The sequence below is a fragment of the Engystomops pustulosus genome, chromosome 2, assembly GCF_040894005.1.
Source record: "Engystomops pustulosus chromosome 2, aEngPut4.maternal, whole genome shotgun sequence".
Lineage (NCBI taxonomy): Eukaryota > Metazoa > Chordata > Amphibia > Anura > Leptodactylidae > Engystomops > Engystomops pustulosus.
In genome coordinates, this window is record NC_092412.1 from 138,459,684 (window position 1) to 138,531,772 (window position 72,089).

General features: G+C 43.7%; 1 protein-coding gene across 5 annotated transcripts; it reads right to left on the bottom strand.

Moving 5' to 3' along the window:
• Nucleotides 1-1,074: 1,074 nt before the first annotated feature.
• RCAN3 (RCAN family member 3) lies at nucleotides 1,075-18,129 on the bottom strand. Of its 5 annotated transcripts, XM_072136676.1 has the most exons (6): nucleotides 17,881-17,898; nucleotides 17,576-17,674; nucleotides 11,607-11,852; nucleotides 6,403-6,576; nucleotides 3,972-4,143; nucleotides 1,075-2,689 (listed from the first exon to the last, which is right to left on the bottom strand). In XM_072136676.1, exons 3-6 carry the CDS (start codon nucleotides 11,805-11,807, stop codon nucleotides 2,526-2,528), a joined length of 711 nt encoding a protein of 236 aa, XP_071992777.1. In that variant the 5' UTR covers nucleotides 11,808-11,852; nucleotides 17,576-17,674; nucleotides 17,881-17,898; the 3' UTR covers nucleotides 1,075-2,525. The 5 variants fall into 5 exon arrangements, with proteins under 5 accessions (XP_071992777.1, XP_071992778.1, XP_071992776.1 ...); XM_072136677.1 differs by lacking the exons at nucleotides 17,576-17,674; nucleotides 17,881-17,898 and adding an exon at nucleotides 18,046-18,129; XM_072136675.1 differs by lacking the exon at nucleotides 17,576-17,674 and having other exon boundaries at nucleotides 17,881-18,005.
• Between the last annotated feature and the right edge of the window lie 53,960 nt (nucleotides 18,130-72,089).

Consider the following 72,089-nt stretch of genomic DNA (forward strand, 5'->3'; position numbering starts at 1 on the left):
TTCTCAGTCTGTACTGATTGGTCACATATATACAGTTTGCTTACACAAGAAATTTTATGGGTTCCAAATGTTAGGGGGGAGGGACTGCTGCTTCTATCACTCAAAGGCTACACGGTATGTGCATGGTACGCCTGATTCATCAAAACTGGTGCACGGTCATTATGAAGCTGGCGCCCCCTGCCATCAGGAAGTGTGCACTATTCACTTTGTTCATGCTGCAAAATTGTGGAGCAGATGGAAAAGTGGCACACATCAGTAATAAATAAGACCCAAACTCCAACTAAGAACTAACACCCCCCTTTAGGTGCAGCCGCGGCATGTTTTAATAAATGTGGGCCGATGTGATTCTACTCTGTGTAGCTAGGATGAAAACCCTGTGTCTGCATTTTAGAGAGTATAGACGTCTCCTTTACACACTAGAAAGTTAAAGGGTTTCCCTGTTTGTTATCAGGCACTCCATCCCAGTCTGTGATTCTGGAGAACTTTCTGTTTCTCTCTGTACCTCAAGCTGTGCCATAAACTCTTCATTAATCTAAAGCCCCCTCCCCCAAACGCTGCTCCCCAGATACTGAGATACCGGCAGAGATTACATTCCATGTAACTGTTTCACTGCTAGTTTCTACTGCTTATTCCTTGGTACATGCACCTCAATGTGATCAAAGCTGCCAGACTAGTCACTATATAAATCCTGTAAATGCAGGGGATTTACTTATTGAAATCTCAGATTTGCTGCTTAATTACACAAAAGGAGAAATAAAGTATCATGGAAACTATGGGCCTTAACTCTGCCTACTTCACTGCTGCTGAGAAAGATTTTTGACAAGTAGTTTTGGAACAGAAAAAATACCAAAAGATGAGGATCACAAAATGGGCTTCACTCTGTTTGTTTGAAATGGGGAATCAAATATCATATTTGGAAAAAATCGTTAGAAGTCAAGAGTTACACATGTAATGAAGAGAGCCAAGCGCACAATATTGTTGAGACAACTTGGAGAAGCTACAGACAAGGAATAAGAATGTATTTTTCAAAGTTCTGCTGCTACTAATAACAGAAATAAAGACATGTACCAAAAATTAAGCTTTTAGTTGCTGGGTTTAGTTTGCCTTTTACATTGAAAGGGGAAAACCTTACTATTACATTGGTAACAAAAAAAAATAAATGTATCTATATATATATTTTTTTCCCCATTTAATCTCAGTTTCTGTGCCCCCAAATCCTTTACGCAACTCAACTACAAAGCAATGTAGCGAATAATGACTATTACTACAGTAAGTGCACACGTGTACTTACGGTCCACGTAATACAAGACACTGTTTAACATTCACCATATATGGCTTATATAAACACACCAGACAGTACACCATCGGCATCAGGTTATAATAATGTTATTACATGTCATTTTAAGGTGCCTTTTAAAGGTTGCATCCCACATAGCAGGCTATAAAATACATTCACCATCAAAAGCAAAAATTTGCCAATTGAAATTTCCCATTGGCCTTTGTAGGAACTACCACATATCCTAAACAAGTGAGGCCTTGAGTGCACAACTGGTGATGCTCACTACTGGGCGGAGAAGGGGGAGATGGGTACGCACCCCTCTACATCTAAATCCATCCTGGTCTGTAACTATGCAGTGAGACATTGTGTGCTTACCAAACCCTGACCAGATGTCATATATCGCTATGGGGGCCATGAACTGACCCCAAAAAGGTTGTGCATGTAGGGCCTAATTCTCTTGAAAAGTGTAAAGCTGCTAGCAATGCACATAGAGTCAGGCAGCAGGTACAGCTTACTAACCTTTTATAAGTTACACTTTCAGCCTTGATAGGATAACTTTGTTTAAAAAAATAAATAAAATGCTGTAAATATGCTATATTCATAGAATTATGCAACAAATACATAAAGTTTACATGTTACATGGCACTGCAGTTATTTAGAGGAAAGTAAACTCCTGTGTAGGGGTGCCAGTGACCCTTACATAGGGGTTTTCTTTGTTCTGATCATTTGGATGATGCAAGTGGATTAATAATGAGGAAAAGAAACCAATACTCCTCTGTGCAGCGCTTTCTGCAGTAAATCATATAACAAAAAATATGAATGCCAAAAGCTGCATAAACAACCATAGACTAATAGACGCTGTAAGGAACTTGTGGACTAAGGACAATGCCCCATACTAAGTAGCTAATACCCTGTAGGTTATGGAAACAGTCTATTTCACCCCAAATGTTTGGGCTCAACTCTTCAAGTGGCTCCTTGCTAAGAGGGACTGCCCCTTTAAAACAGTACAAGATACAGAAATACATTTCACTGCAGTCATTGCAGTACAATGGCTAAAACACTGATAACATGTAACAGATACGGAACAGTAAATAAAAAGTACATAAAATAAATACAGCATTTGTACTACTTCTGATAATGTGATTTCTAGATTGTCTTTAGCTATATACAGAAAGTGAACATTAAGAACTACATTTCCCTTTTCCAATTCTGTGGTTTTCTTTGTTTTAGGATCAAAGGCGTCAAACTAGTTTAAGGAAGTGGTGGGATGTGCAGGGCGCTTAGTCTGAACTATTTTTTGTTTTGGCCCCCTCATTTCATCCTCCTCCTCTTCCTCATTTTCACTCTCACACACATGAACCACCACGCTTGGAGTAGACTCTGTGCCTGCATGCAGTTCATACTTCTCCCCTAAAATAAAAGCATAAAGCAAGTTAAACCGGTGATCAAAGTCTAACATTATCAATACAGTTTTGAGACGGAGCAAAAACTACCATAGCAATACCTGAAAGGAGAAATGGGATGCAAATTCCAACATTAATCATAATTTGCTTCTTTCTAATAGAACTAGGTACAACATTATGTATATTATATTAGTATATTATTATATATACCCCCTCCCTAAAAGGCTGTTTTTTATTCATTGATTATACTCTATGAAAGCTGCCTCCTATCTGCAGACCACCACTTTCCTGTGTAAAGAGATCTGTTTAAAGAGGTTTCCCTGTATATACATTGTGCTGTGTGTGCAGGATCTGACGGAGAACTGACGGAGAGCCTGAGCTCTAGCTTTATTTGTGCATTCAAACTTTCATACATACACATTTCTACTATATCCAAACACAAACAGCTTTGCTACATACCATTCCTGGTATGTAATTGGATGATCTGAAGAATGTGAGCAGTCACATGCTTATGACATTAATAAAGGTCCTAGAATTTTTTACATGCTGCCAGGACTGATATTCTCCTACACCCAGCAGCTATGGAGCGTGCACATCTGCTAGTAAACCCTCCCAACAATATCCACTCACCCTCCTCTCCTTGGTCTAGCTACGGATTACCATGGCAACCAACTAAACAAAGGCACCCAGAGGGAAAAGGTAACTGCTAGCCTTCTAGAGAATTGCTTATTTTACCTTAGTGCAGAGCTAGGAAAAAGTTTTTATACTTTACAGTTGTACTTTTAAGATTTAGTTAAAAGGGTTGTCTGGGATTAGAAAAAAAAATGTATATATGGCTGTGGGATGTAGTAAAACTGCAGAAGATGCCTGCATCACTGCCTTCCCCTGTTTACAAATAGAAGCCCAAAGTTACAGGCAGTGCCCCGGAGAACGGGATCCTGAGAAAGGAGAGTTTAAGATGTTTGTTGTTTACTACATCCTCCCCCACCCACCCATAGTATTTTATAAAACTGGACATGCCCTTTAATTGGGAAATCATACACTTTTAGAGTACATGTGGACAGAATGCTGGAGTGCTGGACAAATATTTGAGGCCAAGTTAGCGGTAGAAGCTAGACTAGTCAATCTAATGAGTGTTTTCACTTTGCTGTCCACCAATTACATTGGGTGGGGATGTTATGTTGACACGCGCTGCATTAACATAAAAATAAGTCAGATATTACTATGTGTTAATAATGTGAATGACTATTTTTGATTTTTTATAGATAATTGTATACCCCCAGACTCACCTGGGCCAAGTTTTGACACTGCACAGAGCAGATCATAGTTAATGACTGGTGTTGGGTCCTCACTTTGTTTCCATCCTACAGGAGGAGATGCTGGTGGTGAAATCAGAAACTGTTTCATTGGCTGAGGAGGTAACAAAAAGGATTTCTCGCCTTCCTCATTCGATACTTGAGCCTGGAGGAAGAACACAGGGTAGTCATTAGTTACAGTACATTGGAGAATTTTCTTAGAATATACAGATGTACCACTGGTTAACACACTTTCATCATGTTATCACAAAAGTGGGCTGTTCCCAGTATTCTCTGACACTACAGACTGTTCTTACATCATAACGTGTTAGGCCAGCCATTTTAAACACTGCTACACCAGTATGTTTAGTTAGTATTCCAGTTACCCTCAAGACTGAAAGTCTGTCTAGGCCATAAGTTCCTCTATGCTTGAAGGAATAAGTGAAAAAATGTCCCTAAGCAAAATTTTACTTGTTTTTTGTCTGCTTCAGGGAGTTGGGCAAACCATGTCTGGAAAGGAAGGGGGGGGGGGTGTCTTTTGCCGTATGTGGTGGTCAGAAGTCCAATCCTTCATGAATTTATGATGCATTTCCTTGGAGGTCAGAGCTAAACTATAAAGATATTCCCTTTGTAGTTGTCATCACCAGTGCAAAAAGTTGCAGTGTGGCCTTAGGTAAGATCATACTTAAGGTATTTCATAGTCTGAAGACTTGGTCGTGTAAATGTGCTGGCACCCAGATGACAAATGAGCAAATACTTGCTTATCAGGTATTGCATGCATTAACTGCCACGTCAATCAGTGTAAACAGAAATACGCGTCTGAGATTCAGACTACAGGGGACATATCAATACCTGAGTTTTTGTAGCAGTCCATGCAGCGATGGAACCATGCACCTTTATGACAAGACCTCATAACTTTTGTTTTTAATTCCACACCAAATTGTAGTCCAATCATCATGAAGCTGATGGACTGAGCCACCACACGTCTTCGTTTAAGTTTCTACCTTCCAGGACCTTGAGCTTCTATTCATGTATACAATTATAAGATCCTGGAAGGTAGATTGGTCATTGTCAATCAGGATCACAAGACCCGTGCATGAACATTTTATCTACAGGAATGGCTGCTGATTAGGTAAAAAAAAAAAAAAACTTCTGAAGCAGGGGTTTACTGCGCCCTCAGGTAGGGAGTCCACCCATCTATACTCTGTACACTAGAATGAATGATGTCATTTACAGGGGCCAGATATATACAAGCTCACAGTTCTATGGACCGCTTCAGTTGGCCTATTGGGTGGTTTAGCTACAGGCCTTTATTTATTGGTAAAACTATTTATCCTTTATGAGACTTTGAGATGTCAATATCATTAAGGAATTGATGTAATCAGTATTAACACACCCATAAACTGGCAGTCTTCAGTATGCGGATGTGAAGATTGCCAAGATCTTTGTAATCTGTCTAGAATATGGTCTCTCTGCACTCATTAACATTCATGAATATTTGATGGCTTCCCTAATCATAGTTCATTACTGTATGTTTAGCAGGCAAAAAGTTTAAAGCATACAACATATTTTATATATTGAAAATGATAAATTGTCTAGTGAATTCAGACTTTATTCTACCTTATGCTATGTTACAACCTTATAGAAAAATGCAAAATATTCTTTTGTAAAAAAATAATTATTATAGTCAAATTTGTTGAAATTTGTTGCATGGCATAGTATACTGTACCCTGGCAAAGATCTAGAGTTCTGTGCTTTCATTTCCTCTGGCTGCAAAAAACATGTTCACATTAGGATATGACCATTTCCATCTTTCACCACAGGCATAGTACTGTCTGGGTCCATCGAAACATGATGCTTGACATCAGGCCATTTTATGTAAACTCATTGGGGCACATTTAATTACCCGTCCGGAGGAGTTCACCCAAAGTGTATTGTCTGACCGAAATGCACTGTCCCGTGATTCACTAAGATCGTGCGCCCAATATCCTGCATGTGTCGCTTCCCCGCTCAGGTCCGACAGAGTTCACCTTCTTGGTGTATGTAAGTGCTTGATCTTGCGACACTTTGAGTGTTAAATCCCGCGCTCAGTCCGAATCCCTCAGATCACCCGACGGCGCAGCCGCGCCACAATCCGACCGCGTGTGACACAATCCCCAGTTAAATACCGGTCCCAGCAGTGCAACTCCCACAAACATCGGAAAATCCTACTAAAGTGCACCCGCGGACCCTTAATAAATAAGCCCCATTATTTTTAGTCTATTTTTAGACGGTTCATTTTTAGGACTGGAGAAATACAATGTGAACATACTGCTATAAAAGTATCAGCCTGAGAGCAAAGACACATATTTACAGGGAAATAAAACCATTGCTTATTTACTTTTCCCTTATACAATGTAAAAGACATTTATGGATTATAGTTTACCTGTGCAAAATACAATTTCAGCTTCTTTCCATTAAAGTCTGACTCATGCAGTTCAATTCTCGCTCTAGCTGCGGCTTCTGGGTTACTAAAATTAATTCTCACTCGTCTGAAGCTTTTAAACAACTGGAAGGAAACTTGGTCATCATATATTGTGAAGAGAGCTTTGAATCTTTCCTGCAAAAACGTATAGAAACCAGCAAAAGAAATAATAATAATCAGTATTTTCAATGAAAAAAATAATATATATCTCAGCGTTACAGAACTGCTGCTATGTGGAACATTGAGTTAGAACTCTGTTACATCATTGGCCACTTCATGTCATGTCACTAGGGTGACATCATCTCAGGTCCTGTTACATTTGCACTGTCTACCACATGTATGTATCCGATCACATGAAATCACAGTATGCCTCCATGGAGGATGGGGAGAATTAGAAGTCTATGGAGGCAGCTGTAATCATGCCATGATACTGCCATGTGATCAGATACATAGATTGGGTAGACATTGCAAACATAACTGAGCAAAGAAACTTAGATGACATCACCCTGGTCACATGACATGCTGAGAAGAGGCATGGGACATGGGGGGGGGGGGGAGAGTAGATTGGAGGGGCAGGCCGAGCAGGACACACCTTCTCTGATGCCAGGTAATCTAATATATAGATAATATATAGTGTCCACTGAAGGAATCTGTACCGTCGCATTTAGAATCATCAAATTTTGCAGAGTTGTTGCCTGTTACTCAGGGAACATCACATTTTCACCCCGCACTTTCCAAAATCCATTTATTACCCACCATATACAAGAGCCATTTTCTGCTACTGCTGCTCTGGCAGTTGGAAGCTGAGCCAAAGGTCATTAATATGAGCTCTGAACTTTGGCTACTACAGGCAATGAGTAGAAGACAGCTTATATGTGAGGTAATATGGATAGGGATATAGAGATAGCGGGATATTTATCAGAAATCTCTGAGGTAAAACTGTTCCAGTTGCCCATGGAAACAGCTATGCAAAAATGAAACTTGAGCTCTGATTGGTTGCCATAGGCAACTAGAGCCGTTCTGCTCTAGAGACACTTCTGATAAATCTCCCCATAGACAAAGTGATAGTCGGAGACAGAGACGGTCGCTGGAATGAGAGAGTGTCAGAGACGGTCGCTGGAATGAGAGAGTGTCAGAGACGGTCGCTGGAATGAGAGAGTGTCAGAGACGGTCGCTGGAATGAGAGAGTGTCAGAGACGGTCGCTCAAATTAGAGTGTCAGAGACGGTAGCTCAAATTAGAGTGTCAGAGACGGTAGCTCAAATTAGAGTGTCAGAGACGGTAGCTCAAATTAGAGTGTCAGAGACAGAGACAGTCGCTGGAATGAGAGTGTCAAAAAAAAAAATTATAAAAAAGGGACAGTCAGTGACAGTCTGACACAGTAAATAGATACATACAAAATATTTTTTTTAACCTATTCTATTTTGTTGTAACTAAGAGCAGTTATTTACTATCCAGGGCAACACCAGGAGCTACAGCTAGTCTAATATATAAAGCTGAGTGTATGTATGTATGTATGTCCGCTAAAGGAATCTGCACCGTCACGTTTACGGTCACCAAATTTTGCACAGCCGCTCTCTGTAACTCAGAGAATGTCATAGGCCTGGTTTTGAGCTGAAATTTTCAACCCGTGCTTTCCAAAATACACTTATTAACCACCATATACAGAAGCCATTGTCTGCTGCTGCTGTGGCGGCTGGAAGCTGAGCAGTGATTGGCTGCTGTTCTGCCACAGGTCATTAATATGAGCTCTAAGCTTTGATTGGTTACTATAGGCAATTAGTATAAGAGGCTTATGTGTGAGGTAGGATGAATAGAGACAGACAGACAGGCTGCGACAGGCACTGACAGACAGACAGGCTGCGACAGAGAGAGAGACATAAACAGAGAGAAGCAGAGACAGAGTGAAAGAGAGAGAGAGAGAGATAGATATAAAATAATTTTTGTTAACCCATTTTATTTTGTTATAGCTAACATGAGTTATTTTCTATTTCTACAGCATATATATATATATATATATCTAGCCAAATCTACCGTAAAGAAATAAGACTGCATGAAAGTAAGCCACTCATAAGCCTCAAGAACAAAATGGCTACATTGGATTTTGCAAAGACACATCTAATACAGCCAGCACAATTCTGGGAGAACATTCTTTAGACCAGATGAAACCAAGATCACCCCCAGAATGAATTAAATACTGCCTGTGAGGAAGGACATTTAAAACGAAATAATGGTTTGTAATTCATTAAAAAGAAAAAAGGTTTTGAGGCTGTCTTTAACCCCTTAGTGCTCTGCGCCGTAGCTGTACTGCGCCGAGTCCCGCGAATAGCGCTCAACGCAGTACAGCTACTGCGCAGAGACGATGCGGGTTCAGAGGATTGTTTGTTCATGTCCCATGGTGGATCAAGTAAAAAATTAAAAAAAAAATGTTTTTCAATAAAAAAATAACTTTATAAATCACTAAAAATGCCCATAAGCCCCAAAACATATAAAGAGACAAAGAACGCTCAAAAAAGTCTAAATTATAACACAAACCCCACATATATAGTATCCTCACGTCTGTAACAATCCGTAAAATAAAACTAAATAACTATTGAACCCGTACGATGAACGCCGTAAAAAAAATAAAAAAAAAAACACTTTAAAAAAAACGCCAAAAATTATGATTTTTACCTATTGAATCCCACTAAAAAATGCAATAAAAAGTGATCAACAAAACATATGTACTTTAGAATGATACTGTTGCAAAGTACAACATGTCCTGCAAAAAACAAGCCATCAACCAGCTCTGTAGCCAAAAACGTAACAATGTTATGCCACTTGGAAGACAGCGATGCACAAATTTTCCCCCACATTAGGGTTTTATTTGGCAAATTTAGTAAAACATAAGAAAAAATATTCATGTCTGGTATCCCCGTAATCGTATCGACCCATAGAATAAAGAAAACAGGATTATTAGGCTATACGGTGAACATGAAAAAAAAAAAAGGAAAAAATCCAGTACAGAATTGATGCTTTTCTACTCGTGACCTCAAAAAAAGTTCCTAAATTTTCAACAATAGGGGATAACAACCCCAAAATGGTAAAACTGGAAAAAGCATCTCTTCTTGCAAAAAAAAAAAAATGCTGTCACATGGCCCCAATAATGAAAAAGCAAAAATTTTATAGCCTTCAAAAGAAGCCAATGAGGAAACTAAAATCCTGGCAGCTGCAGGGCGCTCCTTCCCTTCTGCGCCTCGCTGTGCTCCCATAAAACAAGTAACGTCCACATGTGGGGGGGGGTCTCTATATAATGAACGTATAACCGCCACAATTTGACCATTCTAAATTTCACCTCCATTTTGATTCAATTACTATGAAGATCTCAAGGGGTTAACAATCTTCGTAAAAGCTGTTTCTGATAGCTTGAGGGGTGCAGATTTGAAAATGGATTGATTATATATGGAGGTTTTAATGCTAAATATGTAAAATTTTATTGAAAACAGTATTTATACCCAAAATAGTGAATTCTGAAAATACGGAAAATCGCTATTCGATTTGTAAGCCGCGTGACGTCAAAATAAATTATCCAGACATTTCAAAAATTATGAAAATATAAAGTAGACATATGGGAAATGTTATTCGGCAAGTTATTTAGGTGGTAAATATATCTGCCTGAAAACGCGATGATTTCGAATTTCGAAAATGGCAAATTTTTCTTTTTTTTCCCGTAAATAAATGCAAAACTTATCAGCCAAAATTTACCACTAAAATGAAGCACAACATGTGGGTAAAAAACAAACAAACAAACAAACAAACAAACAAACAATCTCAGAATCTTTTAGATAAGTAACAGTGTTCAAAAGTTATAACCATATAAAGCGACGCAAGTCAGAATCCAAAAAATGGGACTGAGCCTTAAGCTACAAAATGGCTGCGTCCTTAAGGGGTTAAAAATGGCCAATACAGGCTGGGTTCTGATAACTCTGGGGATCGGAAGGATCGTGTAAGGGGATAACAGTAACCTAGGTTTATTGTACTTTCCCCCTTTAATACATGATACCCTCTTGCCAGTATTTAACTAACTCTCTTAGCTTTCCTGCATTGATATGTTTCTAGCTAGCCAACTTAGAGAACGTCCACACACTCGTGATAACACATGCCAGCACTGGGCGGCCATACCAGTGCCGGCATGTGTTATCACGAGGCTTAAACACCGGAGATCACAACTTTTACAGATCTCGTGATTGTGGCTGTTCGTGCAGAGGCCTCAGCAGCAGTGCCTGTGTTATTTCCACAAGATTGGGAAACATCATGGTGTGCGCCATGTACAGGCAGTCCCCGGGTTACATACAAGATAAGGTCTGTAGGTTTGTTCTTAAGTTAAGTTTGTATGCAAGTCGGAACTGTATACTTTATAATTGTAAACCCAGCCAAATTTTTTTGGGTCTCTGTGACAATTGTATTTTAAAAATGTTGGATTGTCATAAGAACATAAGAACAAGGATTAACAATAAAGCTTCATTGTAGACACCAGTGATAACTGTTACAGCTGTTTATTATAGCCTATGGCTAAAGTACAGTAAATTACCAAAATCCAGAGCTCCGTTGGTAACTAGGGGTCGTCAGTAAGTCGGGTGTTCTTAAGTAGGGGACCGCCTGTACAGGCATGTTGCCCAACGTCATTGTGCAGGAAGGGGATACAGCAAATAATTGGAATATTCATGAATGGCCAAGTCAGTCACCTGATCTCAACTAAATTGATCAAATTTCACTTGCCAAAGACTAAACTTTATACAGAAAGGCGTACAAACAGCATCCAAAAAAAAACGCTTCAGGAAAGGCCTGGCAGACTTCAGGCAGTCATTGCCAACAAAGCGTTTTACAAGTATTGAAAAATTGACATTTTATTTACAATTATTTAATTTGTCCAATTACTTTTGAGCTCCTGAAATGAAGGTATTTTGTTTAGGAAATGCTTTAGTTACTCACATTTTTAGGCAGTTATTTTGTTCAACCCACAGAATTAAAGCTAAAAGTCTCAACTTCAACTTTTTGTTAAAAAATCATATTCAAAATGAGTAGAATGTTGTCTCTGTTCAAATATTTATGGACCTCTCTGTAATACAGTCAACATCCATTTAATTGGTGTTAAAATAGAAAGCATGCCTTCATAGCCATACATACCTTCTGATCCTCTAACTCAAAGACTGACTCATGTACACTACAAGCAAATAAAGATGTTGGAAGGTCACTAAAATCCATCAGTTCTTCAAGGTCATCATCATTTTCACCAAAAATCATCTCTTCTTCTTCCTCTTCTTCTTCTTGGTCACTACTGTATATATCTGCACTTTCATTCCAAGACTTCATGGTGTCTCTCAGCATGATGTAATATTCTAATCCCAGGGTTTAAGTTATGGTCAAGAAAACCTACGAAGAAGTTACAGTTAATAAGCTTCTTTTAATGGACGATGTATTGACTATAACATATTACATATTGGTAAACTAGATAATACATGATAAAAAATATATATATTCTGCATACCATAAGTACAGTCAGGATGCATCTTGATTTTTATGTATTACACATAGATCTTCATAGTAAAGAAAACATCAGACACAGGCAGAATAACACTGCCACTAAGCATTCAAATGTAATACACGGAGAGACTACCACAGGAGAACCATGCAGAAGTATTTAAGAAATTGCAGTTTTGGGTAGTGTGTCCCATTAAAGGTTACGAATACATTAAAGGGATATTACCATTTCAGCAAATAAATGTTATTGTTTGTATAATGAAAAGTTATAATATTTCCCAATATACCTTCTGTATCAATTCCTCACAGTTTTCTAGATCTCTGCTTGCTGTCATTCTATAGAAAGCTTCTATGTTTACTTTCAGTGGACAGAAATCTGACCACCATGTCACACAGGTGCACAGTTTATTAGTAACACAGAAAGTAATCAGAGCGTAAGTGTAATAACGAGACATGCACCTGTGTGACATCACATGACCATGATCAGATTTCTGTCCACTGAAGTAAACATGGAAGGTTCCTGTTGAATGGACAGCAAGCAGATATCTAGAAAACTGTGAACAATTGTTACAGAAAGTATACTGAAAAATTCAATAACTTTTCATTATGCAAATACAGTAATAAAATGTATTTGCTGAAATGGTAACATCCCACTAAAGATATTTTATTGTGGATTGATATGTACAAAACACTTTTGTGCCAGGTTTTTATTAAGATTTTCTATTATGTTTTGCTGTGTCTGGCTTAAATACCAAACCAACTGTATGTAGCTGTTTTTGTGCTATATTTTAACAGTTAGAAAAAGTCATTTTGTAAAATCAATGATCAACCAAAACACCAGTGTCCTGTTGTAAAATTGCTACACTGTAACAACACCCAACAATTTGGCACTCAGACTTTCGGATTCCCAGGTCTTCAGACATGGCAGGAGCCTCTGGTTATATTAGCAAGATATTCTCCCCAATCTATGCTAATAACAGCAGAAGGAGACAAAAGATGTAGATGTGTAGCATCACAACTCATTAGGCGAGGGTGGAGATTCGGAGCCTCTGTGTGTCTGGCCAGTTTCCAAGGTAACAGAAATGCAAAGCGTTATCCTTGCACTGGCAAAAAAACAAACAGGGTCACATCAACTAAGCAGAACACAGCATATATTATCTGGATACGATAACTTCTCATCTCCATCACATCCCGTAGAGAGGAATGTGAAGCTGCTGCTAATCCCAGTACAATATCAGCCGAAGGAACACATTGTGCCATTCCTCATCACATATGAAAATGTCCTTTTAATCTGCTGCTATTGATTTAGACACTCTTGTGGTAAATAATGTCAGCTGGTTTTCACTTAAACATCTGGAGGCCTCAATATCCAAACCAGCGCCATCTTGTGATCAATAGAAGAACTCCCTCACACCTTTCTTCTCGGATACTTTCCTTTCCAACCAGGCCTTAAAAAGGATTTAAAGGACACCACAATTTCACAAGTACAGCTTGTGACAGGTTCCCATTGTGCCCTATTAGCTGACACCCTTCTTTTAGCTAACATTTTTTCCCTTAAATCAACTTTATCTTATATTATCAGGCACCAGAGGGGGTGTGTCCTGCTTCACCAGCCCCTCCCAACTACACCTCTCCATGTTACTCTTCTCAGCATGTCATGTGACCAGGGTTATGTCATCTAAGGTCCTTTACCCAGTTACTTTTCAACATCTACATCATGTATGTATCTAATCACATGAAATCACATCATCCTCCATAGACTTCTACTCCTCCCCATGCCACCATGGAGGTATGCTGTATGTTATTAGATACATACATGAAGTACACTATTCAAATGTAACAGCACCTTAGATGACATCACCCTGGTCACATGACATGAATAATAACAATAATAATTCCTTTAGTAATATAGTGCACACAGATTACGCAGCGCTACACAGAGTTTACCAAATCGGTCCCTGTCCCCAATGGGGCTCACGATCTAATCAACCTACCAGTATGTTTTGGAGTGTGGGAGTAAACCGGAGGACCCGGAGAAAACCCACAGTGGCAATGGTTCTTTTATATATAATATGTATAGTGTCAGGCAAACAAGGCAACTATGGCAATTTTTTTTATAGTTTAGAAGGGGATTTTTTAATATTTTCCAATAAAAAAAAAATTATATTTATTAATATTGGTGTGTGTGTTTTACTCACTATTGTTTCACTTTTTAGTTTCCACCTGTAACTGGAACAGCTGTAAGGGCAGAGGAGGCAGCATGGTGGCTCAGTGGTTAGCAATACAGCCTTGCAGCGCTGGGGTTCTGGGTTCAAGTCCCATCTAAGTCAACATCTGCAAGTATGTTCTTCCTGTGGTTACGTGGGTTTCCTCTGGGTCCTCCGGTTTTCTCCCACATTACAAAACATATTCGTAGGTTGATTAGATTGTAAGCTCCATGGGGACAGGAACTGGTTGGCAAGCTTTGTGTAGCGCTGCATAATCTGTGAGCGCTAAATAAAAGGAAGGGGGGGGAATGTCTGATCAGAGCTGTACTGGCTGTAGACCTGGATGCTCTGATTAACCCCTGCAGCCTGCCATCTCCTGCATTCACTGCATGCCACTACCTTAGCGCTATGCAGTAAAGAAAAGAGAAGGCAGAAGCTTAGACCCGGTGTGTTAAATAGAGATGTCAGCTGAAAGTTACAGCCAACAACCTGTGTTTCCCGATGCCATTTCTGCTCTCGTGATGAGCTGAACTTGCATCGGCAATAATTTATAGTGCTTCATACAGTACATGCATGTCATGGAGCATTAAGATGTTATGTAAGGATCTAAATGCACCCATGCAAAGTGCACATACTGGTGATCTACGGGGAAATCTGATAGCAAGTGTTTTCATTTCGCAACCAATGTGGTACAAGTGTAATAATTTTTAGACTATTACATGGTCTCCAACCCCGCCCCCCCAAAAAAAACTAGTTTAAAGAGGACCAGTCACCAGATTTAACAATGCCTGCTGATAAAAGGATACAAGTAAAATTAGTTGCCAGTGGGTTTCTTAATTACTGACATTTTTCTGATATGCAAATAACTTTTGTGACTCATCTCTCTCTCAGGCTGGAAGTGAACCACGCCCCATTATTGTGATTGACAGCTCTGTCTCTCTTCAAATCATTGCCCCCCCTCCTTGTACTCCTTATTCAACTACAGACATATAAAGCTCTATGTACAGATGGGAAACATCGGGGCTCATTTACCAAGGGTCAGAACACCGCACTTTCGTCGGGTTTCCCGAATATTTCGATTGGATTTTGGTGCATCGGCGCCGGCTTGCACGCGTCAGAAATCAGGGGGAGGGGGGGGGGGGAGGGTTTGGGCACGTGGCCGTCGGACAACCCGACGGATTCGGACAAACTGCGGAATTTAAAAAACTAAATGCAGCGCAAGATCAGCACTCACATGCACCGGGAAGAAGCAGGTGAACTCCGGCGGACCTCGGCACAGCAGCAACACCTGCATGTGGTCAGGTACATGCATTAGGTACAGTTTGCTATTATTGACATGAACTGTGACCAGTAGGGAAGCATAAGGCATGGGGAGGAGTAGATGAGGAGGGGGGGGCAGATGACCAGCACAAGCCCCCCCATTGATGACAAGTAATATAAGATAAAAGGTGAAACAACTTTTAGCTAAAAGAAGGGGGTCAGTCAGTTAATATGGCTCTATAGGAACCTGTCACTAACTGTATATGTGCAAATGTGGTGACAGGTTCCCTTTAACTAGATCCCGACCACCCACTGACAAAAGATGTCGGGGGTCTCTATTATTGATCTTTTAATGATCTACTATTATATAAAAACTGCCATTCCCAGCAGTGAACCCCATAATAGAAAATAGTACTTAAATGTTCGAAACTCCCTTTTCTTGTAATTTTGCACCTCATAAAAATTGAAATAAAAAGTGATGAAAAGATCGTACTGTCCCACAAATGGTATCAATGTAAAAGTCATCAGGTCCTGCAATATGTGACTCCAAAAAGCATGAAAAAAGTTATTAGCACCAGAAAACACTACTTTTTTTTCCCATAAAAAATGTTTTCAAGTTTTAAAATCTAAAATGGATATGAATTTGGTATCCCTGTGATTGTACCAACCAAGGAATAAAGGCGTGTTGTCATTTGGAATAAACAGTGAAAGGTGTAAATTTGGAGCCCACAAGAAAATGGTGCAAATGTGTTTTTTCGCCAATTTCACCACATTTGAAATTTTTCCCCGATTCCCAGTACAGACAGTCCCCTACTTAAAAACACCCAACCCCTAGTTTCAAATAGATTTCTGGATGTTGGTAATTTACTGTCCATTATCCCCAGGCCAGAAAAAAACCCAGCTATAACAGTTATCAAAGCTTTATTGTTAATCCTTGTTCTAATGACAATCCAACATTTTCAAACTCCAATTGTCACAGAGACCACAAAGTTTTGGCGGGAGCTACAATTATAAAATATATAGTCCGAATTACATACAAATTCAACTTAAGAACAAACCTACAGAACCTATCTTGTACGTGACCTGGGGACTGCCTGTACACGGCATTGGATAATAAATAATGTCACTTGAAACACATAATCTGTGACACAGAAAACAAACCCTCTGTACATGCAAAAATAAAAAATGTCAGGATTTTTGAAAGCAAACAATGGAAACAAAAATGAAAAAGGGCCACGTAGTTAAAGGGAACCTACCACCACGATTCTACCTATAAAGGTAGAACGGGTGGTAGGTGAATGAATGGGACGTGAGGATAGCCCTTTTTGGGCTAATCCTCACATCCCGACTATCTTTTAGAAAACTTTAATCCGCGGATATGTACATTTTTTTAAGCAGCTACTGGGGCGTGGAGTACCCAGAAATGAGGCTACACGTCGCGGCTACTCCACGCCCCAGTAGCCCCTTTTCTCCGCCTACCATTTCATCTTCGGCGCGCAGCTCCTCGTACCTGCACGCCCTCGTCCAAGTCCCCGGCATCTGCAGCGTTCTGCGCATGCGCAGTAGCTCCGGCCCCGTAGCTGTGGCCGCGCAGCCGAAGGTCTGTGTTCTGTGCATGCGCAGAATGCCGGAGACTCGGACAGGGCCGCGCAGCTCCTCGTGAAGATGAAATGGTAGGCGGAGAAAAGAGTCTACTGGTGTGTGGAGTAGCCGCGACGTGTAGCCTCATGTCCGGCTACTCCACGCCCCAGTAGCCGCTTAAAAATTTTTTTTACATAACCGGGGATTAAAGTTTTCTAAAAGATAGCCGGGACGTGAGGATTAGCCCAAAAAAGGGCTATCCTCATGTCCCATTCATCCACCTACCACCCCTTCTACCTTTATAGGTAGAATCGTGGTGGTAGGTTCCGTTTAAGGGGTTAAATGGAATCTTGACACTACGTTTATAGGAGGTTTTCAACATAGTGTCACCGATCAGCATTTGAGTTGCATCTGGAAACCCATTTGTCAAAATTAAAAATGTTGCATAAGGAAGTGAGCTGCACCTGTCCTAACATAACGTATATGTGCAGTCACTGCCTAAACATTAAACACAGGGTTAAAATAAAGAAGAGTACAGTAAATCACAATGCAAATAATAATACAGACCCCCAGCAGCTAAACTGATGGGTCATCATCACCACATGTAGAAGTCTGCATGCTACTTCCTTTCCAGTCTGTTTCCATCCCACCATCTACATAACGAAACTAATGGAATAGAACATGGAGACAGACAAGCTATTAGAGCCGCGGGCTGATGATCCCATGTAACCCCCTCCCCATACTCTGTGCTGTGCATTTAACACTTGGTACAACATCAGGCCACAGTCACAATTCCGCTACGTGCGCCATCACAGAGAGGCAGCATCAATCACCACAATGACCTTGTTACCCGCCCCGTGCAGTACAGTTACCTGATAACCCCACACCTGCAGTCCCGCCCCTTGCACTTCATCCCACAGCTGCGTCCTCTGGTTGCACACTGACAGCTGTCAAGCGCCCGCACGACTGACAGCGGCCGCAACCAATAAGAACTCCGCTGAACTCTCTCCAGCCAATCAAAGGCGGCGTCAACTTACCAGACCAGCTCTGATTTCTCAGACCATTCAGTTTCATAAGAGTCGTGAAAGCTTGTCAGACAGATTCCTATTGGTGCTTTCTCATAGCCGAGGGGATTGGAAGGACTAGTGTCTGCTGCATTCAGATTGGCTGCTGATGACCGTGATATGTGATTGGTGGAGAAGACGTTGTTGTCATTGCTCCTCTATATAATGTGCCGGTCCGATTCTTGCAGGGAAAAGCTCCTAAGTAGGGAAAGTAGTGACATCTATGGTAGACGTGAGTTACGGGCTGTGTGGTCATTGATGACATGACTATTGATAATTAAAAGGGTAATTCTCTGAGTTAGGGGACATCCAGAGGAAATCCAAGCACATCAGTTGAGTAAAGTGATGGTTGTAATGTGGGCCAAAAACACGTGACGCCTCTCGATGTATCCGGCAGGTGGCGCTCAAAACTACACAAGGTCCAAACTGGGGTAGTATTGCCTAAAAACCAGCAAACGAAAGGTAGTTTGGCGTTGAGGTGGCGTATTCGCTATCATTTCAAGCAGCAGCATTACCAGGGCAGGAGGCCATATTGATACCAGCCTGCACCCACCCCAGTGCTTCACTCTCAGATAGTTACTTGTGAAGTTGTGATGGTAACAGGGGTGAGGTTTTTTTTTTATCATTCTTGTTAGTGGCCTCTGATGGTATAAAAATCTCCGCCCCAGCACGGAGTTCTAGTCTCCACTGACCTCTGACAGCTGCGGGAGGCACCGAGTGAAACCAGTATATCCAACTGTGCCCTAGTATATAGCCAGCAGCCAGTGCCCTCTAGTATATATAGCCAGCAGCTCCTGCCCACAGTGTCTTGCTAGTGACTTCCCTCCCCCAGTATATAGCCATTGCCTGCCCCCTATATTTATAGCCAGTGCCTGCCCCCCCCTATATTTATAGCCAGTGTCTGCCCCCCCCCAGAATGTAGCTAGTGCCTGCCCCCCATATTTATAGCTAGTGTCTGCCACCCTCATATTTATAGCCTGTGCCTGCCCCCCATATTTATAGCCAGTGCCTGCCCTCCATATTTATAGCCAGTGCCTGCCCTCCCATATTTATAGCCAGTGCCTGCCCCCGTTGTATTTATAGCCAGTGCCTGCCCTCTCCGTATTTATAGCCAGTGCCTGCCCTCTCCGTATTTATAGCCAGTGCCTGCCCGCTGTATTTATAGCCAGTTCCTGTACCCCCCATATTTATAGCCAGTTCCTGTACACATGTATTTATAGCCAGTGCCCTTATCCCCTGTATTTATGGCCAATGCCTGCTCCCCCCCCCCCACAAGATATATAGCCTGCAGCCCCCTGCCCAGCTGGTGTTCTCACCTTTCCAACGCCCCCACCTTGTTTCCCGCAGGTCCTCTTCTGGCTTTGTCTCCCCGTGCGGTTCTGTCGCATACACCATGACGTCAGCCGATTGCTGTCATCATAGTGCCGTTGGCGGCTGGGGGGGCCCCAAGAAGGAGCTAGAACTGAAGATAGAAGAGGACCTGAGTTTTTTTTTATTGACCTGAGTATAAGCCAAACAAGGATTTTCTGCAAATTTTTTGTGCTGAAGAACTCAGCTCATACTCAAGTATATACGGTATTATATAAAAATCTTATTTTTTAAAGCACTGTTACTAAGGTAGTAAGAAAATAAAAAAAATAAAACAATTTATTAATTTATTTTGTGTGTTAATTGGCATCTGATGTTTTTCTCGGCTTTATATATGAAATGATAATAATAAATATCTTTACAAAAAGTTTTCATTATGGTATCTTGATGTTTTTTCTTTTTTTTCTTTTTTTTTTACATGAGTTGTTTAAGTTCTTGAAGTGACTGCAGTGGCTGCTGCCACACTGGGGCACATTTACTTACCCTGTCCCCAGAGTTCACACAATTTGAAAGTTAAATCCCGTGCTCAGTCCAAATCAGTCGGACTGTCCAACGGCCCGGCCTCCAATTCATGTCTCATGGAGGCCAGAGTAGGTGCGCAAAAAAAGGGTTGCATGTGACAAAATCTCCATGTACCAGCTACTTAAATACCTGTGCAAGCTATTTTCCCATAGAAGATAGAGCAAAGTCTGAAAAAGTGTGGCACAAAACTTAAGTAAATGTGACCCATTGTCTGGTGGATCCAACACCTTCCAGCTGTTTAAAGAACAATGCAAGGGAGCTCGTTCCTGTGTTACAGTGCAAATGGATCTGGGATTGGGCCCGTCTCTTGCAGTCTTTTCATTGTGTTTTTTAAAATGCTGAACAAACGCTAAAGTAAATGCGGCCTCAGATGCCTGGAGAGATCTGCTGATGTTTGCAAAGCCAAGTTATCGGACTCTTCACCATCTAAATATTAATGTCATCTCATTTGTGTCAAAAAAGTAACTGATATCCTCCAGCGCACAGTTCACCAGAGAGATACTGAGTGAATCCAAACTTCCTCCTGCAGTCTTAAGCCTCCCAGAATGTGCCATGCCTAGCAATTTTTTAACCCCTTGCCGCAAACCATCGTACTATTACGTCTGCATGTGGCTCGTCACTGGTGTCAACCTGTTATATGCCAAAGGCAGTTACATCCCAGCAACGCCGCCATCTTGGGTCAGATTGTTGCTCCCAGTGACGTCATCGGGGAGCAACGATTGTTTGCCAAGGCGGTGCGCGAAGCAGAGTTAGAGCTGGTAATCTGTACCAATGTTCCAGTGGCCTCCCACTTTATTGCATCTCTCTGCCACTGCCTCAAAGTGCACAAAAATGATACCTTACATGGCTCCGTGCCCCATAGTATGAAAAAATTATTAGCGTCAGAAGAAGGCTTATTGAAGAATTGTTATTTTTTTGTGCACAAGAAGTAAATATATTTTAAAAAGTTAGAACCTACATAAATTTGCTATCTCGGTGATCTTATTGACCTAAAGAATAAGGGTGAGCTGTTATTTGGAGCGCTCTGTGAAAGCCGTAAAAACAGCCTACAAGAAAATGACGCAAATGTGTTTTTTGGCAATTTCACTGCATTTGGCATTTTTTCCAGCTTAATGCAAAAAAATTACAATAGGTGGAGGTAGTATACAAAAACACTCAGGTGGTGTAGGACACCGGGGGATCTCTCGTTTCCCTACAAGTAACGCTTCAATGAATAGTGTCCAAAAGGATGACCACAACAAATATATCCAATAAACTTCACTTTTTTTAGTTTTTCACAAGTATTTACGCCATTCATTAGAACATAACAACAATTTCTTTATAATTCATTCGTAGTATAGCCTGCAATTTTCAGACCTTAGACATCGTGAGTATGTTAAATATTCTTATAAGTTCATTAACTCGATCGCCAATATAGCGTAATTTCAGCGTTCTAAGCTGGGAAAACTCACGTGTCTTGATCTCGGGCAGAGACTCTTACTCCTCCAAACGCCTCACAAAAATGATGTGAGCCACATACTGTGACATTTTGGGCACACGCCCCTTCATCAGACATGTCCGACACACATCTCCACAAGTTAGTTATACTCTTTACTACCATAAATCTCCTGAATACATAGAAAGGTAAGAACAAAATAAGTAATGCAGCAAAATATAGCATGTTACACACTTCACAAGGGATCCATCACAGTTCTTGTTCAAATATAGTAGACTTGCTAGAAACATGCAGGACTACTTACATAATAGAGTTTATACATGGTCCGAAGAAAGAAGAGAAAAAAGACTCCCCTATATAACTCGGAAAAAACATACTACTAGTTCAGAGCAAATATCATCAGAAAGCGAGGATTCTAGCAATAAAAAGGGTGAACGAATGACTATATGCTCTTTACAAAAAACCAAGTAAGGTTTTTTAGAGAAAAACAAAGGAGAAAGTTCAGTGACAGGTTCATCACAGGAATCACTAGAGGAGAAAACGAACAAAGATCCATCCAACAGGACGAAGAACAAAAGAACGTGAATTTGGTGGTCAATATTTCAAGTAGGACTTTAACTCAAGTGGAACTTAGTTGTCAGGGTTTGGAATCAATGGACCCCCTGGACCACCACGGGAGATGGTACTAGTCGACACCTGGGACCGGAGTCTAAGTGTCATCTGGTCTTCACCAGAGCCTGCCGCAAAGCAGTATGGACTTGCTGTGGCAGGGTGCCACCAGGTTGTTCCACAGGTGCACAGAATAGTAATTCAGGCTCGTAGTCAGAAACAGGCTAGTTGTCAGGGCAGGCGGCAGAGATGCAGAGTCTAAGTCCAAGCCCGGTGTCAGCAACAGGAGATCACATAGGAGGAAACGTAGGAACACAAACGCAGGAATATCGCAGGGGAGCTTTCTTTAAAGCTAGGTAGATCATTCCGGCGGGAATGATGGGAGCTGCTGGTCTTTATGGAATGCCAGAAGTGGCCAGCACCAATCGGCAGTGCACTGGCCCTTTAAATCTCTGAGTGCTGGCGCGAGCACCATAGGGAACGGGAGCATGTGCGCTGCCTACCCGAGATGAGAGCCAGGTTGTGGAGAGGTAAGTGAGGGCCGTGGGCGTCGCGGCGCGGAGAGGGGCACAGACGTGCCTGTGATCCGTGACATGGATGCTGACGGCACCCGTGACAGTACCCCCCTTCTTTGGCCTTCCCCTCTTCTTGGTCCCAAGAATCCACTGGAGGAGACTTTGATCCAAAATATTCTCTTTGGGCTCCCAGGATCTCTTCTCAGGCCTGAACCCCTTCCAGTCTACAAGGAAGAACCGCTTACCCCTCACGGACTTCTTGTCCAACACCTCCTTGACTTCATAGACATCAGTAGAGCCAGCCTCAGCAGGAAGAAGGGAAATGTTGAGAGAAGCTTTTCAAGATGATAGGCTTCAGGAGGGAGACATGGAAGGAATTCGGGAGGCACATAGATGAAGCACGGCTGACTTTTTAGGCCACTGGATTGATGTGCTGAATCACCTCAAAGGGACCAAGGAGGCGGGCACCAAGCTTGTAGCTAGGTATCTTCAGCCGGACATATCTAGAAGATACCACACCTTTTCACCTGGAGAGAAGACAGGAGTCCTACGCTTCTTATCAGCCTGAGTCTTGGTACCAGTGAGTCCTGGGATCAGTGGCTCGGAGGAGAGACTGGCGGGTTTGTTACCAAATGGATTTGAGAACCTGGACCAGAGTCTCTACCACAGGGACATCCGAGGAAGTGAGCAGTGGAAGAGGAGGATGAGGGATTCGTCCTTAGACCACAAAGGGGATGGTTATCTGTTCCCTTGCAAAAGAACATGATGTGCGACTTTTGCGCTTTTAGCATTGTGGTCTTTCCTAAGCCTAGCTTTCTTGGCATAGGCCATTACCCTTCCTGGTGTTTCCATGAAACCGGAGATGACCTCTCCAGCGCACAGCGTCTCCTGCTGCTTACTTGAAGAACTGCAGAGCTTGAATACTGCCACAGCTGCCAGTAGAACAAGGCCCTTTATGATGTCATGATTCCAGTTTCCAAGGGACCCAACTGTGACACGTGCAGTGTTCCGTGGGATACCAACTAGAGTCATCATTCCTTTTTGTGGGCAGCCATTTTGTATTTTTCTGCATCTGGGTGTGGCCATTTTGAATCCCCACTGCCAAGCTTCAGTGGACATGCACAGAAAATCACATGCAAGTCCCTGATAGGGATGAACCCAATATACTCTCATCCATACATATCTTGAGGCCCTTATAAAGAACCTCTTTGTCTTAAATTCACTTATAAAAATAAAGCCTCACAAGGTACAGTCAATGCAGGTGACCAGAAAGAACCTTGGCCGGTTATTAATACTCTTAATTACAGGACTTCTGATTAGTATCAGTGAATAATGACCATTAAGGTAGCTTGTGCCAGCTCGCACCTGGCACTTAATGGGAAAATCAATAATGGACTTTATTCACCCTGATATGCCCTGCAAACTAGAACATATGTTAATTATTAAATATAGTTAAATGAAAACTGACCAATTGTTATAATATTTCCTAATGGTTCAATTAAACTATCCAATAATTGTAAGACAGCTTAACATGTAAACGCCCTTCTTTTGGGTATATAAGACGATGTCATGCACCAATAAAGCAGAGTTTTATTCAGAGAACCAGGGTGTGTTCTTGTCTGAAATTCTCGGCGAGCTCGTCATCATCCTGAATTTGGCTCCTCTCCAATATACTGAATTGTCCCCATTGAGGACTGCCCTAACAGTAAATGGCGCTTCCAATCGCGGGGCAGTTGAAAACAGATTGACTTCAGTACTGCAGACCCGGCAACACAACAGGCTCTTTGGCAGCGGACACACAGACAACCCCGGGGATGGTAAGAACCTTATTCTTACACAAACTTCTCTGTGTCTCCTCTATCTCAAAGTCTGCCGCCGGATTTACGGTACGTTATAGATAAGTCTTTCTTCTTACTGCTCAATATTTATTGACAAAGAACCGTAGAATATCCCTGAGATAATTATAAGAGTATATTGGAGAAGGTTTATGTTTGTGCCGCTATTATATGTTGTTTGTTTATGTTGTTGTATGAATGGTGTATGACTGATATGAGTCCACCTCGAAGGCAACTCCTGGCCAGAAAGACTTACCTCTTCCCGTAATACTGGCTTGTCCGGTTTGCGTGTGAACAAGACGCCCCTGCTGGCTGGTTTAAGTTGCAGATTATTGTCACTTCTCGGAGACTGTTAGCTGAAGTCGGAAGAATTGTTTAAACCCGCACTAGAACCAACTTTCATCATAGTAAGCTGTAAAAGTTTAGTTAATCTTACACTCTGGCTGATGTATAAGAGAGTGTATACGCTAAATTTACTTTGAGTTTCTTCCGTGCTTACCCAAGGAGCCTAGGGGATTTAGTGACGTGACTCCAGTGTAGTCACTTGGCCAAGTCAGAAATCATATTAAAGGGCCTGCACACCAACACACTGAAATATGCTCGTTGAGCTCAGTTATAAATAAGTGGGTACCGCAAGTTGCAGGACAATAGAGTAAAGGCAACCTAGGTAGTTGTGGGCTTCATAGCCGTAATACGGAAAAGGGCGTTTTAGAGGCAGCCAGAGAAAAAGATAGACCTAAAGACAGCAAATGTATTTCACACCAACGGGTACTTCTGACTAATATTTCCGGGATATAGCAGGTGGAATAAGGGATAACATTTATTTTGACAAGAAAAGACCTTATAAGCAGCTTTAGGAAGTAATAAGCAAAGTTATAAAAAAAAAATTAAAAAAAAAAAGAATAATAAAGAAATAATAAAAAAAAAATGAGTACACGTGCTCAACAGTTGGTTAATACTGTATGGGAAGCACTATCAAAAGAAGCTAAAAAAAACACTTCTTAGCAGAACTGATGGATTGGTGTCAGGAAAGGATAATAGAGACACTTCTGGATGACGAAGATCCAAATAGTACTGAAGAACAAATCTGGGACCAGGTTGTACAGGCAGCAGAAACAGCTGAGCTAGGTCAAGTAAAATATTTCCCAAGGAAATGTTCCCAACAGAGATTCAAGTGTCCCACTTGTGGGAAACTATGGGACCTTTTAGGAGAAGTTATAAACGTTCAAACTGCTCCCATAGGAGCACCAGTACAATTACCACCCAGTGTCCCCATTCTTCCAGGGTCTCAGAAAATGGTTACACTCCATTTTCCAGATGGTAGAACAATTCACTTGTTATTAGAACCTAATGCATCTGGAACAGTCACCTACCAGACACATGTGAACCCATCTCACTCTTTTGTTGGCACCTTGTATACACAAGGAGCTGAAGGGATTGAAGAATGCAGAATATGCCCAGTACCCTATCATTCCCCATGACTAAAATATCACAATGATTCAACAGATGGGTTTCCCCTGGGTCCAAAAATTTTGGCTGCATTTACTTTTAGGAAACAACGATATATTTGGTGGATGTCACCACTAGGAGTCCGAAAATTTTAATGGTTTTCTAAATTTCATTTCAGGAAAATGTTCTTTCTGACACATGAAGGTAATCGAGTCACTAAGTAACACATGGGAGTTTAGCTATGTACTACTTTGAGTAGAGTATTGTATTAGAAGTCTTGAATCTGCTATGTCTGCACCCTCATGCAACAATTGTATAAATGATTAGACACATAGCTTTTCCAACTCTCCACAGAAGTCTCGAAGCCTTCGTTTATTTCCACTCCTTTTAGCCGCAGCGTCAGGTAGCTGACTCAACTAAATCCTATTACATGTGGGCGTTTTATTATATTGTATTGAATTAAGGCAAAAATATTATAAGAATTTAAGTTCAGAGACTGCTTCTGAAATTATACCCCATTATGTAGTAACTACTTCACCATTTCCATTTTGCATAACTTACATAACTTTTTGAATATAATGCAGCAAACTTTCTCTTCCTGTTTAGAAACTTACATTGCAAATTGCAGCACTCATGGCAACAAGATTTTAAGTGCTTGACATTGAATCCAGATACCTTAGTTCCCATTAATGTGATTGATGCAATGTCAACAGGGGGGGAAGGTAGATAGAAAGTATAATGTAGGAAACCTTGCTCAACAAGGTATCTTTGTTTAACAATACTTTTTGGCATTATGTTTTACCGTTGTTTTACCATTTTAAACATTTTTATTTTATGAAATACCTACTTTTTTTATGATACAGTCATCTAATGAGTAAACAAAGGGGGTTTCGGAAAGTCATCCGATGTCTTGGGTACCATTTCAGTCTCATTTTGCAAGTAGTCAGAGGGTATAAGATATCATATGTATAAATTTGTGCTGCATCATTCTGGTATTTATATTTAAGAAAGAAAGAATTGTATTACAGTATACTTCTTTTTATTATATTTGTGATATTGTTTCAAGTTTAATAATTAAAGAAGAGCTTACTGAATACGATGATATATGAGCAAATAAGACCTGTAACCATACACTGTGCTGTCACTAGAATTTATACCATTCTATATCTATATCATTCCTCTTGTTTTCTTTACATCATAGCACAGGAAACTTAAGGATAATAATCAGATTTCAAGTTTTTGTAGACGGATAAAGCCAGCATCGGAGAGGACGGACGGTTCCACAGTGGGTATGAAGTGGTCACACAACATGATGTAGTAAAAGCAGAACCACTCCTTCCTCACATGTCTGCACAGGAGGAGGAGCTGAAGGCCCTCATTGGAGCGCATAGAGTAATGTCTCAGGTAAATACATACAATATTGTAGGGAGGAAGACAGGGACTTCCTCACCTCCATAGGTAGACTAGTAGAACATGAGAACGTAATCAAATAACTGATGGAACATTGTATATTACACAAGAATTTGACATAGTAAAGGTAAAAAGCACATACAAAACTGGCCACTAATGAGGCACAAGGCAACCACAGGGTGAATAAAGCGGAAAAGGTGACAACCAGGAGGACAAGAGCGGCAGAGGTCCCAGAAACCTCACAGATCAAGGTAAGCACTGAGCCTAACCATGCATTTGACTTCAGTATTTTACAGTCTCTGACCTGGCAAACCACCGGGGAAGAGAGGAAGATCTGGTCGAAGGCTGGCACTCGGGAAGAGTCTGATCTGTGGAAGCTGGGGAGAGAATACGCCTACCAAGATTTATGTACCCTATGATGGCTGAAGCTGCTCAAGGTCCAACTCACCTGTTTAAAGAAGCTATGTGCTCTCTAGTGGACATACAACGCTCCACACCTGGGGTTATTACTACAACAGCCAAGTTTACAAAAGCATATCTCACATGTGCATAACTATGATAATATAGGAAAAATCACACACCTAGACACCTCTATCTGTTCCAATGACTGCTAATTGACCTCATGCAACTAACCAAGGTTGGTAGTATGCTCTTGTGTATGTTGATCTGTTCTCAGGGTGGCCGGAAGCTCTCCTGATGCGTGAAGGAAACTTCTACAGAAGAATTAAAATTAGTGAAATTTCTGTAGATTTGGCATAAGAGGTAATTAAAATTCAGCAAGATATGCAAAGGATAGACAATCTATACATAATTTAAAGAACCAACACAATAGAGTGAAGTAAAGAATTGACTAAAGGGAATAGGGCCTATTAGTCTTCTCCAAAAGACAAAGGTCTCTATTGCTTGAAATATATATATACCAGAAGGGAGGGCCCCAACAAAGTATTTCCATGCTAAAAGCTACCCCAATATGGGAAGGTGAGATCACAGAGACGCGTCACAGAACAAAAAAATACTAGAGGATAAATAATGACCAGATAATTATAAGCAAATCTAATTGTATAGCATTTGCCACTGCCAGCTCTAACGAATACATCATTTAAACTTTCTGATGACCCAAAAAGACTCACAACATACTGTGTATGTTAGCTATGTGAAGGGCTTCGTATGAGCCCATTTATTATCTATGTATTGGTTTTTAAAAGTTGCGCCCACCAGTCATAACATACTGGGAGAACTAGGAGAACAATCCTTGTTTCCAGGAAACTGGTAAGGTGAAACATGAAGCTCAAACTTAGATTGCTAAGTAAACTGGGCCGAGGAGTAAGCTAAATGTAGCTCATTGGTGTAAAGAGAAGACTGCTCCCTAGATCCAAGAATGTATATAGATGATATTCGAATTCCAAGAGATATCTCTGATAAGTTTAAAGCAGGAAACTTAATAACTGCAGAGCTGGAATTAGTTCTCGATTGGTCAACATATTGACTATTGATATTTTGACTTAAAGATTAAATAAATATAGACATGTCCTTAGTATAAAAAGGAGGGGTTAAGAATTTGGATTTTATCATTGTTTTTTTTATTTCCATAGTATAGTCCAATATTGGAACATTCTCACCGTGATCCAAAGAACTTGCAGGAAACTCCAGCATTGATGATATTTTTACCCACCGGTTGGAGTTTTGGCTGAGAAATTGGAGCAGTATGGTCCAGTCTCTTCATCTCGTCAGCCGTCATGACAGCATCACAAGTCACCTTTTGTTACTGTATTGCTAACTTACTGTAATAAGGACTTACATAACGACTGATTGAAACATCCATCACTAAGACCGTGTATCCACTAGGGAGATGATGATGAAGGAGAGAGAGTGTTGTGAGAATAAAATATGAGGTTCTCTCACTCTGGGGAATTCAGTGAAGAAACATAGTCTGAAGTCTGACAATGGTCTTTTACCATTGAAGTACGTAGGGTGAGGAGAGGCTCATATTTGTTCTCAAAAGGAGGGATTGATAGGGATGAACCCAATATACTCTCATCCATACATATCTTGAGGCCCTTATAAAGAACCTCTTTGTCTTAAATTCACTTATAAAAATAAAGCCTCACAAGGTACAGTCAATGCAGGTGACCAGAAAGAACCTTGGCCGGTTATTAATACTCTTAATTACAGGACTTCTGATTAGTATCAGTGAATAATGACCATTAAGGTAGCTTGTGCCAGCTCGCACCTGGCACTTAATGGGAAAATCAATAATGGACTTTATTCACCCTGATATGCCCTGCAAACTAGAACATATGTTAATTATTAAATATAGTTAAATGAAAACTGACCAATTGTTATAATATTTCCTAATGGTTCAATTAAACTATCCAATAATTGTAAGACAGCTTAACATGTAAACGCCCTTCTTTTGGGTATATAAGACGATGTCATGCACCAATAAAGCAGAGTTTTATTCAGAGAACCAGGGTGTGTTCTTGTCTGAAATTCTCGGCGAGCTCGTCATCATCCTGAATTTGGCTCCTCTCCAATATACTGAATTGTCCCCATTGAGGACTGCCCTAACATCCCTAAGAAGAAGACAACTGCCAAGGAGGTAAAGAGATGCAGCACACGGAAGGGGTGTCACCATCAGTTTTCAATCTTTTGTAATCTGCATCAATTCCAGTTTGCACAACTCCTAACTACATTGACAAGAATACTTCAGATGTTGCAAAAAACGTGGAATTGGCCCAAAATACTATATAAATGAAGCTGCCATAGACAGTTTCACTTAGAAGGATAGTGGGGGACACTGGCACAATAGGCTGGATGTAGAGAGCTAAATGCACTCCATGAAGCAAGTCGTACACCCAGGTAGGCGCTTACTCTAGATGTAGACCTTTCATTCCAAAGCAAAAGTGTGACATTTAACTTGATTATGAAAGACTGGTGTTTAGCAGACAGAGGCAAGCAGCCCAGGCTGACGCTACTTTGTATTAGGAAAGCTGGGGGTGGGGACGTCTAGATTGTGACTTGACCTGTCTCTATTTTGCTCTGAAAACATATTTCTCTGCAGGAATATAAGTGACGGCTTCTGGTCCCTTGCAAAAGAACATGATGCCAGACTTTTCTGCCTTTAGCATTATGGTCTGCTATGCGCTTTATATCTTCCCAAAGCCTAGCATTCTTGGCACAGGCTATTACCCCTCTTGGGGTTTCAGTAAAGTTAGAGATGACCGCCCCAGCGCACAACATCTCCCGCTGCTTCCTTGAACAGCTGCAGCGCCTGAATGAGTAGTGAGACAACCACAGCTGCCAGCAGAACTAGGCCCTTTATGATGTCACGGTCCCAGTTTCCAAAGGACCCAACTGTGACACACGCAGTGTTCTGTGGGATACAAACTAGCCTAATAGTTTCTTCTGCGGGCAGTCAATTTGTATTTTTCTACCTCTGGGGGTGGCCATTTTGAATCCCCATTGCCAAGATTCTGTTTACGCACACAGAAAATGGCGTGTGCAAGCCCCTAAGAAGAAGACAACTGCTTAGCCGGTAAATAGTTGCAGAAAACGGCAGGGGTGCCGTCTTTTCTAATCTATAGTAATCCCAGTTTGCACAACGCCTAACTACAAAGACAAGAACTCTTCAGATGTGTGGAATTGGCCCAAAATGCTATACAAATGCTGGCATAACCCTACTTAGACGGGTTCCATTTAGAAGGCAAGTGGGCTACACTGGCACAATAGGTTGGATGTAGGGAGCTAAATGCACTCCCTGAAGCAAGTCATTCACCTATGTAGACTTCCCCTAGATGTAGACCTTTCATTCCAAAGCAAAAGTGTTACTTTTAACTGAATTATGAAAGACTGTTGTTTAGCAGACAGGGGCAAGCGGCTGACGCTGTTTTGCAGTGAGAAAGCTGGGGGTGGGGATGTCTAGATTGTTCCTTGCCCTGCGGCTATTATGCTCTGAAAATATATTTGTCTGCAGGACTATAGCGGACGATCATCTGGTCCCATGCCAAAGAACATAATGGCCGATCCTTTGTACTTTTAGCGTTACGGTCTGCAATGCGGTTTAAATCTTCCATAAGAACAGGCCATTACCCCTCCTGGGATATCCATGAACCCGGAGATGACCGCCACAGCGCACAACATCTCTTGCTGCTTCCTTGAAGAGCTGCAGAGCTTGAATGAGCAGTGAGACAGCCACAGCTGCCAGCAGAACAAGGCTCTTTATGATGTCATGGTCCCAGTTTCCAAGGGACCCAACTGTGACATGTGCAGTGTTCCATGGGATGCAAACTAGTCTCACAGTTTCTTCTGCGGGAAGTCATAGTCATAGTCATTTTGTATTTTTCTTCCTCTGGAGTGGCCATTTTGAATCCACACTGCCAAGCTTCTGTGGACACATACAGAAAATGGCACTTTGACAAGAACGCTTTAGATGTCACAAAAAAAAACATGTGTGATTGGCTCAAAATGCTATACAAATGAAGCTGGCATAACCCTACTTAGAAGGGTTCCACTTAGAAGGCTAGTGGGGGACACTGGCACACAGGCTTGGATGTAGGGAGCTAAATGCACTCCATGAAGCAAGTTGTACTCCCATTTAGCCACTTCCCCTTGATGTAGACCTTTCATTCCAAAGCAAAAGTGTGACTTTTAACTGGATTATGAAAGATTGGTGTTTAGCAGACAGAGGCAAACAGCCCAGGCTGATGCTACTTGAATGAGCTTGAATGAGCAGTGAGACAGGCACAGGTGCCAGCAGAACAAGTCTGTTTATGATGTCATGGTCCCAGTTTCCAAGGGACCCAACTGTGACACGCACAGTGTTCCATGGGATGCAAACTAGCCTCATAATTTCATCTGCTGCCAACCATTTTATTTTTTTCTGCCACTGGAGGCGACCATTTTGAATCCCCATTGCCAAGCTTCTAAGGACACGCACATAAAATGGCGCTTAAAAGCCTCTTATAAGAAGACAACTTCTTATCAGGTAAGTGGATGCAGCACACAGCCCAAAATGCTATACAATTGAAGCTGGCATAACCCTCCTTAGACGGGTTCCACTTAGAAGGCTAGTGGGGGACACTGGCACACAGGCTTGGATGTAGGGAGCTAAATGCACTCCATGAAGCAAGTTGTACTCCCATTTAGCCACTTCCCCTTGATGTAGACCTTTCATTCCAAAGAAAAAGTGTGACTTTTAACTGGATTATGAAAGATTGGTGTTTAGCAGACAGAGGCAAACAGCCCAGGCTGATGCTACTTTGCATGAAAAAGCTGGGGACGTCTATATTGTGACTTGCCCTGCCACTATTATGCTCTGAAAACATATTTCTCTGCAGGACTATAGATGACGGTCTTTTGGTCCCATGCAAAAGAACATGATGCCAGACTTTTCTGCCTTTAGCATTATGGTCTGCTATGCGCTTTGTATCTTCTCTAAGCCTAGCTCTCTTGGCACGGACCTTTACCTCTCCTGGGGTTTCCATAAACCAAGAGATGACCACCTCAGCGCACAGCATCAACCACTTGTTCCTTGAAGAGCTGCAGAGCTTGAATGAGCAGTGAGACAGGCACAGGTGCCAGCAGAACATGTCTGTTTATGATGTCATGGTCCCAGTTTCCAAGGGACCCAACTGTGACACGCACAGTGTTCCATGGGATGCAAACTAGCCTCATAATTTCTTCTGCTGCCAACCATTTTATTTTTTTCTGCCACTGGAGGCGACCATTTTGAATCCCCATTGCCAAGCTTCTATGGACACGCACATGAAATGGCGCTTAAAAGCCTCTTATAAGAAGACAACTTCTTATCAGGTAAGTAGATGCAGCACACAGCCCAAAATGCTATACAATTGAAGCTGGCATAACCCTCCTTAGACGGGTTCCACTTAGAAGGCTAGTGGGGGACACTGGCACACAGGCTTGGATGAAGGGAGCTAAATGCACTCCATGAAGCAAGTTGTACTCCCATTTAGCCACTTCCCCTTGATGTAGACCTTTCATTCCAAAGCAAAAGTGTGACTTTTAACTGGATTATGAAAGATTGGTGTTTAGCAGACAGAGGCAAACAGCCCAGGCTGATGCTACTTGAATGAGCTTGAATGAGCAGTGAGACAGGCACAGGTGCCAGCAGAACAAGTCTGTTTATGATGTCATGGTCCCAGTTTCCAAGGGACCCAACTGTGACACGCACAGTGTTCCATGGGATGCAAACTAGCCTCATAATTTCTTCTGCTGCCAACCATTTTATTTTTTTCTGCCACTGGAGGCGACCATTTTGAATCCCCATTGCCAAGCTTCTATGGACACGCACATGAAATGGCGCTTAAAAGCCTCTTATAAGAAGACAACTTCTTATCAGGTAAGTAGATGCAGCACACAGCCCAAAATGCTATACAATTGAAGCTGGCATAACCCTCCTTAGACGGGTTCCACTTAGAAGGCTAGTGGGGGACACTGGCACACAGGCTTGGATGAAGGGAGCTAAATGCACTCCATGAAGCAAGTTGTACTCCCATTTAGCCACTTCCCCTTGATGTAGACCTTTCATTCCAAAGCAAAAGTGTGACTTTTAACTGGATTATGAAAGATTGGTGTTTAGCAGACAGAGGCAAACAGCCCAGGCTGATGCTACTTGAATGAGCTTGAATGAGCAGTGAGACAGGCACAGGTGCCAGCAGAACAAGTCTGTTTATGATGTCATGGTCCCAGTTTCCAAGGGACCCAACTGTGACACGCACAGTGTTCCATGGGATGCAAACTAGCCTCATAATTTCTTCTGCTGCCAACCATTTTATTTTTTTCTGCCACTGGAGGCGACCATTTTGAATCCCCATTGCCAAGCTTCTATGGACACGCACATAAAATGGCGCTTAAAAGCCTCTTATAAGAAGGCAACTTCTTATCAGGTAAGTAGATGCAGCACACAGCCCAAAATGCTATACAATTGAAGCTGGCATAACCCTCCTTAGACGGGTTCCACTTAGAAGGCTAGTGGGGGACACTTGCACACGGGCTTGGATGTAGGGAGCTAAATGCACTCCATGAAGCAAGTTGTACTCCCATTTAGCCACTTCCCCTTGATGTAGACCTTTCATTCCAAAGAAAAAGTGTGACTTTTAACTGGATTATGAAAGATTGGTGTTTAGCAGACAGGGGCAAACAGCCCAGGCTGATGCTACTTTGCATGAAAAAGCTGGGGACGTCTATATTGTGACTTGCCCTGCCACTATTATGCTCTGAAAACATATTTCTCTGCAGGACTATAGATGACGGTCTTCTGGTCCCATGCAAAAGAACATGATGCCAGACTTTTCTGCCTTTAGCATTATGGTCTGCTATGCGCTTTGTATCTTCTCTAAGCCTAGCTCTCTTGGCACGGACCTTTACCCCTCCTGGGGTTTCCATAAACCAAGAGATGACCACCTCAGCGCACAGCATCAACCACTTGTTCCTTGAAGAGCTGCAGAGCTTGAATGAGCAGTGAGACAGGCACAGGTGCCAGCAGAACATGTCTGTTTATGATGTCATGGTCCCAGTTTCCAAGGGACCCAACTGTGACACGCACAGTGTTCCATGGGATGCAAACTAGCCTCATAATTTCTTCTGCTGCCAACCATTTTATTTTTTTCTGCCACTGGAGGCGACCATTTTGAATCCCCATTGCCAAGCTTCTATGGACACGCACATAAAATGGCGCTTAAAAGCCTCTTATAAGAAGACAACTTCTTATCAGGTAAGTAGATGCAGCACACAGCCCAAAATGCTATACAATTGAAGCTGGCATAACCCTCCTTAGACGGGTTCCACTTAGAAGGCTAGTGGGGGACACTGGCACACAGGCTTGGATGTAGGGAGCTAAATGCACTCCATGAAGCAAGTTGTACTCCCATTTAGCCACTTCCCCTTGATGTAGACCTTTCATTCCAAAGCAAAAGTGTGACTTTTAACTGGATTATGAAAGATTGGTGTTTAGCAGACAGAGGCAAACAGCCCAGGCTGATGCTACTTTGCATGAAAAAGCTGGGGACGTCTATATTGTGACTTGCCCTGCCACTATTATGCTCTGAAAACATATTTCTCTGCAGGACTATAGATGACAGTCTTCTGGTCCCATGCAAAAGAACATGATGCCAGACTTTTCTGCCTTTAGCATTATGGTCTGCTATGCGCTTTGTATCTTCCCTAAGCCTAGCTCTCTTGGCACGGACCTTTACCCCTCCTGCGGTTTCCATAAACCCAGAGTTGACCACCTCAGCGCACAGCATCAACCACTTGTTCCTTGAAGAGCTGCAGAGCTTGAATGAGCAGTGAGACAGGCACAGGTGCCAGCAGAACAAGTCTGTTTATGATGTCATGGTCCCAGTTTCCAAGGGACCCAACTGTGACACGCACAGTGTTCCATGGGATGCAAACTAGCCTCATAATTTCTTCTGCTGCCAACCATTTTATTTTTTTCTGCCACTGGAGGCGACCATTTTGAATCCCCATTGCCAAGCTTCTATGGACACGCACATGAAATGGGGCTTAAAAGCCTCTTATAAGAAGACAACTTCTTATCAGGTAAGTAGATGCAGCACACAGCCCAAAATGCTATACAATTGAAGCTGGCATAACCCTCCTTAGACGAGTTCCACTTAGAAGGCTAGTGGGGGACACTGGCACACAGGCTTGGATGTAGGGAGCTAAATGCACTCCATGAAGCAAGTTGTACTCCCATTTAGCCACTTCCCCTTGATGTAGACCTTTCATTCCAAAGCAAAAGTGTGACTTTTAACTGGATTATGAAAGATTGGTGTTTAGCAGACAGAGGCAAATAGCCCAGGCTGATGCTACTTTGCATTGAGACAGCTGGGGACGTCTAGATTGTGACTTGCCCTGCCCTGCCCTGTCACAAAAAAAAAAACATGTGTGATTGGCTCAAAATGCTATACAAATGAAGCTGGCATAACCCTACTTAGATGAGTTCCACTTAGAAGGCTAGTGGGGGACACTGGCACACAGGCTTGGATGTAGGGAGCTAAATGCACTCCATGAAGCAAGTTGTACTCCCATTTAGCCACTTCCCCTTGATGTAGACCTTTCATTCCAAAGCAAAAGTGTGACTTTTAACTGGATTATGAAAGATTGGTGTTTAGCAGACAGAGGCAAACAGCCCAGGCTGATGCTACTTTGCATGAAAAAGCTGGGGACGTCTATATTGTGACTTGCCCTGCCCTTCCCTGTCACAAAAAAAAACATGTGTGATTGGCTCAAAATGCTATACAAATGAAGCTGGCATAACCCTACTTAGAAGGGTTCCACTTAGAAGGCTAGTGGGGGACACTGGCACACAGGCTTGGATGAAGGGAGCTAAATGCACTCCATGAAGCAAGTTGTACTCCCATTTAGCCACTTCCCCTTGATGTAGACCTTTCATTCCAAAGCAAAAGTGTGACTTTTAACTGAATTATGAAAGATTGGTGTTTAGCAGACAGAGGCAAACAGCCCAGGCTGATGCTACTTTGCATGAAAAAGCTGGGGACGTCTATATTGTGACTTGCCCTGCCACTATTATGCTCTGAAAACATATTTCTCTGCAGGACTATAGATGACGGTCTTCTGGTCCCATGCAAAAGAACATGATGCCAGACTTTTCTGCCTTTAGCATTATGGTCTGCTATGCGCTTTGTATCTTCCCTAAGCCTAGCTCTCTTGGCACGGACCTTTACCCCTCCTGGGGTTTCCATAAACCCAGAGATGACCACCTCAGCACACAGCATCAACCACTTGTTCCTTGAAGAGCTGCAGAGCTTGAATGAGCAGCGAGACAGCCACAGGTGCCAGCAGAACAAGTCTGTTTATGATGTCATGGTCCCAGTTTCCAAGGGACCCAACTGTGACACGCACAGTGTTCCATGGGATGCAAACTAGCCTCATAATTTCTTCTGCTGCCAACCATTTTATTTTTTTCTGCCACTGGAGGCGACCATTTTGAATCCCCATTGCCAAGCTTCTATGGACACGCACATAAAATGGCGCTTAAAAGCCTCTTATAAGAAGACAACTTCTTATCAGGTAAGTGGATGCAGCACACAGCCCAAAATGCTATACAATTGAAGCTGGCATAACCCTCCTTAGACGGGTTCCACTTAGAAGGCTAGTGGGGGACACTTGCACACAGGCTTGGATGTAGGGAGCTAAATGCACTCCATGAAGCAAGTTGTACTCCCATTTAGCCACTTCCCCTTGTTGTAGACCTTTCATTCCAAAGAAAAAGTGTGACTTTTAACTGGATTATGAAAGATTGGTGTTTAGCAGACAGAGGCAAACAGCCCAGGCTGATGCTACTTTGCATGAAAAAGCTGGGGACGTCTATATTGTGACTTGCCCTGCCACTATTATGCTCTGAAAACATATTTCTCTGCAGGACTATAGATGACGGTCTTCTGGTCCCATGCAAAAGAACATGATGCCAGACTTTTCTGCCTTTAGCATTATGGTCTGCTGTGCGCTTTGTATCTTCTCTAAGCCTAGCTCTCTTGGCACGGACCTTTACCTCTCCTGGGGTTTCCATAAACCAAGAGATGACCACCTCAGCGCACAGCATCAACCACTTGTTTCTTGAAGAGCTGCAGAGCTTGAATGAGCAGTGAGACAGGCACAGGTGCCAGCAGAACATGTCTGTTTATGATGTCATGGTCCCAGTTTCCAAGGGACCCAACTGTGACACGCACAGTGTTCCATGGGATGCAAACTAGCCTCATAATTTCTTCTGCTGCCAACCATTTTATTTTTTTCTGCCACTGGAGGCGACCATTTTGAATCCCCATTGCCAAGCTTCTATGGACACGCACATGAAATGGCGCTTAAAAGCCTCTTATAAGAAGACAACTTCTTATCAGGTAAGTAGATGCAGCACACAGCCCAAAATGCTATACAATTGAAGCTGGCATAACCCTCCTTAGACGGGTTCCACTTAGAAGGCTAGTGGGGGACACTGGCACACAGGCTTGGATGTAGGGAGCTAAATGCACTCCATGAAGCAAGTTGTACTCCCATTTAGCCACTTCCCCTTGATGTAGACCTTTCATTCCAAAGCAAAAGTGTGACTTTTAACTGGATTATGAAAGATTGGTGTTTAGCAGACAGAGGCAAACAGCCCAGGCTGATGCTACTTGAATGAGCTTGAATGAGCAGTGAGACAGGCACAGGTGCCAGCAGAACATGTCTGTTTATGATGTCATGGTCCCAGTTTCCAAGGGACCCAACTGTGACACGCACAGTGTTCCATGGGATGCAAACTAGCCTCATAATTTCTTCTGCTGCCAACCATTTTATTTTTTTCTGCCACTGGAGGCGACCATTTTGAATCCCCATTGCCAAGCTTCTATGGACACGCACATGAAATGGCGCTTAAAAGCCTCTTATAAGAAGACAACTTCTTATCAGGTAAGTAGATGCAGCACACAGCCCAAAATGCTATACAATTGAAGCTGGCATAACCCTCCTTAGACGGGTTCCACTTAGAAGGCTAGTGGGGGACACTGGCACACAGGCTTGGATGAAGGGAGCTAAATGCACTCCATGAAGCAAGTTGTACTCCCATTTAGCCACTTCCCCTTGATGTAGACCTTTCATTCCAAAGCAAAAGTGTGACTTTTAACTGGATTATGAAAGATTGGTGTTTAGCAGACAGAGGCAAACAGCCCAGGCTGATGCTACTTTGCATGAAAAAGCTGGGGACGTCTATATTGTGACTTGCCCTGCCCTGTCACAAAAAAAAAACATGTGTGATTGGCTCAAAATGCTATACAAATGAAGCTGGCATAACACTACTTAGATGAATTCCACTTAGAAGGCTAGTGGGGGACACTGGCACGCAGGCTTGGATGTAGGGAGCTAAATGCACTCCATGAAGCAAGTTGTACTCCCATTTAGCCACTTCCCCTTGATGTAGACCTTTCATTCCAAAGAAAAAGTGTGACTTTTAACTGGATTATGAAAGATTGGTGTTTAGCAGACAGAGGCAAACAGCCCAGGCTGATGCTACTTTGCATGAAAAAGCTGGGGACGTCTATATTGTGACTTGCCCTGCCACTATTATGCTCTGAAAACATATTTCTCTGCAGGACTATAGATGACGGTCTTCTGGTCCCATGCAAAAGAACATGATGCCAGACTTTTCTGCCTTTAGCATTATGGTCTGCTATGCGCTTTGTATCTTCCCTAAGCCTAGCTCTCTTGGCACGGACCTTTACCCCTCCTGCGGTTTCCATAAACCCAGAGTTGACCACCCCAGCGCACAGCATCAACCACTTGTTCCTTGAAGAGCTGCAGAGCTTGAATGAGCAGTGAGACAGGCACAGGTGCCAGCAGAACAAGTCTGTTTATGATGTCATGGTCCCAGTTTCCAAGGGACCCAACTGTGACACGCACAGTGTTCCATGGGATGCAAACTAGCCTCATAATTTCTTCTGCTGCCAACCATTTTATTTTTTTCTGCCACTGGAGGCGACCATTTTGAATCCCCATTGCCAAGCTTCTATGGACACGCACATGAAATGGGGCTTAAAAGCCTCTTATAAGAAGACAACTTCTTATCAGGTAAGTAGATGCAGCACACAGCCCAAAATGCTATACAATTGAAGCTGGCATAACCCTCCTTAGACGAGTTCCACTTAGAAGGCTAGTGGGGGACACTGGCACACAGGCTTGGATGTAGGGAGCTAAATGCACTCCATGAAGCAAGTTGTACTCCCATTTAGCCACTTCCCCTTGATGTAGACCTTTCATTCCAAAGCAAAAGTGTGACTTTTAACTGGATTATGAAAGATTGGTGTTTAGCAGACAGAGGCAAACAGCCCAGGCTGATGCTACTTTGCATTGAGACAGCTGGGGACGTCTAGATTGTGACTTGCCCTGCCCTGCCCTGTCACAAAAAAAAAAACATGTGTGATTGGCTCAAAATGCTATACAAATGAAGCTGGCATAACCCTACTTAGATGAGTTCCACTTAGAAGGCTAGTGGGGGACACTGGCACACAGGCTTGGATGTAGGGAGCTAAATGCACTCCATGAAGCAAGTTGTACTCCCATTTAGCCACTTCCCCTTGATGTAGACCTTTCATTCCAAAGCAAAAGTGTGACTTTTAACTGGATTATGAAAGATTGGTGTTTAGCAGACAGAGGCAAACAGCCCAGGCTGATGCTACTTTGCATGAAAAAGCTGGGGACGTCTATATTGTGACTTGCCCTGCCCTTCCCTGTCACAAAAAAAACATGTGTGATTGGCTCAAAATGCTATACAAATGAAGCTGGCATAACCCTACTTAGAAGGGTTCCACTTAGAAGGCTAGTGGGGGACACTGGCACACAGGCTTGGATGAAGGGAGCTAAATGCACTCCATGAAGCAAGTTGTACTCCCATTTAGCCACTTCCCCTTGATGTAGACCTTTCATTCCAAAGCAAAAGTGTGACTTTTAACTGAATTATGAAAGATTGGTGTTTAGCAGACAGAGGCAAACAGCCCAGGCTGATGCTACTTTGCATGAAAAAGCTGGGGACGTCTATATTGTGACTTGCCCTGCCACTATTATGCTCTGAAAACATATTTCTCTGCAGGACTATAGATGACGGTCTTCTGGTCCCATGCAAAAGAACATGATGCCAGACTTTTCTGCCTTTAGCATTATGGTCTGCTATGCGCTTTGTATCTTCCCTAAGCCTAGCTCTCTTGGCACGGACCTTTACCCCTCCTGGGGTTTCCATAAACCCAGAGATGACCACCTCAGCGCACAGCATCAACCACTTGTTCCTTGAAGAGCTGCAGAGCTTGAATGAGCAGCGAGACAGCCACAGGTGCCAGCAGAACAAGTCTGTTTATGATGTCATGGTCCCAGTTTCCAAGGGACCCAACTGTGACACGCACAGTGTTCCATGGGATGCAAACTAGCCTCATAATTTCTTCTGCTGCCAACCATTTTATTTTTTTCTGCCACTGGAGGCGACCATTTTGAATCCCCATTGCCAAGCTTCTATGGACACGCACATAAAATGGCGCTTAAAAGCCTCTTATAAGAAGACAACTTCTTATCAGGTAAGTAGATGCAGCACACAGCCCAAAATGCTATACAATTGAAGCTGGCATAACCCTCCTTAGACGGGTTCCACTTAGAAGGCTAGTGGGGGACACTGGCACACAGGCTTGGATGTAGGGAGCTAAATGCACTCCATGAAGCAAGTTGTACTCCCATTTAGCCACTTCCCCTTGATGTAGACCTTTCATTCCAAAGCAAAAGTGTGACTTTTAACTGGATTATGAAAGATTGGTATTTAGCAGACAGAGGCAAACAGCCCAGGCTGATGCTACTTTGCATGAAAAAGCTGGGGACGTCTATATTGTGACTTGCCCTGCCCTGCCCTGTCACAAAAAAAAACATGTGTGATTGGCTCAAAATGCTATACAAATGAAGCTGGCATAACCCTACTTAGATGAATTCCACTTAGAAGGCTAGTGGGGGACACTGGCACACAGGCTTGGATGTAGGGAGCTAAATGCACTCCATGAAGCAAGTTGTACTCCCATTTAGCCACTTCCCCTTGATGTAGACCTTTCATTCCAAAGAAAAAGTGTGACTTTTAACTGGATTATGAAAGATTGGTGTTTAGCAGACAGAGGCAAACAGCCCAGGCTGATGCTACTTTGCATGAAAAAGCTGGGGACGTCTATATTGTGACTTGCCCTGCCACTATTATGCTCTGAAAACATATTTCTCTGCAGGACTATAGATGACGGTCTTCTGGTCCCATGCAAAAGAACATGATGCCAGACTTTTCTGCCTTTAGCATTATGGTCTACTATGCACTTTGTATCTTCCCTAAGCCTAGCTCTCTTGGCACGGACCTTTACCCCTCCTGGGGTTTCCATAAACCCAGAGATGACCACCTCAGCGCACAGCATCAACCACTTGTTCCTTGAAGAGCTGCAGAGCTTGAATGAGCAGTGAGACAGCCACAGGTGCCAGCAGAACAAGTCTGTTTATGATGTCATGGTCCCAGTTTCCAAGGGACCCAACTGTAACACGCACGGTGTTCCATGGGATGCAAACTAGCCTCATAATTTCTTCTGCTGCCAACCATTTTATTTTTTTCTGCCACTGGAGGCGACCATTTTGAATCCCCATTGCCAAGCTTCTATGGACACGCACATAAAATGGCGCTTAAAAGCCTCTTATAAGAAGACAACTTCTTATCAGGTAAGTAGATGCAGCACACAGCCCAAAATGCTATACAATTGAAGCTGGCATAACCCTCCTTAGACGGGATCCACTTAGAAGGCTAGTGGGGGACACTGGCACACAGGCTTGGATGTAGGGAGCTAAATGCACTCCATGAAGCAAGTTGTACTCCCATTTAGCCACTTCCCCTTGATGTAGACCTTTCATTCCAAAGAAAAAGTGTGACTTTTAACTGGATTATGAAAGATTGGTGTTTAGCAGACAGAGGCAAACAGCCCAGGCTGATGCTACTTTGCATGAAAAAGCTGGGAACATCTATATTGTGACTTGCCCTGCCCTGCCCTGTCACAAAAAAAAAACATGTGTGATTGGCTCAAAATGCTATACAAATGAAGCTGGCCTAACCCGACTTAGATGAATTCCACTTAGAAGGCTAGTGGGGGACACTGGCACACAGGCTTGGATGTAGGGAGCTAAATGCACTCCATGAAGCAAGTTGTACTCCCATTTAGCCACTTCCCCTTGATGTAGACCTTTCATTCCAAAGCAAAAGTGTGACTTTTAACTGGATTATGAAAGATTGGTGTTTAGCAGACAGAGGCAAACAGCCCAGGCTGATGCTACTTTGCATGAAAAAGCTGGGGACGTCTATATTGTGACTTGCCCTGCCACTATTATGCTCTGAAAACATATTTCTCTGCAGGACTATAGATGACGGTCTTCTGGTCCCATGCAAAAGAACATGATGCCAGACTTTTCTGCCTTTAGCATTATGGTCTGCTATGCGCTTTGTATCTTCCCTAAGCCTAGCTCTCTTGGCACGGACCTTTACCCCTCCTGGGGTTTCCATAAACCCAGAGATGACCACCTCAGCGCACAGCATCAACCACTTGTTCCTTGAAGAGCTGCAGAGCTTGAATGAGCAGTGAGACAGCCACAGGTGCCAGCAGAACATGTCTGTTTATGATGTCATGGTCCCAGTTTCCAAGGGACCCAACTGTGACACGCACAGTGTTCCATGGGATGCAAACTAGCCTCATAATTTCTTCTGCTGCCAACCATTTTATTTTTTTCTGCCACTGGAGGCGACCATTTTGAATCCCCATTGCCAAGCTTCTAGGGACACGCACATAAAATGGCGCTTAAAAGCCTCTTATAAGAAGACAACTTCTTATCAGGTAAGTAGATGCAGCACACAGCCCAAAATGCTATACAATTGAAGCTGGCATAACCCTCCTTAGACGGGTTCCACTTAGAAGGCTAGTGGGGGACACTGGCACACAGGCTTGGATGTAGGGAGCTAAATGCACTCCATGAAGCAAGTTGTACTCCCATTTAGCCACTTCCCCTTGATGTAGACCTTTCATTCCAAAGCAAAGGTGTGACTTTTAACTGGATTATGAAAGATTGGTGTTTAGCAGACAGAGGCAAACAGCCCAGGCTGATGCTACTTTGCATGAAAAAGCTGGGGACGTCTATATTGTGACTTGCCCTGCCCTGTCACAAAAAAAAAACATGTGTGATTGGCTCAAAATGCTATACAAATGAAGCTGGCATAACACTACTTAGATGAATTCCACTTAGAAGGCTAGTGGGGGACACTGGCACGCAGGCTTGGATGTAGGGAGCTAAATGCACTCCATGAAGCAAGTTGTACTCCCATTTAGCCACTTCCCCTTGATGTAGACCTTTCATTCCAAAGAAAAAGTGTGACTTTTAACTGGATTATGAAAGATTGGTGTTTAGCAGACAGAGGCAAACAGCCCAGGCTGATGCTACTTTGCATGAAAAAGCTGGGGACGTCTATATTGTGACTTGCCCTGCCACTATTATGCTCTGAAAACATATTTCTCTGCAGGACTATAGATGACGGTCTTCTGGTCCCATGCAAAAGAACATGATGCCAGACTTTTCTGCCTTTAGCATTATGGTCTGCTATGCGCTTTGTATCTTCCCTAAGCCTAGCTCTCTTGGCACGGACCTTTACCCCTCCTGGGGTTTCCATAAACCCAGAGATGACCACCTCAGCGCACCGCATCAACCACTTGTTCCTTGAAGAGCTGCAGAGCTTGAATGAGCAGTGAGACAGCCACAGGTGCCAGCAGAACAAGTCTGTTTATGATGTCATGGTCCCAGTTTCCAAGGGACCCAACTGTGACACGCACAGTGTTCCATGGGATGCAAACTAGCCTCATAATTTCTTCTGCTGCCAACCATTTTATTTTTTTCTGCCACTGGAGGCGACCATTTTGAATCCCCATTGCCAAGCTTCTATGGACACGCACATAAAATGGCGCTTAAAAGCCTCTTATAAGAAGACAACTTCTTATCAGGTAAGTAGATGCAGCACACAGCCCAAAATGCTATACAATTGAAGCTGGCATAACCCTCCTTAGACGGGTTCCACTTAGAAGGCTAGTGGGGGACACTGGCACAAAGGCTTGGATGTAGGGAGCTAAATGCACTCCATGAAGCAAGTTGTACTCCCATTTAGCCACTTCCCCTTGATGTAGACCTTTCATTCCAAAGCAAAAGTGTGACTTTTTACTGGATTATGAAAGATTGGTGTTTAGCAGACAGAGGCAAACAGCCCAGGCTGATGCTACTTTGCATGAAAAAGCTGGGGACGTCTATATTGTGACTTGCCCTGCCCTGCCCTGTCACAAAAAAAAAACATGTGTGATTGGCTCAAAATGCTATACAAATGAAGCTGGCATAACACTACTTAGATGAATTCCACTTAGAAGGCTAGTGGGGGACACTGGCACGCAGGCTTGGATGTAGGGAGCTAAATGCACTCCATGAAGCAAGTTGTACTCCCATTTAGCCACTTCCCCTTGATGTAGACCTTTCATTCCAAAGAAAAAGTGTGACTTTTAACTGGATTATGAAAGATTGGTGTTTAGCAGACAGAGGCAAACAGCCCAGGCTGATGCTACTTTGCATGAAAAAGCTGGGGACGTCTATATTGTGACTTGCCCTGCCACTATTATGCTCTGAAAACATATTTCTCTGCAGGACTATAGATGACGGTCTTCTGGTCCCATGCAAAAGAACATGATGCCAGACTTTTCTGCCTTTAGCATTATGGTCTGCTATGCGCTTTGTATCTTCCCTAAGCCTAGCTCTCTTGGCACGGACCTTTACCCCTCCTGGGGTTTCCATAAACCCAGAGATGACCACCTCAGCGCACAGCATCAACCACTTGTTCCTTGAAGAGCTGCAGAGCTTGAATGAGCAGTGAGACAGCCACAGGTGCCAGCAGAACAAGTCTGTTTATGATGTCATGGTCCCAGTTTCCAAGGGACCCAACTGTGACACGCACAGTGTTCCATGGGATGCAAACTAGCCTCATAATTTCTTCTGCTGCCAACCATTTTATTTTTTTCTGCCACTGGAGGCGACCATTTTGAATCCCCATTGCCAAGCTTCTATGGACACGCACATAAAATGGCGCTTAAAAGCCTCTTATAAGAAGACAACTTCTTATCAGGTAAGTAGATGCAGCACACAGCCCAAAATGCTATACAATTGAAGCTGGCATAACCCTCCTTAGACGGGTTCCACTTAGAAGGCTAGTGGGGGACACTGGCACACAGGCTTGGATGTAGGGAGCTAAATGCACTCCATGAAGCAAGTTGTACTCCCATTTAGCCACTTCCCCTTGATGTAGACCTTTCATTCCAAAGCAAAAGTGTGACTTTTAACTGGATTATGAAAGATTGGTGTTTAGCAGACAGAGGCAAACAGCCCAGGCTGATGCTACTTTGCATGAAAAAGCTGGGGACGTCTATATTGTGACTTGCCCTGCCACTATTATGCTCTGAAAACATATTTCTCTGCAGGACTATAGATGACGGTCTTCTGGTCCCATGCAAAAGAACATGATGCCAGACTTTTCTGCCTTTAGCATTATGGTCTGCTATGCGCTTTGTATCTTCCCTAAGCCTAGCTCTCTTGGCACGGACCTTTACCCCTCCTGGGGTTTCCATAAACCCAGAGATGACCACCTCAGCGCACAGCATCAACCACTTGTTCCTTGAAGAGCTGCAGAGCTTGAATGAGCAGTGAGACATCCACAAGTCTGTTTATGATGTCATGGTCCCAGTTTCCAAGGGACCCAACTGTGACACGTGCAGTGTTCCATGGGATGCAAACTAGCCTCATAGTTTCTTCTGGGGGCAGTCATTTTATATTTTTCTGCCTCTGGGTGTGGCCATTTGGAATCCCCGCTGCCAAGCTTCTGTGGCCACATATAAAAAATGGCACGTGCAAGCCCCTAGGAAGAAGACAACTGCTTAGCAGGTTAATAGATGCAGCAAACAGCATGGGTGCTGCCATCACGTTTTAATCTTTTGTAATCTGCATCAATCTTAGTTAGCACAACTCCTAACTACATTGTTTTGAACTCTTTATAGCCAGTGCCTGCCTCCCGTATTTATAGCCAGTGTCTGCCCCCCCCTTGTATTTATAGCCAGTGCCTGCCCCCCATATTTATAGCCAGTGCCTGCCCCCCATATTTATAGCCAGTGCCTGCCCCCGGTATTTATAGCCAGTGCCTGCCCTCTCCGTATTTATAGCCAGTGCCTGCCCTCTCTGTATTTATAGCCAGTACCTGCCCCCCTTATTTATAGCCAGTTCCTGTACCCCCTGTATGTATAGCCAGTTCCTGTACCCCCGTATAAATAGCCAGTACCTGTACACGCTGTATTTATAGCCAGTGCCTGCCCCTGTATTTATAGCGAGTGCCTGCTCCCCCCCCCCCCGGATATATAGCCTGCAGCCCCCTGCCCAGCTGGTGTTCTCACTTTTCCGACGCCCCCACCTTGTTCCCCGCAGGTCCTCTTCTGGCTTTGTCTCTCCGTCGCATACACCATGACATTAGCAGATTGCTGTCATCATAGTGCCGTTGGCAGCTGGGGGGGGCCCAAGAAGGAGCTAGAACTGAAGATAGAAGAGGACCTGAGTTTTTTTTCATTGACCCGAGTATAAGACAAACAAGGATTTTCTGCAAATTTTTTGTGCTGAAGAACTCAGCTCATACTCAAATATATACGGTATTATATAAAAATCTTATTTTTTACAGCACTGTTACTAAGGTAGTAAGAAAATAAAAAAATAAAACATTTTATTAATTTATGTTGTGTGTTTTTTGGCATCTGATGTTTTTCTCGGCTTTATATATGAAATGATAATAATAAATATCTTTACAAAAAGTTTTCATTATGGTATCTTGATGTTTTTTCTTTATGTTTTAATTTTTTTTGTACATGAGTTGTTTAAGTTCTTGAAGTGACTGCAGTGGCTGCTGCCACATTGGGGCACCTTTACTTACCATGTCCCCAGACTTCACAGAAAGTGTATTGTCCGACTCCAATGCATGTTAGTGCTAGGGTTTGCGACACAATTTGAAAGTTAAATCCCGCACTCAGTCTGAATGGCCCTGCCTCCAATTCATGTCTCATGGAGGCCAGTGTAACTGCGCAAAAAAATGGTTGCGTGTGACACAATCGCCATGTACCAGCTACTTAAATACCTGTGCAAGCTATTTTCCCATAGAAGATAGGGCACAGTCTGAAAAAGTGTGGCACAAAACCTAAGTAAATGTGCCCCATTGTCTGGTGGATCCCACACCTTCCAGCAGTTTAAAGAACAATGCAAGGGAGCTTGTTCCGTGGTACAGTGCAAATGGATCTGGGATCGGGCCCGTCTCTTGCAGTCTTTTCATTGTGTTTTCAAAAATGCTGAAGTAAATGTGCTCGATTGTCTGGTGGATCCCACAGCTTCCACCAGTTTAAAACACAATGCAAGGGAGCTTGTTCCTGTGTTACAGTGCAAGTGGATCTGGGATTGGGCCCGTCTCTTGCAGTCTTTTCATTGTGTTTTTAAAAATGCTGAACAAACGCTACATGTAAATGCGGCCTCAGATGCCTGGAGAGATCTGCTGATGTTTGCAAAGCCAGGTTATCGGACTCTTCACCATCTAAATACTAATGACCTGCCATCTCATTGGTGTCAAAAAAGTAACTGATATCCTCCATCGCAGAGTTCACCAGAGAGATACTGAGTGAATCCAAACTTCCTCCTGCAGTCATAAACCTCCCAGAATGTGCCATGCCTAGCAATTTTTTAACCCCTTGCCGCAAACAATCGTACTATTACGTCGGCATGTGGCTCTAAAATATTCAAAGAGAAAAAGAGGTGTGCCAATAGACAAAATTATGTAAAAAAGTGATAAATCTTTATTTCAGCAATAAAAAAAAACTCCATCAAGGCATGAAGGACAAGTTAAAAACAATTAAAAAACGTACATGAGTCAAAATGTTTGGCACAACCAGGTAAGGTTCACCAAACAAACACCTCCTCCATACAGTGAAACCTGGCCCCTAGTATGATACAAGTACAAAAGAAGGATGAATAAGGCCCAAGCTGTCTAATGACCCTGAACAGATGAAGATAAATCTGCCATAACAATCATAGTGCGGCTATAGGAAAAATGGGTAAGTATACATTACGAGTCAGTGGTCAGCAGGCAGGCATCCAGGGCCGGCTCCAGGTTTCAGTGGGCCCCTGGGCGAAAGAGCCTCAGTGGGCCCCTAAGCAGTGAAATATGGTGGCATTAAAAATGCTGAATCTTAAGATACAAATATTGATATACAACACCCCCCCCCCATCCCCCACGGCTCCATTAATTAAGTATATACAGCCCCTGGTCTATTAATTATGTATATACAGCCCCCCCCGGGGTCCATTAGTATACAGCACCCCAGGCTTCATTAATTAAGTATATAAAGCCCTCCAGGCTCCATTATTAATATACACCCCCCAAGCTCCATTAATTAATATACATCCCCCAAGCTCCATTAATTAATATACACCCCCCAAGCTCCACTAATTAATATACACCCCCCAGGCTCCATTAATTAATATACACCCTCCAGGCTCCATTAATTAATATACACCCTCCAGGCTCCATTAATCAATGAGTATATATCCCCCAGGTTCCATTCATTAATATATACCCCCCAGGCTCCATTTATTAATATATAACCCCCCCAGGGTCCATTAATTAATATATACCCCCTTGAGGCTTCATTAATTAATATATACCCCCAGGGTCCATTAATTAATATATACCTCCTTGAGGCTTCATTAATTAATATATACCCTCCAGGGTCCATTAATTAATATATAACCCCCCCCCCCCGGGTCCATTAATTAATATATACCCCCCCCAGGGTCCATTAATTAATATATACCCCCCCCAGGGTCCATTAATTAATATATACCCCCTTGAGGTTTCATTAATTAATGTATACCCCCAGAGTCCATCAATTAATATGTACCCCCCCAGCCTCCATTAATTAATTAAATACACATTATTAGTGGCCAGAAAAAAAAATAAACGCTAACTTACCTCAAGGGCTGCATGCGATTTCTTCTTCATCTCTTTTGGGGCTCGCCGCTCTTCTGCCACATCTTCAGCACAGCTTCTACTGTGCAGCAGCAGGGACACTGGCAGAGTGAAGTCATCACGTCCAGCGTCCTGCACAGCAATAGGCGCTGTGCGGCAGTAATACATCGGCGACGCCGATGCATCTATGTTCTGTGACTGCCCGCTTGCGGTGCCGCCCCCTGTCAGCCGCGCCGGCAGTGTGAATGAAGCGCTTCTCGTGCTTCTCTCAATTACATCGGTAACAAGCATGCCGATGTAATTGAGTATGCTTGAATTGGCAGTGTGTGCTGTGGGCCCCTCTGAGACCTCTGGGGCCCCGGCACTTGCCCGGGTAAGCCAGGTGCTGGCGCCGGCAATGCAGGCATCAGTACAATAAGTCAACAGGGTGGCTCAGCAGTAGTGGAGGACGTGGAGGACCCCTCACGCGCTCCGTCTCCCAAGTGGAGACTTTCTCAGGGGTGAAAGTGTCCTCAATTAAGCCATGCTCCCTTAAGTATCTCCCCCCCCGCCCCCGTTGTACCTTACAACAGATGTATCTCCAATCAATGGTGCCGTGTGTTCAGCGCGAAAACCGAAAGTGACGTCAGCCTCTGCTGACAAAGATCGCGATACCAGGTTGCTAGGTGATGAAAAGGCGTCATGTATACAATAGTGTCGATCGCGATATTGAAAGGTAAATAAAGGAGTTTGTAATTTAAACTACTGGGTGGGAAGAAATAGATGAAAAAACGGTCAGTTTGTTCAATAGATGGCGCAGCCGGTAGTAAACATTGATTTCAGTATAGAAACACGAACAAGTATGCAATATCCCTCTCGGGAACACCATAGTTTTTATACAAAAGAGTATCTATATGAACAAGAATCAAAAGATTATATATCGATGGATTTTTCTCATGAGCATTCATTCATGTTGCTGAGAAAAATGTGGCGGATTAAAAAAAAAAAAAAAAAAAACCCCACCAAGGCGTGATAGGACAAAGAGGCCCCGGAACAAACTTGGGGACATTATCATTAAATAATTCTCAGATATATATAGGATTAAAAGAATTTTTTTGTTTTTAATTCATCTAAAGAATATATAATACAAGTAGCACGAAAGTGAATAAAGTGTTGCGATGCTAGAAGGCAAAATTTCATAAAGGTGCCATGTATAGCAGAGAAAGAAACGGCGACATATCTATACATAGAATACGACGCAACAAAAGTGCTATTGTGCCAATAAGTGGTTTCTGAGAGGTAAGTATTCAGCATACAGAAGAGGGTGTGAGAAGCACACCTACGGCGATACATTAAACAAAGAAAAAAATAAATAAAATAAAGGCAGATATTGTAGCCAAATCCAGTAGTACGTGAGATCATATACTCTGCACTTATAGAGCCAAGGTGCGTATAAGTCACAAGGGTCTCAGTCATAGTATTCCAATACCTTCATGAAGGTATAGGTTTAAAACTTAAATAGATATTAATGTAAGGCATAGATGAACTTTTAACATGTGACATATACAAGGTACCAAAGGAGTTTTGTTCGAGGACGAGGGACAATGGGGGGTACGACAAGGGAGCACGCAAAAGATAAGCACAAAAGAAACAAAATTGTGGCAAATGACAATCCGCCATCCCAATAGGAGTAAGGTAATTGTAAAAAGCACGAGTGGCCATTATAATTCATCAGAAACGATGGTACAAGACAAATGTATAGCTTTCTCAAGTCCATTTGGTCCATGGGGGACAGGTCCATGCAAGAAACAAAGGATCTGTACATATGCATTTTCAGATGAGGCAGGAAGCAAAGAGACAAGTCATATTGACTATTGTTGTTGGTGGTACTAGGTATATCGCTATATATTTCATTAAACAGGAGCAGAAATTCACTGTGGTATTACTATGGTTGAGTGACATAATATAAAAGAAGAAAGTGTTATTATGGTGACAAACAAAAAAGATAAAAAGAAAACAGAAAAAGTGTGAACCTAGTAGGGGGACTGTAAGAGTCCTGTACCTAAAGATAAAGGGACTATAGGAGTCCAAAGACTACAAGTGGTAAAACCCGTGTTACAACAGTGAAATATAAAATTCTTGCTAATATATGTTGTATCAATAATCCAGATATATATGTACCGTATATACTCGTGTATAAGCCAAGTTTTTCAGCACAAAAATGTGCTGAAAAGCGTCCCCTCGGCTTATACACGAGTCAATACTACCAAAAATTAATTAAAAATGGACTAAAAAAATAATAAACTTATATACTCACCCTCCGGTGGCCCCGATGCGCAGCGCTGCTCCCCTGATGTCATCGCGGCTCCTCTTCTGGCTTCCCGGCTGCTCTTCTTGCTTCAGCGTGCTGGGCGCCGCCATATTCTTCTCGCAGCACGCTGAAGCAAGAAGAGCAGCCGGGAAGCCAGAAGAGGAGCCGCGATGACATCGGGGGAGCAGCGCTGCGCATCGGGGCCACCGGAGGGTGAGTATATAAGTTTATTTTTTTATTCTGGGCTGTGCTATATACTACTGGGGGCAGGCTGTATACTACTGGGGGCAGGCTGGGGCAGGCTGTATGCTACTGGGGGCAGTGCTGTATACTACTGGGGGCAGTGCTGTATACTACTTGGGGCAGTGCTGTATACTTCTGGGGGCAGTGCTGTATACTTCTGGGGGCAGTGCTGTATACTACTGGGGGCAGTGCTGTATATTTCTGGGGGCAGTGCTGTATACTACTGGGGGCAGTGCTGTATACTTCTGGGGGCAGTGCTGTATACTTCTGGGGGCAGTGCTGTATACTACTGGGGGCAGTGCTGTATATTTCTGGGGGCAGTGCTGTATACTACTGGGGGCAGTGCTGTATATTTCTGGGGGCAGTGCTGTATACTACTGGGGGCAGTGCTGTATACTACTGGGGGCAGTGCTGTATACTTCTGGGGGCACTGCTGTATACTTCTGGGGGCAGTGCTGTATACTACTGGGGGCAGTGCTGTATACTACTGGGGGCAGTGCTGTATATTATAGGGGGCTGGCTGGCTATATACTGGGGGCGGTCTGTGACCAATGCATTTCCCACCCTCGGCTTATACTCGAGTCAATAGGTTTTCCCAGTTTTTGGTGGTAAAATTAGGGGTCTCGGCTTATACTCGGGTCGGCTTATACTCGAGTATATACTGTATATATATTAAAAGAGAAAAAAAAATTAAATATTTAAAAATTATTATTAAATCATAATGTGTAGAAGTGTGTAGAGACTCACCCATCATGCTCCGATAGCTGGTAACCACATTCCTAGGGGGAACAATCAGCTATGTTAGTTAATCTTCATCAATAGGAGTAAGTTCACCTGTTTCTATAGAAACCTGTAAATAAAAGGTCTTCATTAATACCGTCTGGGGCACGTGTTCCCGAATTATCGGCATGTGACTCGTCACAGGTGTTAACCTGTTATATGCCAGAGGCAGTTATATCCCAGCAATGCCGCCATCTTGGGTCAGATTGTTGCTCCCAGTGACGTCATCGGGGAGCAACGATTGTTCGCCACGGCGGTGTGCGAAGCAGAGTCAGAGCTGGTAATCTGTACCAATGTTCCAGTGGCCTCCCACTTTATTGCATCTATCTGCCACTGCCTCAAACTGCACAAAAATGATACCTTACATGGCTCCGTGCCCCATAGTATGAAAAAATTATTAGCGTCAGAAGAAGGCTTATTGAAGAATTGTTATTTTTTTGTGCACAACAAGTTAATATATTTAAAAAAGTTAGAACCTACATAAATTTGCTATCTCTGTGATCTTATTGAACCAAAGAATAAGGGTGAGTTGTTATTTGGAGCGCTCTGTGAAGGCCGTAAAAACAGCCTACAAGAAAATGACGCAAATGTGTTTTTTGGCAATTTCACTGCATTTGGCATTTTTTCCAGCTTAATGCAAAAAAATTACAATAGGTGGAGGTAGTATACAAAAACACACAGGTGGTCTAGGACAGGGGATCTCTCGTTTCCCCACAAGTAACGCTTCAATGAATAGTGTCCAAAAGGATGACCACAACAAATACATCCAATAAACTTTCTTTTTTTTTTTTTCACAAGTATTTACGCCATTCATTAGAACATAACAACAATTTCTTGATAATTCATTCGTAGTATAGCTCGCAATTTTCAGACCTTAGACATCGTGAGTATGTTAAATATTCTTATAAGTTCATTAACTTGATCGCCAATATAGCGTAATTTCAGCATTCTAAGCTGAGAAAACTCACTTGTCTTGATCTTGGGCAGAGACTCTTACTCCTCCAAACGCCTCACAAAAATGATGTGAGCCACATACTGTGACATTTTGGGCACACGCCCCTTCATCAGACATGTCTGGCACACATCTCCACAAGCTAGTTATGCTCTTTACTACCATAAATCTCCTGAATACATAGAAAGGTAAGAACAAAATAAGTAACGCAGCAAAATATAGCATGTTACACACTTCACAAGGGATCCATCACAGTTTTTGTTCATATATATTAGACTTGCTAGAAACATGCAGGACTACTTACATAATAGAGTCTATACATGGTCCGAAGAAAGAAGAGAAAAAAGACTCCCATATATAACTCGGAAAAAACATACTACTAGTTCAGAGGAAATATAATCAGAAAGCGAGGATTCTAGCAATAAAAAGAGTGAACGAATGACTATATGCTCTTTACAAAAAACCAAGGAAGGTTTTTTTAGAGAAAAACAAAGGAGAAAGTTCAGTGACAGGTTCACCTGGTCTTCACCAGAGCCTGCCGCAAAGCAGTATGGACTTGCTGTGGCAGGGTGCCACCAGGTTGTTCCACAGGTGCGAATAGCTTGCGATGGCAGCCAAGGGCAAAGCACAGAATAGTAATTCAGGCTCGTAGTCAGAAACAGGCTAGTTGTAAGGGCAGGCGGCAGAGATACAGAGTCTAAGTCCAAGCTGGTGTCAGCAACAGGAGATCACATAGGAGGGAACGGGAACATAGGAACACGAATGCAGGAATATCGCAGGGGAGCTTTCTCTAAGGTTAGGTAGATCATTCCGGTGGGAATGATGGGAGCTGCGCGTCTTTATGGAAACCCAGAAGTGGCCAGCACCAATCGGCACGAGAGCCAGGTTGTGGAGAGTGTGGCAGGGTGGCTGCCACTAGAGAAGCTTTTGGGCATAAAATGTGCATTTTGCCTTATGAAAAGCTGAGTAGAAGACAGACCTGGAAAAGTTGGGTCTGTCTAATTAAGTTGATTAGTTTTCAGCTGGAGGGGCTGCACTAATAGATGGGGCAGACTTCACACTGGGCTCCACCCTGGGGAAGAGACAGGCTACGGCAAAGGCCTGTGGAGCGGTGGCAGTGAACTGTTACTGTGTTTTTGGGGTGGCTGGCAGTAGGCCAGCACCTGGTGAGGTAGGGAACCTCGATGTGTAGTTAGTGCCGGAGAGGCTTAGGTATTATTTTTATGTTTTGAGTTTGTGTACTGCCAAATAAAGCTGGCTGAGGCCAGTCTTAACCTTACTCACATTGTGTGAATTCCCTGTGTGTGCTGGTCGTCTGCTTAGGAGACGACGATCCCCGGAGCTAATCTCCTACATATGGTGGCGGTATGCTGTGGCATGGAAATCAGCACACACAGCGAGATTTAAAGGGTCAGTAGCCCTCATGTGAGAGACTGTTGTTCCTGCTGCTGGAGGCGCTGTGGTCACGGGAAGATTTGTCTTGGTGTGAGAGATATACAGAGACTGCTTGTTTGCTGTGGGAGTAATCGCCATGGGTCCGATGGATGAGTTCCAGAGACGCTGCCGGCAGATGATGTGGGAGGACCTTGGAATGCCAGAAGCCATTCGGGTTATGGAGACCCCAAATGCCAAGGCGAGCGGATCCCAGCCGATGGTTCGAGATGTCTGTGATCGGTCTGAAGTTCCTGAGGAGAGGTTGCTATGTGCCGTTGCCGGGGGCAACCGACGGGAGCAGCCTTGCAGATGTCTACGGATGAACCGGTGTGTGGCGGAATGTCCTGCGGCCAAGTGGCCACGTGTTGCAGCGTGTATGCAGCAGCGCAAAGATGTGGTTGCTAGGGGCAACCAACGGCGACAGCATGCGGCTGTGCCATGTGAGGTCAGTGCACCTCATTGTCCTCTGGTCAGGAGACCAGAGAAGTTGCCAGTCAAGACCTGTGAGATGATAGTGGGTGGAATCCCGCTGATGGTGGAACTGGACTGTTCTCAGGATGTCTCCAGAGTTAATCCGGACATCTTATTGTTCCTGAAGTACCAGCCAGGGAAGGGTAAGACTGTCTGGATTGACTTTGAAAGTGATATTGCGATTGTGACACATAAGCTGGAGATTTGTGCAGATCTGGAGGTGGAGTTCATCCTGGGGAAAAACTTCCCTTTTTTCTGGGACTTGTGGGAAAGTATTCCAAGTGGTGGGAATAGCTGCTTTTCCTGGGAGACCCCTCTGACATCGGGTACAGTCCCAATCTCCCCAAAGGACGATCTGGAGAAGTCTCAGCGACCTGAGGTGATGGTGGGTGGAGTCTCAACAGGTTGCAGTCTGAACTGTGACCAAGGGGTCTTGATCCTACAGAAGGAGACTCTGCCACTGAGACTGATAAAGTCTGATGGACTATGTGATGATGATAATATTTGTGATGCCTTAATTTCTGAAGTTAAACCAGAAAAGTGTAATGTTGTGCATAATCTGCCTCTAACCTGTGATTATAGTGTTAACTGTGATTATATGACACTACCTGTAACATGTGACAATTCTGCAATGCCAATAACATCTGATAGCGTTACAATGTCTGTTCAGAATTATGCAGAGTGTGAACTAGGTGCAGCTCTAGATACTGAGAGAGTTAGCTCAGAGGTGCCCCTAGAGGTTGTGAGTTGTAATGACACAGGTAGCGAGCCTGAGATGTGTAATGTAGCTAATGGCAGTTCAGATAGGGATACCGCCATAGCAAGGGCAGGTGAAGATAATGAGATCCTGATTGTTAGTGGTTTCCCTTCAGCCCAGAGTTACACAAACAGTGAGTGTGAACAGAGCCCTAGAGAAGCAGCTACTCGCTCAGAACCTGCAGGAGGTGAGGATAGCCTGTGTCAGTCACCTGTGGAGGAGTCTCACATCAGTGTTCAGGAAATGTCAGGGGGAGACCAGACATCTGATACACCTGAGGCTTCTGAGGAGATTGATGTACTGAGTTCGTGTGTGAACAAGGCCAGAAGAAGCATCAATAAACTGAAGCGTCATGTGAATACTGGTTTGCGGAGTAACTGGTATAAATGCTACAATTGTCACGTGTCTTATAGAAGAAAAGATGACCTAAAGAGACATATATTACAGAAACATGAGTTGAAGATTGATATCTCGTACTGTCCTTTCTGTGATACAGTGTTTGCAAAGAAAAGTGAATGGGAGGTTCACATGTGTACGTGTTCGGGGAACAAAAGAAAGTGCCAAAATGGTGATGCCGACCTCCAGGTGTGTTCTGTCGTGATGTGGCACCAGAAGTGTCCTAGGAAGGAGACCAGGCGTAAACCAGACCCCTGTACACCTGCTGATGAACCGCAGAATACGCATGATAGCGTGCTGACTGAAATTGTGTGTGAACAGGGTGGAAGCGCCACTCTTAATCATACACCTACGGATGAGGGGACCCCAGATCCCCAGAAGGTGGTGGAACATGTGATGCACCAGCCCTTTGGTAGTTCTGCCTGCAGTGTGGTGAGTGCAGTCTACAACTCTGTGAGGGTAGGTCGCCCATGCATCCGCAGTGATCGTGATGTTGCTGAGAAGGAGGAGAAGCCCTTGACTGACGTTACAGTGACTGGATCAAGGCCTCTCATAGGCATTCTGGAGCCACCGGTTGCCACAAGTAATGACTTTGCTTGCAAAGGTTTGGGGAAACAGGAGTCCAACCTGGCTTTTCTTCAGCAGCCAACTGGAAAAGCCGTATTGAAGACAAATACAGTGACTGGTGCCCGAGACACTGTTACAGGTGCGATGTCCGGTATATTGGGCTGGGAAGCTGGTGCAGGACAAGGCGGTGTGGGTGTGACTAAGTCTGTAGTCTCAACCGTGATGGCCACCCAAGTGGGATCACTTATAACCAGTAGCCTGAATACAGTCTTGGGAAAATCCGAAGAATGGGTTAATGGTTACCCCCCGAAGACAGGTGAAGAGCTGTTTCAGCCTGCTGAACCTGTGGAGAAGGTTGAAGTGGCGCCAAGTCTACAACAAAGGGACCAGCCGAGTTGCTGTGTACGTGTGGAAGCTCTGTCGTCTCGTCTCTGTCATAGTGCATGCCAGCGTTCTCTGGGCAAGTGGAGGAATACCCAGATGGGCCCTACAGAGACTCCAGGACAGCTGCACCCAACGGTAGATCTGCCTGATCATCTGAAGAGCGAAAGTGAAGATGGTCTGGATGGTGAGAAGTGCCTTGAAGATATACCGGGTGATGACTGCAGTGGATGTGAGGAGACGGTGTCTGATATAATGTCAACAGAGCCCTCGAAATTCCTACACAGGAAAGACTCGGTGAAGACTGAGGTGTTGGCCAGCAAGGCGTATGAAAGACTGACCGAGGAAGAGGTTAGCCAGGAACCTAGTGCAAGCCATGAAGAGCTTAAGGCTGCCATTGTGGAAAGTCCATGCCAGGACTTGGGTCCGAAGTCCGAAGTGTTAGCTGGAGGTGATGAGGATGATGCTGATGTTGAGATGAGTTTCACCTACACCGAGAGCGGAGGTTGTGACCTCAGAGGTAGCAAGCGCACAGCTTTGCAGACATGTGACCAGAAGCTCACCAATGTGAATCGTGCCCTGGTTCTGAACGGTAATGCCCCCTTCAATGACAAAGAAGGTGCCGAAGCTGAAGACTGGAAAACGGGCAAACCCGTGCGTGTCTTGTGCAATGCTAAGGGGAAAAAGCACAGTGCATATGCCTCAGTGGATGGTAACCGGTGTGATGGCATCCACAAGGTGATGAAGAGATGGGGCCTAACCATGCCAAGCCCTGAGGGGTATGTGGAGTCTCCAGTAAAAGGCAAGAGAAAGAGGAGAAGAAAATCTATCATTGTTAATAGAGACATGATTGAAGATGATCAGTTGTGTGAAGGAAGAGATGCTGGGACTAATTTTGAGCTGTCTGTGTCTCCTGCAGTTAAGGAAAAAAGCTGTCATTTTCCAGGTATAGAAGATGTAGTAGATAGTAGGGTCTCTACAGTGCTTCTAGGAACCGTAGGGATTAGACCCCAATATAGGAGCTTTGACCCCGGAGGGAGAATTAAGCTTATTGATCAGGCCTACGGCCTTGATCACAGGGGGAGGATATGTGGCAGGGTGGCTGCCACTAGAGAAGCTTTTGGGCATAAAATGTGCATTTTGCCTTATGAAAAGCTGAGTAGAAGACAGACCTGGAAAAGTTGGGTCTGTCTAATTAAGTTGATTAGTTTTCAGCTGGAGGGGCTGCACTAATAGATGGGGCAGACTTCACACTGGGCTCCACCCTGGGGAAGAGACAGGCTACGGCAAAGGCCTGTGGAGCGGTGGCAGTGAACTGTTACTGTGTTTTTGGGGTGGCTGGCAGTAGGCCAGCACCTGGTGAGGTAGGGAACCTCGATGTGTAGTTAGTGCCGGAGAGGCTTAGGTATTATTTTTATGTTTTGAGTTTGTGTACTGCCAAATAAAGCTGGCTGAGGCCAGTCTTAACCTTACTCACATTGTGTGAATTCCCTGTGTGTGCTGGTCGTCTGCTTAGGAGACGACGATCCCCGGAGCTAATCTCCTACAAGAGGTAAGTGAGGGCTGTGGGCATCGCGGAGAGGGGAACAAGTGTGCCTGTGATCCGTGACATGGATGGTGGCGGCACCCATGACAGTACCCCCCTTCTTTGGCCTTCCCCTCTTCTTGGTCCCAAGAAACCTCTGGAGGAGACTTTAATCCTAAATATTCTCTTCGGGCTTCCAGGATCTCTCCTCATGCCTGAACCACTTTCAGTCTACATGGAAGAACCGCTTACTCCTCACGGTCTTCTTGTCCAACACCTCCTTGACTTCGTAGACATCAGTAGAACCAGCCTTAGCAGGAAGAAGGGGAATGTTGAGGGAAGCTATTCAAGATGACAGGCTTCAGGAGGGAGACATGAAAGGAATTTGAGATGCACATAGATGAAGCACGGCAGACTTTGTAGGCCACTGGATTGATGTGCTGAATCACCTCAAAGGGACCAAGGAGGCGGGCACCAAGCTTGTAGCTAGGTATCTTCAGCCGGAGTATCTAGAAGATAACCACACCTTTTCACCTGGAGAGAAGACAGGAGTCCTACGCTTCTTATCAGCCTGAGTCTTGGTACCAGTGAGTCCTGGGATCAGTGGCTCGGAGGAGAGACTGGCGGGTTTGTTACTGAATGGATTTGAGAACCTGGACCAGAGTCTGTACCACAGGGATATCCGAGGAAGTGGGCAGTGGAAGAGGAGGATGAGGGATTCGTCCATAGACCACAAAGGGGATGGTCATCTGGTCCCTTGCAAAAGTACATGATGTGCGACTTTTGTGCTTTTAGCATTATGGTCTGCTGTGCGTTTAAAATCTTCCCTAGCCTTTCTTGGCATGGGCCATTACCCCTCCTGGGGTTTTCATGAATCCAGAGATGACCTCCCCAGCGCACAGCATCTCCTGCTGCTTACTTGAAGAGCTGCAGAGCTTAAATGAGCAGTGAGACTGCCACAGTTGCCAGCAGAACAAGGCCCTTTATGATGTCATGATCCCAGTTTCCAAGGGACCCAAATGTGACATGTGCATTGTTCCGTGGGATGCCAACTAGAGTCATCATTTCTTTTTGCGGGCAGCCATTTTGTATTTTTCTGCATCTGGGGGTGGCCATTTTGAATCCCCACTGCCAAGCTTCTGTGGACATGCACAGAAAATCACATGCAAGTCCCTAAGAAGAAGACAACTGCCAAGGAGGTAAGAGATGCAGCACACGGAAGGGGTGTCACCATCAATTTTCAATCTTTTGTAATCTCCATCAATTCCAGTTTGCACAACTCCTAACTACATTGACTTGAATGCTTCAGATGTCACAAAAAATGTGGAATTGGCCCAAAATGCTATATAAATGAAGCTGGCATAGACAGTTTCACTTAGAAGGATAGTGGGGGACACTGGCACAATAGGTTGGATGTAGGGAGCTAAATGCACTCCATGAAGCAAGTCGTACACCCAGGTAGGCGCTTACTCTAGATGTAGACCTTTAATTCCAAAGCAAAAGTGTGACATTTAACTTGATTATGAAAGACTGTTGTTTAGCAAACAGAGGCAAAGCTGGGGGTGGGGACGTCTAGATTGTAACTTGCCCTGACGCTATTATGAAACACGCAAGTTCAGTGGGATGCAAACTAGCCTCGTAGTTTCTTCTGCTTGCAGTCATTTTGTATTTTTCTGCCTCTGGGGTGGCCATTTTGAATCCCCACTGCTAAGCTTTTGTGGACACACACAGGAAATGGCGCGTGCAAGCCTTTAAGGAGAAGACAACTGCTTAGCAGGTAAATAGATGCAGCAAATTGCAGAGTTGCTGCCATAAGGTTTTAATCTTTAGTAATCTGCATCAATCCCAGTTTGCACAACTATATTGACAAGAACGCTTCAGATGTCATAAAAAATGTGTGGCCCAAAATGCTATACAAATGAAGCTGGCAATACCCCCTAATAACATGGGGGTCATGGTGGAAGGAGATGAGGAAAGGGCCAATCTACTGAATGTCGCCTTCTCTACTGTCTTTACCCAGGAAAATCCCCTGGTGGAAGACACAATGAGGAATAATGTTAATTCTTTTTATAATGTCAACAGTTTAACCCAGGAAGAGGTACGGCGCCGCCTTGCAACCACTAAGATAGATAAATCACCGGGGCCAGATGGCATACACCCCCAGGTTCTGCATGAATTATGTAAGGTGATAGACAAACTGTTATTTTTAATATTTGAAGATTCACTGAGGACTGGTTATGTTCCACAGGACTGGCGCATAGCAAATGTGGTACCAATATACAAAAAAGGATCAAATAGCGATCCTGGAAACTACAGACCCGTGAGTCTAACTGCTGTGGTGGGGAAAATATTTGAGGGGTTTATTAGAGATGCTATCCTGGAGTATCTCACTGTGCACAACCTTATAACCCAGCGTCAGCATGGGTTTATGAGAGATCGGTCCTGTCAGACTAATCTGATTGGTTTCTACGAGGATGTAAGTTCAAGACTGGATCTGGGGGACGCTGTGGATGTTGTATATCTGGACTTTTCAAAGGCATTTGACACCGTGCCACATAAAAGGTTGGTATATAAAATGAGACTGCTGGGAATAGGAGAAAATCTGTGTATTTGGGTAAGTAATTGGCTTAGTGATAGAAAACAGAGGGTGGTCATTAATGGCACATTCTCAGATTGGGTTGATGTTACCAGTGGAGTGCCACAGGGGTCAGTATTGGGGCCACTTCTTTTTAATATTTTTATTAATGACCTTGTAGTGGGTTTACACAGTCAAGTTTCAATATTTGCAGATGATACTAAGCTGTGTAAAGTAATAAATACTGAGGTCGATAGTTTAGCATTACAGAGGGATTTGTGGAAGCTTGAGGGATGGGCAGAGAAATGGTTGATGAGGTTTAATGTAGATAAATGTAAAGTTTTGCACTTGGGCCATGGAAACAAAAAGTATAATTATGTTCTAAACGGTCAATTACTTAGTAAAACTGAAGCTGAAAAGGACTTGGGGGTATTGGTGGATGGTAAACTTAATTTTGGTGACCAGAGCCAGGCGGATGCTGCTAAAGCAAATAAAATTATGGGATGTATCAAGAGAGGAATAGATTCTCATGATAAAGACATAGTTTTGCCCTTATACAAATCCCTGGTCAGACCACACATGGAATATTGTGTACAGTTTTGGGCACCAGTGTATAAAAAGGATATAGTAGAGCTGGAACGGGTGCAGAGGAGAGCAACCAGGATTATTAGGGGAATGGGGGAACTAGAATACACTGACAGATTAAAAAATTTGGGATTATTCAGTTTAGAAAAAAGACGACTGAGGGGACACCTCATTACAATGTACAAATACCTGAACGGACAGTACAAGGATCTCTCCAAAGATCTTTTTATACCTAGGCCTGTGACCAGGACAAGGGGGCATCCTCTACGCCTAGAGGAGAGGCGATTCTACCATCAACATAGACAAAGGTTCTTTACTGTACGAGCAGTGAGACTATGGAACTCTCTGCCGCAGGAGGTTGTTATGGCGGACTCTATGTACATGTTCAAGAGAGGCCTGGATGACTTTCTGGAGAGAAAAAATATCACGGGTTATGGGGATAAAACATTTATTTAATTCTTAAAGGTTGGACTTGATGGACTTGCGTCTCCTTCCAGCCTTATATACTATGATACTATGATACTATGACGGGTTCCACTTAGAAGGCTAGCGGGGAAACTGTCACAATATGTTGGATGTAGGGAGCTTAAATGCACTCCATGAAGCAAGTTGTACACCCAGGTAAACGCTTCCCCTAGATGTAGTCCTTTCATTCCAAAGCAAAAGTGTGACTTTTAACTGGATTATGAAAGACTGGTGTTTAGCAGACAGAGGCAAGCAGCCCAGGCTGATGCTACTTTGCATACAGAAAGCTGGGGATGTCTAGATTATGACTTTCCCTGCGGCTATTATGCTCTGAAAACATATTTGTCTGCAGGACTAAAGGGGCCGGCAATCTGGTCCCATGTAAAAGAACATGTTGCTTGACTATTGTTTTTTTAGCATTATGGTCTGCTAGGTGCTTTAAATCTTCCCTGAACCTAGCTTTCTTCGAACGGGCCATTGTCCCTCCTGGGGTTTCCATGAACCCAGAGATGACCGCCCTAGTTCACAGCATCTCCCGCTGCTTCCTTGAGAGCTGCAGAGCTTGAATGAGCAGTGAGACAGCCACAGCCGCCAGCAGAACAAGGCCCTTTATGATGTCATGGTCCCAGTTTCCAAGGGACCCAACTGTGACACGCGCAGTGTTCCGTGGGATGCAAACTAGCCTCACAGTTTCTTCTGTGGGCAGCCATTTTGTATTTTTCTTCCTCTGGGGGTGACCATTGTGAATCCCCACTGCCAAGCTTCTGTGGACACACACAGAAAATGGCACTTGCTAGCCTCTAAGAAGCAGACAACTGCCTAGAAGGTCAATAAATTCAGCACACGGTAGGGGTGCCGTCATCACGTTTTAATCTTTGTAGTCTGCATCAATCCCAGTTTGCCCAACTTCTAACTGCATTGACATGAACGCTTTAGATGTCACAAAAAACATGTGGAATTGGCCCAAAATGCTATACAAATGAAGCTGTCATAACCCTTACTTAGATGGGTTCCACTTAGAAGGCTATTGGGGGACTCTCTCACAATAGGTTGGTTGTAGGGAGCTTAAATGCACTCCATGAAGCAAGTTGTACACCCAGGTAAACGCTTCCCCTAGATGTAGTCCTTTCATTCCAAAGCAAAAGTGTGACTTTTAACTGGATTATGAAAGACTGGGGTTTAGCAGACAGAGGCAAGCAGCCCAGGCTGATGCTACTTTGTATTAGGAAAGCTGGGGGTGGGGACATTTAGATTGTGACTTGACCTGTCGCTATTTTACTCTGAAAACATATTTCTCTGCAGGACTATCGGTGACGTCCTTCTGGTCCTATGCAAAAGAACATGATTAGAGATGGGCGAATTTGTTAAAATTCGATTCGACATGAATCGAATCAAAACGAATCACGTTAAAAAACAGGCATTTCCTGGCTGCAGAGAGCCTGTAGGGTGTTGTAGAACGTTGTGCCATGCTTAAATATGCATAGGGAGCGTGGCTTGGTCTTCAAACAATGCTGTGTTTTAGTATGACACGCACATGACAGCCGCAGCTCTTAGAATCGCTTCACTCTTCACTTCCATGTGCACTTACATAGGCCAACTTCCCCAAATAAGCGAAGCGGGAACGCAGCCTGACAAGGTAACGTCTGTGCCAGCTCGAAAGGACTGAGCTGAGGGCCAAGATCCCAATATAACATCAAAGAGTGCACTCTTTTTACACTGACATCAGATGATTCCATAGATTACGACAGAACCTGTTCTGTTAAACGCGGATACATGTGGAAAGCCCCCCAAAAGAGTGCAGAGGATGTCGGCAGTAATTTTGCATTGACGTCACTGATCATTTTGCCCTTTTTTTCACGCGTCAGTGTCCTCTTTCAATCGGTCAATAATCCATCAGTATTGCTAAAGCCAAAAACAAACAGGAGTTGATCCAGAATAGAGATGAGCAGCAAATGGGATACTTGCATGTCCTCTGTGTTCTGTATTCACTCCTGATTTTGGCTATCAATCCTGAAGCTTTTCATCCTTCTGACAGATGAAGTGAAGGGGAAAACCAAACATAGTGGCAACGTCATAGAGTGATGGAGGGTGAAAACAGCATTATGGAAATCACAGGGTGTTCCAGAGAGACAGTGGTCAGTTGGCAGCAGCATGAGTAGGCTGCAAAGTGGCACAATGACAAATTATGGAGGTGGCGGAAGCATGGTAGGCCACAAAGTGGCACAATGATAAGAGTGTGGAGGTGGCGGCAGCATAAGCAGCAGCAGGAGCCCACAGGTGGCAGCAACAGGGATAGCCGCAGAGTGATGTGGGATCCCCCTTATTAATAGGGCAAAACCCACATTCTTTTTTTTCATATATTGGAAAAAAAATGACGTGGGGTACCCCCTATCGTCCGAATCAGCCTGATACAAAAAACAGCAGCAGCCTGCCATTACTGAGCTAGGATAGCCCACTGTTAGGGTGCTATTTCAGCGCAACAATAACAGCCTGCAGCCGCCCCACTACCTGACCATCTATAGACGGTCAGGTACTGGTTTGCACCCGGCTCTTCCCGGCACCCCTGGTGGCGGTGGGTACTGAGGTAATAGTATAGTGTAAATTATTCCAAAAAAAGCACCGTCAACTAAACAGCCCCACTAATATGGCAAACTATACGAAGTGACACAAAAAACCCACACATTTTTAATAACAAAAAGAATGTTTTATTGAAAAGCACACACACCCTAGACCATTTTATTTGTAAAAAAAACCTGCTGGTCATCGACGTGATCCTTCGAATCCGAAGTAGTCCACTGCATGCATGGTCCTGGAAGACAAAAAAAACAAACACATACACAAAAAGGGCTCGTTGCCAAGGGGAGTGAGGTACATGCTCGTTGCCAAGAGGAGTGAGGTACATGCTCGTTGCCAAGGGGAGTGAGGTACATGCTCGTTGCCAAGGGGAGTGAGGTACATGCTCGTTGCCAAGGGGAGTGAGGTGCATGCTCGTTGCCAAGAGGAGTGAGGTACATGCTCGTTGCCAAGGGGAGTGAGGTGCATGCTCGTTGCCAAGGGGAGTGAGGTGCATGCTCGTTGCCAAGGGGAGTGAGGTGCATGCTCGTTGCCAAGGGGAGTGAGGTGCATGCTCGTTGCCAAGGGGAGTGAGGTGCATGCTCTTTGCCAAGGGGAGTGAGGTGCATGCTCTTTGCCAAGGGGAGTGAGGTGCATACACTCACACAAACACACACATATACACTCACCGGCCACTATTAGGTACACCATGCTAGTAACGGGTTGGACCCCCTTTTGCCTTCAGAACTGCCTCACTTCTTCATGGCATAGTGTCAACCAGGTGCTGGAAGCATTCCTCAGAGATTTTGGTCCATATTGACATGATGGCATCATGATGGCATCATCAAGAAACCAGTCTGAGATGATTCCAGCTTTATGACATGGCGCATTATCCTGCTGAAAGTAGCCATCAGATGTTGGGTACATTGTGGTCATAAAGGGATGGACATGGTCAGCAACAATACTCAGGTAGGCTTTGGCGTTGCAACGATGCTCAATTGGTACCAAGGGGCCCAAAGAGTGCCAAGAAAATATTCCCCACACCATGACACCACCACCACCAGCCTGAACCGTTGATACAAGGCAAGATGGATCCATGCTTTCATGTTGTTGATGCCAAATTCTGACCCTACCATCCGAATGTCGCAGCAGAAATCGAGACTCATCAGACCAGGCAACGTTTTTCCAATCTTCTACTGTCCAATTTTGATGAGCTTGTGCAAATTGTAGCCTCAGTTTTCTGTTCTTAGCTGAAAGAAGTGGAACCCGGTGTGGTCTTCTGCTGCTGTAGCCCATTTGCCTCAAAGTTCGACGTACTGTGCATTCAGAGATGCTTTTCTGCCTACCTTGGTTGTAACAGGTGGCGATTTGAGTCACTGTTGCCTTTCTATCAGCTCGAAACAGTCTGCCCATTCTCCTCTGACCTCTGGCATCAACAAGGCATTTCCGCCCACAGAACTGCCGCTCACTGAATGTTTTTTCTTTTTCGGATCATTCTCTGTAAACCCTAGAGATGGTTGTGCGTGAAAATCCCAGTAGATCAGCAGTTTCTGAAATACTCAGACCAGCCCTTCTGGCACCAACAACCATGCCACGTTCAAAGGCACTCAAATCACCTTTCTTCCCCATACTGATGCTTGGTTTGAACTGCAGGAGATTGTCTTGACCATGTCTACATGCCTAAATGCACTGAGTTGCCGCCATGTGATTGGCTGATTAGAAATTAAGTGTTAACGAGCAGTTGGTCAGGTGTACCTAATAAAGTGGCCGGTGAGTGTATATATACAGGCGGTCCCCTACTTAAGGACACCCGACTTACAGACAACCCATAGTTACAGACGGACCCCTCTGCCCACTGTGACCTCTGGTGAAGCTCTCTGGATGCTTTACTATAGTCCCAGACTGCAATGATCAGCTGTAAGATGTCTGTAATGAAGCTTTATTGATAATTCTTGGTCCAATTACACCAAAAATTTTGAAACTCCAATTGTCACTGGGGCAAAAGAAAAAAAATTGTCTAGAACTTCCATTATAAAATATACAGTTTCGACTTACATACAAATTTAACTTAAGAACAAACCTCCAGACCCTATCTTGTATGTAACCCGGGGACTGCCTGTATATATATACACACACACACACACATATATATATACACACACATATATACACACACACACATATACACATATATACACACACGCCGGAGAGTATACTTACTGGTGGTAAGTAGTGAGTGGAGATCGCGGTGGATCAGCACGGTGACAGGGCCTCATCGTCTCTGTTGACTTCTCAAAGGCCGCATCAAAGAGCCGGCAGTAATGTGGAATACAAGCCAGCCAGCCCCCAAGTAGTATACAGCCAGCCAGTCCCCATGGCAATACAGCCAGCCGGCCCCCATGTAGTATACAGCCAGCCCCCATGTAGTATACAGCCTAGGCAGCCCCTGTGTATACAGCCTGCCCAGCCCCCGTGTACACAGCTTAGCCAGCCCCCTTGTATACAGCCTAGCCAGCCCCCGTGTATACAGCCTGCCCAGCCCCCGTGTATACAGCCTAGCCAGCCCCCATGTATACAGCCTAGCCAGCCCCCGTGTATACAGCCTGCCCAGCCCCCATATATACAGCCTGCCCCATGTATACAGCCAGCCCAGCCCCCATGTATACAGCCTGCCCAGCCCCCGTGTATACAGCCTAGCCAGCCCCCGTGTATACAGCCTGCCCAGCCCCCGTGTATACAGCCTGCCCAGCCCCCGTGTATACAGCCTGTGCAGCCCCCGTGTATACAGCCTAGCCAACCCCCCTTGTATACAGCCTGCCCAGCCCCCGTGTATACAGCCTAGCCAGCCCCCATGTATACAGCTTGCCAGTCGGAAAAAAAACAACCATGAACTCACTTTCCTGGCGTTCCCCGAAGCTCCGGTGCTTCATCCACTCCGTCCCGCGGTGATAGCTCAGTGAGCGCTGGCGGCTCACAGACTGACGTCACGGGGCTGTCACCGCGGGACGGAGTGGATGAAGCACCGGAGCTTCAGGGGAACGCCAGGAAAGGTGAGTTCATGGTTGTTTTTTTTATGACCGGCACTTCCAGCCCTGGACCGGGCTCGCACCGGCCCCAGACTGAGCGGCCCACCGGGTCATATGGCCAGTCCGCCCCTGCATGAGGGGAAAAAAAACAACTTTGTTCCCGCGAATCAGCATTAACTTCGGCATCGTGACGAATCGAATTTTTCCTGAAATTCTAACCGAAGTTGGAATCATTAGAATTGATTCGCCCATCTCTAAACATGATTCCAGACTTTTCTGCCTTTAGACTTATGGTCTGCTATGCGCTTTATATCTTTCCCAAGCCTAGCTTTCTTGGCATCAGCTATTACCCCTCCTGGGATTTCAGTAAACTTAGAGATGACCACCCCAGCACACAGCATCTCCCGCTGCTTCCTTGAAAGGGCTTGAATGAGTAGTGAGACAACCACAGCTGCCAGCAAAACTAGGCCCTTTATGATGTCATGGTCCCAGTTTCCAAGGGACCCAACTGTGACACGCGCAGTGTTCTGTGGGATACAAACTAGCCTAATAGTTTCTTCTGCGGGTAGTCACTTTGTATTTTTCTGCCTCTGGGTGTGGCCATTTTGATTCCCCATTGCCAAGATTCTGTTTACACAAACAGAAAATGGCGTGTCCAAGCCCCTAAGAAGAAGACAACTGCTTAGCAGGTAAATAGTTACAGAAAACGGCAGGGGTGCCGTCTTTTCTAATCTGCAGCAATCCCAGTTTGCACAACGCCTAACTACAACGACAAGAACTCTTCAGGTGTCATAAAAAATGTGTGGAATTGGCCCAAAATGCTATACAAATGAAACTGGCTATACTGGCATGACCCTACTTAGAAGGGTTCCACTTCGAAGGCAAGTGGGGGACACTGGCACAATAGGTTGGATGTAGGGAGCTAAGGGAGCTAAATGCACTCCGTGAAGCAAGTCATACTCCCATTTAGACGCTTCCCCTATATGTAGACCTTTCATTCCAAAGCAAAAGTGTGACTTTTAACTGAATTATGAAAGACTGGTGTTTAGCAGACAGAGGCAAACAGCCCAGGCTGATGCTACTTTGTATTAAGAAAGCTGGGGGTGGGGACATCTAAATTGTGACTTGTCCAGTCGCTATTTTACTCTGAAAACATATTTCACTGCAGGACTATAGGTGACGGTCTTCTGGTCCCATGCAAAAGAACATGATGACAGACTTTTCTGCCTTTAGCATTATGGTCTGCTATGCGCTTTGTATCTTCCCAAAGCCTAGCTTTCTTGGCACGGGCTATTACCCCTCCTGGGGTTTCAGTAAACTTAGAGATGACTGCCCCAGCGCACAACATCTCCCGCTGCTTCCTTGAAAAGCTGCAGGGCTTGAATGAGTAGTGAGACAACCACAGCTGCCAGCGAAACTAGGCCCCTTTATGATGTCATGGATGTAGGGAGCTAAATGCACTCCCTAAAGCAAGTCATTCACCTAGGTAGACCCTTCCCCTAGATGTAGACCTTTCATTCCAAAGCAAAAGTGTGACTTTTAACCCCTTAACGCTGAAGCCACTTTTCACCTTCCTGACACGGCCCATTTTTTAAAATCTGACATGTGTCTATTTAAGTGGTTATAACTTTGGAACGCTTTAACATATCCAGTTGATTTTAAGATTGTTTTTTCGTGACACATTGTACATCATGTTGGTTGAGAAATTTAATCAATATGTTTAGTATTTATTTATGAAATAAATGGAAATTTGGCAAAAATTTAGAAAAAAACTATGTTTTCCAAATTCAAAATTTTCTACTTTTTGGAAAGTTGGTCATATAACTAAAATAACTTGATAACTAACATTTTCCATATGTCTGCTTTAACTTGGCATCATTTTTCAAAAATCTTTTCCTTTTTTTAGGATGCTAGGAGGCTTATAACTTTAGGTGCAATTTTTCAGATTTTCACAAAAATCATCAAAACCTACTTTTGGAGGGTCAATTTAGTTAGAAGTGACTTTATAAGGCCCACATGACAGAAAACCCCCACAAATGACACCATTTTAGAAACTACACCCCTCAAAATATTCAAAACAACCTTTGGGAATTTTGTTAACCATATGAGCGTTTCATGAGGGTGAAAGATAAATGAAAGTGAAATTACAGAAATGTAATTTTATCTTACTATAGATTCATTGAACACTAAAATTTGCACCTTCACAATGGGTTCAAAAGGAAAATGCATTTTACAATGTTTAGGGCAATTCCTCATGAGTATGCCAATACCCATATTGTCACTGTACCCTGCTGTACGGACACAGGGGGGCACTTGGAATGGAAAGAGCGCTGTTTCGTTTTTGGAGGGCAAATATGGCTGAAAAAGTTTTCATGTGACAGGATGCATTTGGAGAGCCATAATGGTACCAAAACAGAGGAAAGCCCCAACATGAGACACCATTTTGGAAAGCACACCCCTTGGAGAGTTTAGCAAGGTGTAATTTGTGTATTTGCCCCAACAAGTGTTTGATTCAATTAGGCCCCAAAAGGGAAAAAAGGTGAAAATTTTCTCAAAAAAGTCACTTTTACCCAAAATTTTTGTAAGCCACAAGGGATAAAAGATGAAACAACCCCCATAAATGTGTAAAACTATTTCTCCTAAGCACAGAACTGCACCACTTTTGCATATAAAGTGTTGTATGGGTACACAGTAGGGCTCAGAAGGGAAAGAGGGGCTTTGGCCTTTTAGAAGCCAGATTTGACAATCATCCTTTACATGTGTCAGGATGCATTTGGAAAGCCCTAGTGGTACCAAAACAGAGGAGAACCCCAACAAGTGTCACCATTTTGGAAAGTGCACCCTTTGGAGAATTTAGCAAGGTGTAATATGTGTATTTTGCCCTACAGGTGTTTGCTTCAATTAGGTCCCTAAAAGGAAAAAGATGAACATTTTCCCATAAAAGTCACTTTTATGGCTAATTTTTGTATCCCATAAGGCATTAAAGATGAAACAACCCCAAAAAATGTGTACTAGCATTTCTCCCGAGTATAAAATTGCCCCACACATGCAAATAAAATGTTGTATGGGTACGCAGTGAAGCTCAGAAGGGAAAGAGGGGCGTTGGCCTTTTAGAAGCCAAATTTGACAGAGATCCTTTACCTGTGTCAGGATGCATTTAGAGAGCCGTAGTGGTACCAAAACAGAGCGGAACCCCAACAAGTATCACCATTTTGGAAAGCACACCCCTTAGAGAATTTAGCAA

What these genes read in the sequence shown, in the direction of transcription:
- RCAN3 (XM_072136677.1), bottom strand. Translation starts at nt 11,807, where the DNA reads ATGCTGAGAGACACCATGAAGTCTTGGAATGAAAGTGCAGATATATAC. An exon ending in TTGAGTTAGAGGATCAGAAG is followed by an intron (nt 6,577 to 11,606) that starts GTATGTATGGCT and finishes ACGTTTTTGCAG; the next exon opens with GAAAGATTCAAAGCTCTCTT. An exon ending in TGAAATTGTATTTTGCACAG is followed by an intron (nt 4,144 to 6,402) that starts GTAAACTATAAT and finishes TTCTTCCTCCAG; the next exon opens with GCTCAAGTATCGAATGAGGA.